Source organism: Amblyomma mixtum, chromosome 2, assembly GCF_055824585.1.
Source record: "Amblyomma mixtum isolate Tamu chromosome 2, ASM5582458v1, whole genome shotgun sequence".
Classification (NCBI taxonomy): Eukaryota; Metazoa; Arthropoda; class Arachnida; order Ixodida; family Ixodidae; genus Amblyomma; species Amblyomma mixtum.
In genome coordinates, this window is record NC_143013.1 from 106,876,828 (window position 1) to 106,948,574 (window position 71,747).

At 45.5% G+C, this 71,747-nt stretch overlaps 3 protein-coding genes across 5 annotated transcripts in view; 2 read left to right on the forward strand and 1 right to left on the reverse strand.

Moving 5' to 3' along the window:
• Positions 1-13,823: 13,823 nt before the first annotated feature.
• Positions 13,824-44,378, forward strand: LOC149360475 (glycerate kinase). 2 transcript variants are annotated; one of them, XM_089572335.1, is made up of 9 exons: positions 13,824-14,413; positions 17,553-17,678; positions 22,053-22,279; positions 24,122-24,273; positions 27,377-27,576; positions 29,378-29,578; positions 33,228-33,419; positions 38,114-38,342; positions 41,283-44,378. In XM_089572335.1, the coding sequence occupies exons 1-9, from the start codon at positions 14,348-14,350 to the stop codon at positions 41,516-41,518; spliced, it is 1,629 nt and encodes a 542-aa protein (XP_089428461.1). In that variant the 5' UTR covers positions 13,824-14,347; the 3' UTR covers positions 41,519-44,378. The 2 variants fall into 2 exon arrangements, with proteins under 2 accessions (XP_089428461.1, XP_089428462.1); XM_089572336.1 differs by having other exon boundaries at positions 13,824-14,212.
• A 4,827-nt stretch (positions 44,379-49,205) lies between these two features.
• On the reverse strand, positions 49,206-70,798 carry Gint3 (GDI interacting protein 3). Of its 2 annotated transcripts, none has more exons than XM_089572339.1 (8): positions 70,378-70,798; positions 63,215-63,543; positions 60,288-60,384; positions 59,123-59,317; positions 56,445-56,591; positions 53,869-54,116; positions 52,880-53,009; positions 49,206-49,727 (listed from the first exon to the last, which is right to left on the reverse strand). In XM_089572339.1, the coding sequence occupies exons 2-8, from the start codon at positions 63,436-63,438 to the stop codon at positions 49,491-49,493; spliced, it is 1,278 nt and encodes a 425-aa protein (XP_089428465.1). In that variant the 5' UTR covers positions 63,439-63,543; positions 70,378-70,798; the 3' UTR covers positions 49,206-49,490. The 2 variants fall into 2 exon arrangements, with proteins under 2 accessions (XP_089428465.1, XP_089428466.1); XM_089572340.1 differs by lacking the exon at positions 70,378-70,798 and adding an exon at positions 69,737-69,975.
• Positions 70,379-71,747, forward strand: part of Mon1 (vacuolar fusion protein MON1 homolog) — a 19,745-nt gene continuing 18,376 nt past the window's right edge. The window contains exon 1 of the mRNA XM_089572338.1: positions 70,379-71,280. Coding sequence (XP_089428464.1) covers positions 71,002-71,280 — 279 coding nt within the window. The 5' untranslated portion in view covers positions 70,379-71,001. The remainder of the gene's footprint in view (positions 71,281-71,747) is intronic.

Here is a 71,747-nt window from a genome sequence, read left to right on the forward strand (position 1 = left end):
GATGAAGAACCTCCTGACTTAAGTTAGAAAGACTGTAAAAAGACCGAAGGGATATGGGAGAGGCCTTTGCCCTGTGGTGAACACAATTAGGCTGATGGTGATGATGAAAAAGACTGGAAGAAGCATTCAGTTAAATTGAAGAACCAATAGATAGGTTTACAGGGATTTAGCGTCTCAAAACGACTCAAGCTTTGAGAGACGCTGTAGTGAAGGTCTCCGGAAATTTCGACCACCTGGGGTTCTTTAACGTGCACTAGCATTGCAGAGTACACGGGCCTCTAGAATTTCGCCTCCATCGAAATTAGACCGCTGTGGCCGGGATCAAACCCGCATCTTTCGGGTCAGCGATAAATCAATAAAACTACGGTACTGCAGCACTGCTGTACGAAGCAATAGCGTGTACATATCACCAGCCTTCTCTGTACCCAGTACCCGAGTGATACACGTTTTAAGGTGAGCTATTGTCAAACACTGTTAGCACTTCTTCACAGTTTCGTTAGTTGATTGTAATGATGTACAGGAGCTGCTCAAATAGGGGATATTCCAAATTCCGCAAGTGCGCTCTCCCGCATAACAATTTTTCCCCAGACAAGATGGCTGACCGCACGTTTCCAGCTGAAACAAAGCAAGAAAGACTAGTTTTTTGTTTGATTCTCTAAAATGTATTTCTTACATTCTATCTACACCCTTAGCGTCTGTCCTGTAGCTCACGCAGTTTTTTTACAGACAGGTCGGCCATCTAGTCTTTGGCAACATAGTTACGTGGGAAAACACCCTCGCAGAATTTTAAATATCCCCTATTGTCATTTCATATGGTTCTATTCGATTTGCTAAGCTGAATACTTTCGCTTCCAATGATTTGGGGCTGGCATACCAAAATAACTGTCAGTTGGCACAGACGACACTAGGAAATAGCAAGGGAAAAAAATAAAAAAATAAAACTAAACTTTTTAAAGAACTTCAATCTTTCAGTGTGCACTCAACATGTAATAAACAGTAGAAAAAAAAAAATGTTATTCTTTGCAGATATTGGCACATTACATTAATACTGAGTGGCTTAACTAAAAATAACAAGGATTTATGACTGATTTAAAAGCGACCTGACATTACCAGGCCGTTGGAAAAAAAACAGCATGAAAACATGACGAATGCAGAAAGAACAGACACCACAAGGGCCGACTCGAAACTTTTTGCACTGTTTTTTTCACAAGACGCTGTTGTACCAACTAGCTAAAATGTCAGTGTGACCAAGTTACCGGAGTAATTTTCATAGCACATGGACATGGCACAGCACTTTTAGGAACCACCGTTTGGCCAGCTACATGTGACTGGAAGTTTTGTCTGTCTCAAGAAAGGCAAGCCTTTCTGCTTGTAAACATTCCCTGCCTAGAGCACAATCTCAACACGTCAGCATTTCTCTACTGATACAGTTTTCACTTCTTTCTGGGCTGCGCTTGCGAAAAAAGGAACTAAAGATAGAACTTCGGTCTGTTCACACGGTGATAACCTACAAAGGGTGAAAAGAAAGAAAAAAGCTGGCGGACCTTCCAAGCCTCACAATGGCCCTGACATCTCTTATTGGACAATGTGTGTCAACACAGAGGTGATAACGGGAAGGACCGTACGTGCCATGTTGCACGCGCATTGCGTCTGGGTTTTCCAGACTGAGCACACACTCACACCTCAGCCCGGCCTCTCTTCCCGCCTCAAAACTAACACTTCGTTAGTTTGTTAGAAAAAACAAAACAGCAATGAAACAGCTATGAATTACCAGTGTCCACATAAGGAGCTGAACTTCAGAAGACCTACATGACCAGCTGATATCACAGAAAGCCACTATTTCCCACTACCCACAACCTGATAACCAGTCAGCTAAAATTGTAGTAATTAGCAACTAAAGCCCATTATTCGGGACCATCTATGCCACAGCCACAGGTTGAATGAGAAGATGGTGCTGGTATCTGCCTGTTAAAGGGACACTGAGGAGAGCACTATTAATATTTTTTTTATAGAAAAATCCGATAGTTCGGCATTTCATGGCTTTGTTGCCACTTGGCCGGCAGCGAAAGATGCATTTATTTGTAAGAAATTTGGATTCGAAGTTGAAAAAGTTTTTCCCGCCGCTCTGATTCAAACTTGGGATTCTCCTATGACGACACAGGACTAAGTGACGTGAAACATGACGTAACGCAGACTCCGTGATTTCTGGCGGCTATGCAGTGCGGCCCAGCAGCAGCCGAAAAGAAAGCTACCGCCGGCCGCACATTGAAGGCATCTATCACTATTGCGGCCGTCGCTTCGTTTACGTTTGCACCGGCGTTTTGCCAGCGTTACAATGGATCCTGTTCTCGAAGTCGTCAACGAAGTTCTCGCAAATAGACACCTTTAGCATACCGTGTACCTTGTTACCGTTAGCGGAATACCGGGAGCCCCCATACGTGAGCAGGCGCTGATTGGTCCCGGCGCTGCAGGAGTGCGCATAGCTATCGGGTACGTGGCGGGCGACGTCAAGGAGATCTGCGCATGCATTTGCTGCGCCTCAGTGATTCGTGATTCTCGTGTCCTAGTGTTGCTAGAACTATTGGTTCTAGCAACACTGTTTTGTCCTATGACGTCATGAAGCTTGTACTTGCGAGTTTGGCCTGTGGCGGCGATACCTGTATTTTGGTTCTTGCTCTTTTCTACGTTACAAGAGCTTTGTTGTCAGTATGAGTGGCGTTTTTGTAATCAGGAGCTGGAATTCTGTCGATGCAAGTCAACTTCAATTTCTCCTCAGTGTCCCTTTAAAGTAATGAACAGGGCCACAAGCATAACAAACTATTATAAAAATGTGTCAAAAGGGAAGCATAAAAATAAACCAATACTGACCTGCAAAAAAAAAAAAAAATTAAGGCAGAGGCAAACAATAAATCTTTAAAAACATTGACAATGACCTCACAAGCACAATAAAATCACTAAATCACACTGCGTGCACTTGAATAGGAGATTCAGTTGTTATAGCATTTAGTAGGCTAGTTGGTACTGGCTTCCAAAATTCATAACTATTACGGATTAAAAGATGCAGGCGTGACACAAGGACACAGGACAAATGCTAGACTAGGGTTGGTCTTGCCTCCTTGCGTCACGTCTTTTAATCAGCTAATAACCATGAATTTCGTAAGCTGACTAGTCAAGCATGAATGGAACACAAAGGAACTAGGAGTCGGGGCTCCAGTATATTTCAAACAAAATACCAAAGGAAGACAAAGAATGAGCATCATTTGTAGAGAAGGTACTCAAAATGAGACTAGTTTTGCAGAGGGGATCATGCAAGCGATGGTAGGTACCTACAGTCTTGCAATACGGGAACAATGCGTTGACTCACAGTGCAAGAAAAAAATCTAGAACCCTTACCAGAAAGCACAAATAGGCCACATGAAGGACAGTGTGGCGAAAATATGTTATAATATGTTATAAATATGTTATATGGTTAAATATGTTATATGGTAGCTTTGTAAGACCTACTGTCTTATAGACAAAGCTACCAATGTGATGGGTACTTATTTGGCACGTGACGGAAACTACCAGCCATGAACGACTACTGGATGCAAAAAAAAAGAAACAGGGAAGAATTCTATGATAATTCAAAGTACTTTAATCACTGAAGTAAATCCATATTCCTTAAAATAGAATGCTGCAAAGCAAAATTATGACCACGAGCACACGGCATCTGTAGGCTGCCAGGTATTCCAAGGAAAGGATAGAGGAGATATCATTAGAATGCCACCGTATCCATACAGATGTAGAGATTAGCCCTTTATATGATTCTACGAAGTGGCGTAAGACCAGCAGACATACCTGACGTTCTATTTTGGAATATGAAAAAGCTTTGAAAAACCCTTCCACTGAAGTTCTTGAGGCCACAGGCTACTTGGTTTGTTGGAAACTAACCACGGTGCATAAATTCATGTGCTGTATCCCACCCTAGCACTCTGTGGACAGAAATATTTACTGCGTTTGTACCTTTTTAAGGCAACGAAGTTGATGCAAGTGAGAGGCTTGTCCTTTTCCTTGACTTCAGCCTCATCCTTATTGAATTCTCAGAGAGAAAGACTTTGGGAGCACTACCGGAAGCTGAGAAGCCAGCAACCTGGTTGTCACTACAACTTTAAATTGGTTGGCTACATAATGCAAAGACGGCAGAAGCTTCACATGTGGTGCACGTTTCTCACTCACAAAAACCTTCAAGGTATATTGCTACCTATCATAAACACACCTATGTAGGCACTTTTGAAAGGCCAATAAAGCCCACAGGAAATGCCTTACTGACAAGGCCTGTATGAGCAATAAACACTCGGCTCCCTGATAAGAACGTCCTACAGCTGCTTCATTCCATGTAGTGTCTGCACTCTCAACCAAGGCAGTGACGCACCAACAAGTAGTAAACCAGTACACTTCTCGACTGGAACATTACAACCATTTGGGAAGGTGTCCGCACACATTTCAAGCAGACCAGATTTCATCCTGGCAAGCAGTTTTGTGAACGGGGTAAAGCCTAACAAACTATCAAAATTTTGGCAGCTGTTAGCTCCTCTTAACTTAGCCCAGTCACCCTGCAGCAAAGTGGCAAGCCTGTGGCAAGGCAATAATTCTTGCTTTGCTTTCCTTAAATCCTTTCACAGCGTTGAGATTACAGTGCCGTAGTGCAGCTGTGCGCGTGAACGCAGACCATAATCCCAGGGCGCACCGGCGCTTCCTTATTTGCCTCCTTGGCAATGCTTGCTCAGCCCTAGCGGCTGAGTAACCACTGGCCCTGCCTCTTTTTTGCAGCACTAGTATTTTCATCGTTTCCTCCTTCCACCTCGCTCAAAACAAGCAAAGCTGCTCTCCGTCTACACCTACTGTTCTTTCCTCTCAAGGCAAGACTTCTGAACCAACAGTGCCTTCCTCTATGCATCAGCAGTGCTGATGCCTTTCAACAACAAAAAAAAGTAGAAGCTATAAAAAAATTCAGTGCCATGTCAAGCTTGCCTTTGCATGAGTCATCATCATCATCATCAGCCTGACTACACCCACTGCAGGGCAAAGGCCTCTCCCATGTCACTCCAATTAACCCTGTCCTTCGCCAGTTGCGGCCACCGTATCCCTGCAAATTTCTTAATCTCATCCACCCACCTAACTTTCTGCCGCCCCCTGCTACGCTTGCCTTCTCTTGGAATCAACTCCGTTACCCTTAAGGACCACCGGCTATCTCGCCTACGCATTACATGCCCTGCCCAAGCCCACTTCTTCCTCTTTATTTAGACTAGGATGTCATTAACCCGTGTTTGTTCCCTCACCCACTCCACCCGCTTCCAATCTCTTAACGTTACACCCATCATTTTTCTTTCCATAGCTCGCTACGTTGTCCCTAACTTAAGCTGAACCCTCTTCGTCAGCCTCCACGTTTCTGCCGCATAGGTTAGTGCCTCATGGTTGGGTGGAACAAAATGAGATACTCGATGCCAATAAAATACCTCACTCTGACTACATTAAGTGGAGAACAATGATGATACAAAAAAGGATTCTTTTTTACGGCGTTGCCAACGTTTTGTTTGTAGGCACAGTCAGTGACCAGACATGGACTCAGTGTGCCTTCCTGTCCCTGCATAACAGGTTACAACATACTTCAACGTGCACAAGCCACAACAAACAGGGGGCACTGCACAGCGCAAAAAATTGGAGGGAACACTTAAGATCCACCTTAAGGGTATGATGCGATAGCGTTAATCGGTTAATGCCCATATAACCGGGGAGCTTTGCTTGAGCTGGTTCAAAATAATGCTGCTTGTTTTATCCTGTCCAACTTTAACCGTACCGCAAGCGTACCAAGCATGAAAGCTAATCTTTCTTTACCTCTTTTAACATCCCGCCGGCAGACAATTTGTTTGAGCCTTTTTCATACACTATACCATCACCCCATGCTATGTGATGCCCTCATTTTGTCCTCCAGATATGCATCAAAAACCACATTGACCATCGTCACAAAGTTGGCATTGAAACATGCAACACTGTAACTGTATTTCAGTCTTTCTTCCCTCATACATCACGTGAATGGAAAGCCTTCCCGCAGATATCGTCGACATAAGTGATAACCAGCATTTTCGTTCAGCACTAGCTAACATTGTATAACAGGAGTATGACAATGCTTTGTTTTGTAACATGCATTGCATCTGTTTATGTATTTTCTTGTTTTGTAACCACTCCCCTCTTTAATGCCTTTGGCCCTGAGGGTTCAATAAATGACAATGAAAATGAAGTGAAAAAATTGGTGTTCTCTACTAAAACATTCATAGATCTTTGGAGGTCCTCACACAACTCCTGATGCAGTGGTGCAGGGGTTAAGCAATGCCCCACTGCCCTGCAATGGCAGGTGCAGCCACCAGGCAGGACTTGTGTGATCCAGAGCTCACGACCAATCATTAATTTGACTGCCACCTGCCACAGTGGGCAGTTTGCGCACAATCCGGTGGGCAGGTTGTGAGGATGCCCCAAGGTCAAGTGACCTAGGAGGCCCACCTGCCACCTGGGTTGCTTCTCAGGGGATTTTTCGTGTATTTTTCGCTCACGGTCAATGATGGCGACGATGATGCCGGCTTTTCTGTAGCACGCGCTCCTTAAAGGTGCACTGAAGAGGAATCTTAACTCGTCTTTTTGCCGCGGGAACTCAATCTACATGCTCCCAGCATTCTTAGAAACTTCGATTTATTGCCCTCTGCGCCCGATTTCTCTAATTAAATCGGATTAACGTCCGGCTCCCGCCTTTTTTGTTTGAATTCCCAGCATATGGTGTGAGGAGTAGACCAATGCAAGGAGTGCCTCTCAGGCAGTTGCGTGGCGGCTTTGTTTTCACTTTTATTCTTGTTTTTTAGGTTTCCGTGAAAAAAATAGGTCTAGTCAGAGCCTACATAGCTGCAAATTAGGCCTACGGAAATAAAAATACGCGTGGACTCTTTGCTTTCCCCGATCACTACGTATCACTCTGCTGATGGCAGAGCGGCAAGCCGCCACGGGACTGGCTGAAAGGTTGGTCGACTTCTCCCACCGTATGCGGGGAATTAAAAAAAATGGTGGGAGCCGGACGTTAATCCGATCTGAATTAAGGAAATTGGCCGTACAGGGCAAAAATTCGAAGTCTCTAAAAGCACTCGGAACGTGTAGATGGAGTTCCAGCGGTAAAAACATGAGTTCAGATTCCTCTTCAGAGCACCTTTAACGCTATCGTATTAAAACATCTTTTGACAAATTCCCTGCAAGGTCAGGTCCCAGTGATTAACTTCCAGCTATCTTCCTCCATAGGATGAAGACAAAAAAAAAGGCGGCTTCACTAATTCCTAAAACCGAGTTATTTGAAAGTATTATTATTATCACTTCACCTGTGACAGATGAAAACAGATGCGTTTAAGTATTCCCGTTTACTCTGACAAAGTCTTGACAGCTTGTATGTGACAGCTATGTCTGATAAGTTGAAGACGCAAGGTCCAACCTACCACCTCGTTCACAATCATGGGGATGGGTTACAATCGCGCAACCCACCCAACAACTCAAGGACCATAAGAAGGCCCTGCACTACTCCTAGGTAACACCAGCGACTTTCCACGCCAACAGATACCATACACTAACAAACAACCCGCTCACACATTGCATGGAGGTTCTATGATACGAACGTGTATGTGCGGCCTTTCATTCTTCAGTTTCATTATTTTCAGAATTTTGGGGGATGAAAACCGACCACTTATTCAGTTTAGAGCAGAAATCGGTTTTCTGAAGGAAAAAGTACTATAATTCAGGTTTTTGTTTGGTTCATTTTTTTTCAGCAAAACAAACCTCTATTACCTCTCCCTTTTTTTTTTGCATGACATACAATGCTTTTTTATTCACTGTCTTCATCAGAAAACTATAAAAACTATATAAATGGCAAACTGCACCATGAAAATGTTAACCAAACCTAATATTTGTTTTTTTATTTCTCTCATTTTCTACAATTCTTTCTTCGCGTACATTACTATCCCCATGCACACCATATCTGTGTCAGTACATTATGCCTGCCTGCCTTTCTACAGTGTGAAAACGTCATTGCAACATTGTTAGTATGGGTGCTTGACACAATAATGCCAATGTATGAAGTTTGGTCAATATCAGTGCTTTGAACTCTCGTTTGTACAACGTAATTTCGAACTTATCCCCAGCCACCCAGCAGATAGCAAGCAGTAAAGAGGTTTAAAATCATCAAACACAAACTGAAAACGTTCTAGGCTGAGAACAAGACATCTGCCAGTTTACGTGCACTGCCTTCAGCATTGGAAAAGTACATTCTCCCCAACAAATGCTTTTGAGCAGAAATTGAGTTTAACTCGGATGTTCAAGCAACCTGCTTCAATCGCAAGAATCGGCCAAAATCAGGTTTCACCCGGAAAAGAAGGGGCCTACATTTACTTGACGATGCTAAAACTGCTGCTGCAAGCACGGTCGTCAGTTGTTCGACTTCTTGGTCAGGTAGGCAAGCTATTGATGCACTTTTCAATGCATCGCAGAGACTGCCACACATGCAGCCCTACAAAATGACACTTAATAGCAACTCCTACTCTCTGTGACTGTCACCAGTAAGTAAGCAAATCCACTGAACTGATCTAGCCAGAAGTTATATTCCTTTTACTTCCCTGATAACGAGTGCTAAGTTTCTAAGATAATTCACCATCACTTGGTTAGCGATGTGGCTTTTCCCACCTCTTCTGGCATTATCAGTGCTCAATCTTGCAGGAGCATTTTCATGTTTTTCAAACTGGGTAATCAAAATGAGCACTTCTCATGAAAAACGTCATATACTGAACTTTTTCATCACCTTATTATGCAAGCAATAATAATCAACACGTTTACAACCTGTTTATCTGGTTACAACATACATCAGCTTTCTTTTTCACAACGTCTACAACCGCAGTCACAGGTTCCTACGCCTACTCCCCCTCGACCTTTTAAGGTCTCCAATGACCACCTTCCATTTGGGGCCTTTTAAAGCAAAGCACACACTATCTCAGCACAGTAGCTGTACCCCAAGCAGCTTCAAAAAAAAAAAAAAAGAATGCAATTGAAATCTAAAGTTCTTTTCTATGTCCGTGTCACACGGCTTTACCTGGTCGCTCAAACATAGGGGCCATGAATGATGTATCTGAGAGACCCACAAGCACTCGTGTTGTTTCACGCCTCTTCCCAGGAGCTCGAATCATATCCGGCAACGACTCACGACCACACTCCATGCAAGCACACTGTCACGAGTGGAGCAACCTCACCCATCCTTCAAATTACTACAAGCAATCTTCATTGTTCTACCAGTCAGTGCAACAACACATTTGAAAACCTGCCAGTCACTTGCACGTGGGTATCTGGGCAGCAACAAAGAAAAGAGAAAAGGGAGTGGTTTTCCCCCTAGTTCCTGAAGGCTAGACTTTCTACTGGAAAGGAAGGACATACAGACTCTGAGAAAGAAACTCTGAAAAATGAGTACGATTTAACCATCCAGTAGTTGGCATGCGTTAAGCAACTATCACACAAGTGCTCCATACCTGGATTTCAGCCCTTTTAACTGCCCACCCCGAGCTGTACTCGCCATGAGACTGCAAAAGACAAGTTATGGCCGGCAACTGTGTTGGTCACAATTTTCAACCCTATAGTCGGATACAGCTTAGGCCTACAGTAAAGCTCTGCCCACATTCAGGACCAAGCACAGAAGTTATCCACAACAAAAAAAGTAGCCCATTGTTAAAACTTTCCTTGTTACCTAAACAAGAAGCTAATCACAAGAAAAAAAATTATAAGCTCTAGAATTCTGATACCTGGCTTGTTTAATAAAGTCAAATATTAAAAAGCTGATTTCATTTACTGCTGTGATTGGCTAGCGGAGTAATACAGGATGCCGTGGACGGTGGCCCAGTGTTGCCAAGTGCTGTTTTTTTAAGTTGTATCTTACTACAGGATACAACTTAAAAAAACAGCAGTTGCTAACACTGGGCTGCGGTCTTGTATTACTCCACTGCCCAATCGCAACAATAAATGGAAACAGATGTTTAATGTTTGACTATACCAAACAGTCCACGTATCAAAATTCTAGAGCTCATAATTTTTTTTCTTGAGATAAGATTCTGTTTAGGTAAACAAGAAACGTTTAAGCAGCGGACTACTTTTTTGTCGTGGAGGAATTCTGTGTGCGGAGGCTGAATGTGGGCGGAGCTTCACTGCAGACTTAAGTTGCATTTGACTATAGTAGCCCATGAAACGCGTTTTGAACCTTTAGTCATGTTTTAGCCTAACAACAGTCATTTCTGGCACAAATCAGAAAAAGAAAATTGGGCAATTTTGGTATGTTGTATGGGAATTTGGCATTTTAAGGGGTAAAGCACAACGACAAGAGAACCAAGGAAGGGCGATGACATAAGTAAGCGTGTTGTCTTTCTCTGTCCGTGCTGTCATGATGCTTGAAAACCCAGTTATACACTACTGGCAACTTGACCAACTACCTTTCATTCTGGAACAAACATGTTTCGCCTCATGCCTGTACAATGGTAGTTCCTGTAGCTACTTCACTGTAACACCCACAAGGTAACTATCGTACCACACCAACTGTCCACAGAGAATCACAAGCCAAAAGCAAGTGGAAAAGAAACTTTGCGGGTGGAGAAGCGTGAGATAGACCAAAGACAAGTAGAAGACAACATAGATGAGCGCTATATATGCTCGTCAAAGTTGTCTTCTATTTTTGTCTTTTGTTTGTTTCGCGTTGTACCACCAACAATGGACTACTATTAAAAATTCACACAACTACCTACCCTCCTTCAGTAGAAAAGAAAAATGGCACCATTTTGTTTGCACACCAAAAGCAGAAAAGGATAATATTTTCTGGCCAGCCCCACACACCGACTGCTTAGTAAGTGAGTCTTTTGTTGTTTGCACTTACTTATTGTAATGCATGCTAAAGAGGAAGATGACAGCTGTACAAAATTACATAACAGACCACGACACTTTCAGCGAGACTACAATGGGCGGGGAAACGCTGCAAGCTAATTAAGGGCCCACTTAGTTCAGGGTAGTCACCTGAGCTTCGCTGAATCCCATTATCTTTAGAACGCTTTTTCGACTCCATTCCTTATCACAGGCTCAAGGGTCGAAGATAAACTTTCAAGATTCTAGAGAAAGCAATGTACGAAGATAATTAAAAAAAAAAAAAAACTATGAATCAGTCCCACAATTGTTTTGTTCCAGCCTAGCCTTGCACCTTTCACGTGGCTCTGAACAACCTCTTTAGAAATTGAACTCATGTCAACAAGCTGTAGTATACGCTCACCGCGTGGATTGCGTTCAACCTGTTCTGCTTTTTACAAAAGGCATCCACTGACTAGGCTGAAGGCATGCCTTGAAGCTCATTCACAGCAGCACAGCCCTTCCAGTCCTTCTCTTATCGTCTTGTCTCCCGAGGAGCTGAGAGCACTTGCTGTCATTCTGTTTGCGCCCCTGAAGCTCGCCAAGTGCAATCACACTCATCTGCTTTTTGCGCACGACTTGGCAACCACAGCCCCCCCAATGTCCCCTCAGCCGCGAGATATACATAGAAATGCCGTTGTCGCGCTTGTGTTTTGAAGCTGCCAGGCAGAAAGGGTGGCATGTTCGTCTCGGAGGCACTTGTAAAAGTGGGACACTTTCTGGCTTCGGACAGAGGTTCCGAAGAAGAATAGAGAGAACACTGTTTGCGTGTCTGTGCGTGCACAGTTTTCCTGCATTAATTAGCTGACACGGTGCATCACCTGTTCCGTGAAACAATGCCAAGGCAAAAACTGTGTTGTAAGAACATCACAACATAATGTGAGGTGGTCAATGTTATCTGATTTACTGGAATGTAAGTGAGTGTTCTGAGCTGACACACAGCAGTGCGTGGGTGGTCATTTAGATATGCGGAATACTATCCACTGATCTGGCTTCAATTTGGTGCACCACTCATAAACTGTACACATTTGTCACTTCGAAGCAAGTGCTCACTAAATACGCCCAACAGCCCAAGCACTACCCAGCTTGCAGCAAGCTTTTCTGCTCAAACTTGTGTAACAAAGGTCTTCAGTTTGATGCGAACTGAACAAATTAATGAGGAGCAAAGTGACAAGTGTGACTAAATAACTAATGCTTCAAGGACAAACAACTTCTACTAAATTAAGGCGCGTTAAAGACGAAAAGAACATGCTAGCCAAGCAGTGTCTGTCCACAGTTGCACAGGTCATAGAACTGTCAACAATGCCTCTGAGTCATGCGCACAGAAAACGATTTCACTGCACGCTTTTTTCTTTTTTCTCCGACGCGTACGCGCAGTTGTATTCTGCGTTTACTTGCCAAGCACACGCAGCAACACCGGCTCTCATCCTGAGCAGCCGGTCGAGCGAGCAGCTTTGCATGGGCCAAATATGGTCATCCCTGCCGCGCCTCCATGAATAGATAATAAGGAAGCGAACGCAGTCGCGCCGTCTTCATGCACCGGCGAAGCGGAGACATCCCGGACGGTGCAAGAAGCCTTGGCGCGCCGCCGCCGAAATACACCGGCGCAAAGCCAGCCACATAATGCGTTACGCGGCACACCAGGAACCCGCGCGAGGAAAGATATTAGCGACCGCGATGACCTGTCTCGGTGTGACGTCACACCTGAGGTCGGCCGCGACGCGCTCACGGTCAGAAAGGCAACTGCAAGCGTCGTGAGCGCGACCGATCAATTGTCGGTACCCAGGGCACGCCGAAAATATTCAATTAACTCGGATATTAAAGCCCGGGTCGGCGTGACAACGGTGCGTCCGGGTTTCCGGATGACCGACCTTCGCGACCGGGCAGTTGCAGAGGGAACGTGCGAGATCAGTGAAGCGAAAGAGCGTGCGAAATTTTTCTCCTCCAGGCGAAGGCCATCAATAATGTAGTCGCAAACACAGGCGTATACATCAACGACGGAAACGGTTACAACGGACAGCTTTTGGAGGACGCTCAGCTTCCCAGTTCACCTTCGGACAAAAAATAGCTCGCGCAGTTATGGTCAGTTCACGCGGTGGCTGGAAAAATGTTTATTTTCACAAGCGACGGCACACTGATCTTGAAGGGTGAGCTAGGTCAACACACAAGGGAGCTACCCACCGACCGATCCGTAACATGCGACCCAGAGACGGATTTCCCCAAGGCACAGCGCTTTCCCGAACCGTGCGAGAAAGGGACACTGCGAGCTAGATCTACGAGGAAATAAGAAATTAGCGAAGACCGCGCGCCACATACCTCGCCGCTTTCGCGAGTGGCACCCGGTGGTAGCGCGGAAAGGCAGGGACCGGACTCGCTGCTTTCCTTGGCGCAGTCCGAAAGCACCGACATTTATGCCGGCCACCAAACACTCCCAGCTGCAGATTTCCACTAGAAGGAGCACACTAATGGCACAAAACTGAAGTGTCGTTCCTTTTCTAGCGCGAAACCACAAGCACTTTCACCGTACAACTCCACAACGCGCACAAACTGGCACAGGTTGATTACGCACTGCTGAGATCGACGAGCCGCAGTTGAACATTGTTAATTTCCCTAGCAAGCCTCAACACGTCCCTAGTTTTGACTCTAAAATAAAAGTCTATAGTTTCGTATTTAGGTTTCATGTTCAACTTTTATTTTTAAACTTTTTAATAAAAGCATTCTAATTACTGCAAATATTTGTTTTTAAACTCTTGAAACTGTAATGAAGGGAAGGTCGTTTTTAATATCAGGGAGCACTGCCTAGGTTTGCCGAAGAACGGTCTAGGCATTGTTTGGCGTGGTCTAGGGACTGGCGCCCCTTTGCGAACTCAAGCGATCGAGTTGCTCAATCCAGTGCACTGCGCGTCTTTATCTTTTCGATCTCGACCTTACTCACGAAGCTTCTATCTCGCCGCCTGTGAAATTCCTCGTTCTTTTTTTATTTGTCTTCTTCAGGAAACGGAACTCGCGAGACAAAAATGAGGTCCGCGCGAGCGGCCCTTTCGTAACCCTCGTGGCACGTGAACCGGCTTGCAAAGCGGGACGTGGAATCAGCTGTTGTCGATGCCCCAACGTTATTCGTATTCTCCGCTCGACTCCCGACGGCCGCATCGCGCTACTCCTGTAACGAGGTTCCGGCTTTGCTAGGCCGTGTCCTGACCGCTCACGGTACAAACACCGACAGGTAATCGGGTCCTTAATCGCAGCTCTGTTTGATCGCCGGGGGCAAATGTCGATCGCCGTGTGCTAGTTGGTAGTAATTGGTCCACTCGATTGCGTCGGCGCTGTGATTGATAGCCGCGCCTTTGTTACGCCTACAATGTTGCTGAGCTTGCACAACAGTGCCTGTAAGCTTCGTGGAGTGGCCAGAAGGCTGTGCTGCAAGGTCTGTGCGTTTTTATCGTCGCGCTTACGTTCCGTGTTCGAAAGTGGTGGGCCCTGTCTCGTGCTTTCGCTTTCATCTATACGCGCCTCACAAGCAGCGTTTAAATCCTCTCGTCTACCGCATTTATTTTCGCAGTGGCATTTGGGAATTACGGCATCCTAAAATTGTAAGGCCGATTAGAGCGGCGTGTTTGACATGTTACAACGTAAGAACGACCGGCACATCATATAATGTGTCACCTGTGTGCACGCAGTCAGGTGCAACATATGTGAGCAGAGGTTGCCTGTGAATAAAGTACGGCCATCTTATGTCTTGTAACACTGATCTGATTTATTATAGCCGAAGTCTGACGAATATTAATAATGAGAAATGTGTTTGCGCCTCTGTACTGCTACTCTATGCGCCGACAGTGATCATGTGACCCGGGTGGGTTTTGGAGAGCTCGAGTGCGGTGGAGCCGTTGTGCCTTTCAACCAGTGGCATTTAATGCCCACCCCCTCTGGATCTGTCATGCGTTACTTCGAATGTGCATGTTTCATTTCTAAGTTGATAAAATTAACAGCTGTTTCTTTTATAGACTAGTTTGTTTAATACAGGGCCACTTAAGGAAATTTCATTTGATTTCTGTGTTTATGCACTTGATTTGCAATGATGAGGCAGGATGCACCTCAATGAAATTAAGCTGCAATTAAGTGTGTGGTGTGGGCTCAAAAATGTGCATGTTGACGTGTGAGCACAAAACCAAGGTTATGTGTAAAAACATCAATTACTGTGTCAACTAGCTGCGTCATGTCACAAAGGCAGTGCAGAGAAAGCCCTTTTCATTTCATGTAAAAACTGCTGGCTTAATAGTATGCATTATACACATGCTGTACTGCTCAGTGTGCCATATTTTGAGTATAAATTGAATGGTTTGCCCTGTATGATGCCCCCTTCAGTGGTATAAGTAGTGCTTTTAAATTAAACAATAGAGGTAGTGCTCTAAAAGATAGCTTTAGGCTTTGCTGGCTCGATAAAGAAATAGATGTAGTGCATAGTGCGTACTGTTTAGGAGAACTGCATACATGTCGACATAGACAACAACTTACACTATTTGAAATGAGAAAAACTCTGTTTCTTTACTTCTTGCAGTTGAAGTTAACGCTGTTTATGCCATATTCTTAGTGCATGCGCATCAAACAAGTGTACAGAATTTGCATGCATAGTGGGCTCACATCCATCCCTTGCCATTTTCTCCCACACTTTTGTGTCAGGCAGCATCGGGGATAGAATGCCAGTGCAGGGGTTCATCTATTCATGTGTGTTACCTTAGCTTGTGCTCAATTTATTCAGTAACTTAAGGTGTATGCATACCCAGCGTTGAGAAAATGGTTTCCAGACGCTTGCCATTATCAACAAGGCAAGCCATTGTAGAAGCACTCATGATTCACACAAAGGGTGTCTCTAGCATAGTTTCAAAATGATTTTGTGTGTACTAGTTAAATTTTTTCAATTTGTGACAGGACACATGATAACTATACGATGTCAAACTAAGTCGGCAGGGGGGTGGGCTCTGATACTGATGTTCTCGCAAAAAGGTAATTGAATTGTTGGTCAGTTATTTGTGGCTTACCAGATCCCCACTTTTTTTAGTAATACAGCCAGAACGGACGTCTGTACTGAAAGTAGCCAGACAACTGTGTCTGCATGCTCTAATAACTTAGTTATGCGGGGGTTGGTTTAATGTGGGGAACATATGATCTCCACAAACAAAGGACACTATTGGCAGGGCATGCATGCTAGTCTTAGGTGGGACCCTTTACCATGGTCTTCGTAACATACACATTTTAGATTATATTCCCTTTTGGCTTGGAATAGTGCTTTCCATTTACACAACATAGGAAAAACCTTGTTTGCACAGAAGTCCCATCCCAGTGTTTAGCATCATACTGGGCATTTATTAATGCAGTAGCACTAGAAGCCTCATCGGGGAGAAAACATGGCATCAAAAGCTAAATTCGCTAATTGACCGGAGGGAGGTGACATCACTAGACTTGACCATTTCCGTTTGCTGGAGAAAAGTGACATCATCAGACTGTAGCTTTCCCATTGGCTGAGAAAAGTGACATCACCAGACTGGAGCATTCCCATTGGCTGGAGAAAAGTTGCATCATCAGACTAGAGCATTCCCATTGGGTGGAGAAAAGTGACATCACCAGATTTGAGCATTTTCATTGGCTGGAGGAAAGTGACATCACCAGACTGGAGTATTCCCGTAGTAGGGTGCAGAAAAATGACATCACCAAATTTGAGCATTCCCATTGGTTGGAGGAAAGTGATGTCACCATATTGGAGCATTCCCATAGGCTGGAGGGAAGTGATGTAACTTCCAGTGAAGGCATCGGCAGCTCCTAATGCTATCGCATTGGCAACACATAGTGGAGTTATGTGTCCCTGTGAATTTTTTGGCTTGGCTTTTGGCATCTTTAGTTACCCGTGATCTTCTACTGTCTATTTTATGGACACCTGCAGAATTTTTCGCGCAAGCATGGAAAAAAACGTTTCATGTGTATGCATTGAATGATGTATTGTTGTCAGAAAAGACTGCGCAATATGTGCGCTGCCTCATGATCCATTTACCAGTTGGTGGATCATATAAGTCTCCTCTCACTTGCTGACATTTCAGGCCATTTGTTTGCGTGGCTGCACTGGTATCTTTTTTTTTTGCACACCTCCATCCCACAAACTTGTGTGGCCAAGCTTGGCTTGGCCACAGTGTACGTATCTAGAGTCTGATTGCGCAAGAATCAAAGAGAGCACCCTTATTAACTTTGCAATAAGGTATTACTGCCAGCCATAACCGAGCTAGTTTCATAAACTGTCGGGTGCAACATTCGGACTTGAGCTACACCTCGTGCTAAATTGTGACTGGGCTGTGCATCTAAAAAAGAGGGGAGGAAAATGCTCTAGGTATTACTGTGCAACAAAATTTGTGAGGCAAGCTGTAGGTTCTTCATGTAGTAAAACTGTTTGTTTGGGAAGGAAAAAGAGTGTTGAATTGTCTAAGTCTGTGTGCTGCAAGTGTTACGGGATCACTGCGGTTGTACTGCGACTGTTTCTGTGACCGTGAGTTGCGTGCTGCCTCCTCCTCGGTCGGCAGGTGAGACGGGCAGCCATGACGTCGCTGGCAGGGGGCGCATGCCAAGCACTGGGGGAGCCACCGGCTTGTGGCATGGGCGTTCTACGTCGCCACGCTCGCAGCCTGATGGAGCACGGCATTGAGCAGGTACTTTGCGCTGCCATCACGCCCTTACATGTGTGTAACCGAGGTGCCATTTACGGTTGTTCATTGTGAAGAGCACGAAACACGGCAATGAGGGACAGAAGAACACAACATTTGTGCTTGTTTGAAACTCGGATTTGTATGTGTCGATACATGGAGGCAAATAAAACACACAAAACTGAAATCTGTGCAGGCAGACAAAAATTATATCCATCAGAGTGAATTAAAGGATTGACTGGGGCATCTGCAAACATGACGCAGCATGCTAAGTAGCTACTAAGGGAAATGTCAGGGCAGCTAATAGATAAGTTACCAAAATTACCAATATGATCGGCTTCCTTCAGCAACTTATCTGTGTAAATTGATTGATCCCAGTGCTTGAATAAAAAACAAACTTTTTGTCTTTGTTCCTTGTTGTCGTGTTGTGTTTTTTTCTTTGTGAATGCCTAGCATCGAGCCTGATGGTTCACATCGTTTCAGGCATGGTTGGTTGCTTGCTACAGGAATCGGTACTGCGCCTGTTTAGATACCTCTGGAGTATGGTTTCTACATAAGGTGTGCTTATGTCCAACAACCAAAACTTATCAATCGTGGATGCTTTTAATGCCGAGGTGTACAGATAGGGAAGTAACTTGTTCATCTTATCGATAGGAAGCTTTCTTGAGGGTGATGGATACCTATGCTGTGTAGTCAGGGTAAACAGGTATCCAACATTTTTGTATAGAGATTGATTTTGGAAGCTGTAAAAGTAAAGGTCATGAGACTATATTGAGTCAATGTGCCTTCATCTTTTTCAGTAGCCTGGCAGCCATGGAGATGGAACTTTAGTCATTGGTGCAATTGAATGCAGCCAGATGGACTTTTCTTGCTTCATTGTAGTTGGTTTTGTATGCCTTTTAGGGAAATACGTATTTCCATGGTAAATTCTATTTCTGTGCGAAATTTGAGCTCGAACAATTCATCGGTTTAGCCGTGAGCTGCATTCTACGGCGCGCGTTTAATTGCGGAACACGCTGTGTTTTCCCTCCTGCACTTTTCTTCTCACTTGTTTCCTCAAGTGTTGTTTCTCAAATGTTGTTTCAAAGAAAGTTATTGGTTTAAAGGCTACAGACACCAAATTTTTGCTTGTGTTTTCAAACAATGCATTGGAGATTGGTGTATATGGAGCACCCTGTGGTGTTCGCCTATGATGGCTAAATAATTTATAATAAGGGAGTAATTACTCATTGGCATCCACCCGAGCGCAGCTCGGGTGGATGCCAATGAGTAATTAGAGTAATGAGCCAATGAGTGGAAAGCTATACAGCTTTCTCAGAAACTTCGTAGTTAAAGAAAAATTCGTCCTGGTCAGGGGTTCGAACCCAGGACCACAGCTTCACCGGAGCAGTCGCTCTACCAATTGAGCTAACCAGAATGGCAAGCTTATGGTAGGGCGAGAGCGAATTGATCAATAACTCGAAATAGGAACTGTGTTGGTCAGATGTTTAGGGGAATCCCCCAAGGTGGAGTAGATTTGTAATAAGGGAGTAATTACTCATTGGCATCCACCCGAGCGCAGCCATACGGCTACAAAGGAAAGCTGTACAGCTTTCTCAGAAACTTCGTAGTTAAAGAAAAATTCGTCCTGGTCCGGGGTTCGAACCCAGGACCACCGCTACACCGGAGCAGTCGCTCTACCAATTGAGCTAACCAGAACGGCAAGCTTATGGTAGGGCGAGAGCGAATTGATCAATAACTCGAAATGGGAACTGTGTTGGTCAGATGTTTAGGGGAATCCCCCAAGGTGGAGTAGATTTGTAATAAGGGAGTAATTACTCATTGGCATCCACTAGAGCGCAGCCATTCGGCTACAAAGGAAAGCTATACAGCTTTCTCAGAAACTTCATAGTTAAAGAAAAATTCGTCCTGGTCCGGGGTTCGAACCCAGGACCACCGCTTCACCGGAGCAGTCGCTCTACCAATCGAGCTAACCAGGACGGCAAGCTTATGGTAGGGCGAGTTTCTTGGCGTTGTTTCTTGACATTGGCGAGTTCTTGACATTGGCGAGTTCTTGACGTTGTTTCGGTTTTGGTTTCATCAACCAAACAGCAGCTGTGACATGTAGTTGAGGTTTAGTGTAATTGTGGCTCTTAGAGAAGGCTGGTTTAAGTGATGTAGTGAGTTAAAACTGTGTGTCAGCATTTTTAGTGCAGTTTTCCTGTGCTTCACATGACTTAAAGTTCGACTACACGTCACAGCCATTGTTCGGTTGATGAAACTGAAACTGAAACTTGAGAGAAGAAATTCAGATATAAATTATTTAGCAGTCATAGGCGAATACCACTTGCTGATCTATCTGTTTCAATATCTAATGCACCATTTAAAAGAAAACACTTAATAAAGTTTGGTGTCTATAGCCCTTTAATGTTAAGAGTGTGAAGAATAGCTTGGAAGAGGATCACAGAAAAGATCCAGGTAAAGGCCGCTGACTGTCCTCTTCCTGGCTATTGCTGGAGTGAGCAGTGAAAAATGGAGGATAGAAATGGAGACAAACATTGGACTACCAATTAGTTTGCGACTAGAGTGGATATAACTTAAGAAGCTTTTAAGAAACACTTGGTGAGGTGTTAGTTGTTACACAACTTTTACGGTATTTTCAAATGACCAGTAATTGATGGTGCCTCAAAAAAATTTTTGAGTGTCGCTAAAGTCAAATTTTAGCACCCAGGTATTGCACTTGTTTTGGTGTGTGAGTGTTTTAAATGATGTATCAAAAGCTCCCATGTTATAACAATGCAGCCTTTGTCATAAACATGCACAAAGCTTTGTCAGCAGTGAGAAATTGTCTCTGAAGATTCTTGACAGTTCATACAAGGTATGCTGATGTTTTAATCCTTTATGAGTATCCTGGTACAAGTACACATCATTGAGCCAACCCCTTTTTCACATGTAGCGTACCAAGAGTAAAACTGTTTGTCATTGTTGTTTGGAACACTCTGAGGTCATTTGGCTGCAATCAGTGTGTCCAGCTTGCAAGGATGGAGATGTAATTTGTTTTTCAAGGCCAGCTTTAGTGGAAGCTTTGGAAAAAAAAAACTGTTTTTGAGAAAAGGATGTGGCGCAGTAACTGTCTTACATATCTTGGTGGACACCCGAACCACGCTGTAAGGGAAGGGATAATCGAGGTAGTGAAAAAAAGAAAGGAAAAAGATGTGGTAGTGGAGGCTCCAGAATAATTTCGATCACCTGGAGGCATCGCGCAGCACGCGGCGCCATTTTGTGAAATTTGTTCTGGCCATGTTGTAAAATTGCCTGAAATTAACTCACAACAAATTTCACTCCTGAAAGAAAAGAACGAAATTGTTCATGGTACGTTCAGACTCTTCTCACAAAAATAATCTCGTTGCTAGCCAGTGTTACATGATGTGCGCCAATTTTTAATGCCTGTGTAATCTTTTGTGCGCTACCCTACCCTACCCTTCAGGATCCCTAGCGCCTTTCTGAAATTACCGTAAAACTCTCACCCCTTCCTGCCTGACACATGCAGAAAAGGGTACAGAGTGTGTTATTTCTGATGTGCCCATATTAGTCAACATAATGAGTGGCTGTAGCAGTGAAGAAGCCTGCGCTGAACAGCTGCAAAGCAGTCAATTTTCAAATAAGATGGATGAAGAAAAGGCGATAGGAGGGAAACATCTCCTTCACACTACCTCTTACAAAACCGGCCGGCACATCTCACCGACTGCATAATCACCTCAGTTTTAAACGCCTTTCAGGAAGGACCACTGCATTCAACTCATCAGCCCTGCCCCATGCAATCATTTATTGGAACAGTCTTCCTGACAACACTGTTCATATCTCAGATTATGTCTCAGATCAAAGAAAAAATAAGCAGCATTTTGTTCTTAAGTGTGTTCTGTAGTGTGTTTTTCAATTTAGTTCTATTTTCTGGTTGGTTGCTTTCTATTGTATAGCAATGTTAAAATAACCATCTTCTACTTGCTTCTTTTTCGCACCCCAGTTATGTAACCCAGTAATACTTGCTGGGGGGCTGGTTGGTGCATGTTTCCAGAAAAGGGTTACAGCGCCGAAACAGACAACACACAGAATCCCGTCCCATCTAGCTTTCTGTGTGTTTTCTGTTTTGGTGCTACAACCCTATTCTGGAAATTATGTAACCCCCCTCACAATAATACTCCAGTCGAAGCCTGTGAGGTATTTGAATAAATAAATAAATAAATAAATAAGCGCGGGAATTTCGGTGAATCGGTGAGCCCAGTGATCTGATTCTAAGAATGGAAATGCCCCTTAGAACGCGGCCTGGCAACCTGTGGCTTATATCTTGGTGTTCTCGCTGTGGGGTCCTTCATGAGTGCACGTGCCCTGTGCCACGTGCAGGTGCTTCCGAATGCGCTCGTGCTGAAGGCGGTGCAGAGGGAGGGTGACACGCTGCGGGTGGGTGGCCAGCTGGTGCCCCTGGACCACAATGCCTACCTGGTGGGCTTTGGCAAGGCCGTGGGTGGCATGGCACACACCATGCAGAAGCTGCTGGGGGACCACCTGGTGCGCGGCATCATCAGTGTGCCCGACGGCTCCAGGCGGATAGCCGCCGACATGAACCGCCCGTGCGTATTCCGCCACTTCACCTCTGAAGCCACCCCAGTTTAAAAGTGCAGTGAAGAGGAATCTGAACTCGCTTTTTTGCCGCGGGAACTCAATCTACACGTTCCCAGCGTTCTTAGAAACTTTGATTTATTGCCCTGTGCGGCCCACTTCCCTAATTTAAATCGGATTAACGTCCAGCTCCCACCTTTTTTTTTTTTTTAATTCCCAGCATACGGTGGGAGGAGTCGACCAATGCATGGAGTGCCTTTCAGGCAGTCCCATGGCGACTTTGCTTTCGCTTTTATTTTGTTTCTTCTAGGTTTCCATGAATAAATAGGTCTAGTCAGAGACTACATAGCTGCAAATTAGGCCCACGGAAATAAAAATACGCGTGGACTCTTTGCTTTCGCCGATCATTCCGCATCACTCCGCCGACGGCAGAGCGGCAAGCCTCCGCGGGACTGGTTGAAAGGTTGGTTGACTCCTCCCACCGTTTGTGGGGAATTACGAGAGCTTGACGTTAATCTGATTTAAATTAGGGCAATTGGCCGCACAGGGCAATAATTCGAAGTTTCCAAGAATGTTCGGAACGTGTAGATCGAGTTCCAGTGCTACAAATACGAGTTCAGATTCCTCTTCAGTGCACCTTTAAGCTCTCGTGTGGCAGTCTGCTGGGTTATGCACCACATGAGTGGTTGGGTCAGTTTTGTAATAGTCAGCTTTTGATAATTCAGCTTCAAAGTGCAGTGGAAATTTGTTTCGAGTTATGCAGAGTTCGAATTAACAGGATGACAAGATGATTTAAACAGCGCTAGACAACAGAACCAGAAAGAGGAGGAGACAAACACAACGCTGAACCTACAGCTGATTTATTTGAAGATGTCAATATATACATAACAAAAATGGGCACACGTGTGCACAGTCATTCATTGAAGTTCAGATAAAAACTATGAAAAGCCACAGTAATTGCACTTGTTGTACCTGCCTTCCAAGCTACCCTTTGTGCAGCAATGTTATTTCTTTCGCTAACAAACTTAAAGAAGTTTTGCTGACACAACCATTAGATTTTCTGATGATGTGGAATGCTTTGGTGACTTCTCTGGTAGTCTTGTCAACATGAACAAATAACAATTCTGTGTCGTCAAAGAATGGTAGGCTTTTACACTTACTGCAATGACTTGCCAGGGTCGTGTCTTTTTTATCCAATGAACTGGCATGCTCCATAAGTCTATTATTGATGCAACGGCCTGTCTGGCCTATGTAAGTACGACCACGTGATAATGGAATTCGGTACACAACACCCATCTTGCAATTAACGAACTTATTCACATGGTTCACCTTGCAGACAGTCTTCCGTTTCAGTTCCGTTTCCGTTTGCAGAGTTTTGACGTGCTTCATTGTGATGTGAAATCATTTATGGGATTCAAACGCAAGTAAATAGAATCTGATGATCTATTTTGCCACTTTTGTTTGCGGCGTTTTGTCTCCCATGTGCAGTGCGTTTTCTGCTGCCGAGGTGTGTACGAACAACACTGAGAACCATTTCAGGTGTACGGCTGACGTGAAATGATGCCTTAAAAGGCTAATGTGAAGGGAAAGCTTACGATGGACGATAGACTCGTGTGGCAATAGCCGAAATACTTGGTGGCTGGTCGATGCACTACTTTGGCCCGGCTGCAACAGTATTCTTGATTGGGACATGAGATCAAAAGCAAAATAGGCACAAATATGGGCAGTGAATACAGAAAAAATGCACGAAGATACAATCTGAAAAGAATGAGAGCACTTGTCAAGAAATTAAACCATGAATTTAAGTTAAGACGTCTCTGTGTTCATTTGAGTGTTACCTCTTCACTTGGCAGTGAAATGCTGCCCGAGCCCGGAGGTGTGATCCAGGTTCTCGAGGGCGCCAGGCACAATATACCGGACGACAGAGCAGTGACTGCTGCTGCGGCCATCGTGACCCTCCTGAATACGCTCAAGGACACCGATATTGTCATCGTCCTCATCTCAGGTGAGCTCTTTCCCCATTGCTATCGATCACAGGCAGCTGCCATCTTATTTCATCGGTTGTTTACACCAGCAAGATATCTCTGGTGTACGGAATTTGATGAAATTCCGGATGGACCATCTTTCAGTAGTAGATACTACCAAATGCTTTGAATGCAAATCACTGAAGCAGAAAAGGGTAAGAGTATTGGGGGTGTAAAGCTTTTAATGGGAAGCGCTGAGCACAACAGAACAAAATTACTCATTCAAAAGATATTCAACGAAAATTTTGGGGGTATGCACTAATAAGGAAAGATGAGAAAAACCAATCTAGTTTGGCAATCTCTCATGAAGGACCCTGTGCTTCAGAACCTGGTTGATTTCTTCCTCAGGGTGTGATTGCTGGTCAGCTGATTGGCTGTTTTAAAATATAAGCAGCGATGGAATCCCTGCAACCATCAGGGCACTGACCTTAGGTCACGTGTTAGGCTCAAAGGAGTTTTCTGAAAGAACGAGAACTTATTGCAGTCATCTTGGAGGTCCAGCTCAGTCTCAAGTATAATGGTCCAGTCAATTGTTAATTGGAACACAGAATTCTGTAAACCACACTTCCGGTCTCTTCTTTCAGATGGTGGCCTTTTGATTCAGATAGGAGCCATGTGATGGAAGAAGTGGGCTTAGGTATTTAATGTTTGCTCTGCTTCTTTTCCAAGAAGCTGAGCCAGGATTTTGGTGACACCTTTTATGTATGAGGTGCATACTCATTTTTTTTTTTTTTTTGCAATGGCCTGTTCATGGACTACATTTAGGGTTGTCTACTTTTTAACTTTTTGGCTTTGAATCGTATATGGGATGAAGGCCTTTGGGCCTTGGGGAACACATGTATTTGGTAGTCCGGCATGCTATGAACAGATAGTGTCAGTTGTTTTCAATAAAGATCTCATGGCGATGCCTTGTTGGGAGTTGAGTGATTGGAATCGTATTGGAGGTACCGTCCGGTGTGGGCGGTTGTCCTTAGTGCAGTCAACCCTTTCTATGTCTTGTTAGTAAGACGTCGAGAAAAAGGAGATAGCCTTGTTGTTCGTGTTCGACCTTAGACTGTCCGACGGGTGCACTGGAGTTCAGGTGGGACCACAGCTTCTTTATCTCAAATGTTTTCGTCACGCACAAACAATCGTCTACATAACCTACAAAGATCTTTGGTTGTGGATTGAAGGGGCTGAATGGGTGTCCTCTACTCGATGACCTCTGTAGTTAAATTGGCCATTGTAATCAAAACAGATGTCACATTGCAGTTGTGGGATTAAAAAAATTATACCTTGAAATGAGAAACGCATACTGCACAGACAAAAAACAGAGGCGGCACACTTTGTCAGCGTTCATGCATGTTTGGTCATTCACAGTTGGGTCGTGCTGTAGTGCACTGCGAGCAGCAGACATGTTCTCAGTTTTCGCAAATGGGTACAAGCCATAGCCCGGCCTGGTGCTCAGCTTCCCAGGGCTGCATGGCTTGGGAAAGGAGTCTGTGGGTTCAAATCCTGTCAGTGTCAGCTTCAGCATGCATACCGACAAAAAAAGACCACTATAGGCCACATGAGACGGATGTCGGTCCCTCGCGGATATAGTCTCTTTGGCTAAATAAACGAGTTGGTAGTCAGTGCCTGTCTCGTCGATCAGCGTTCCTTTTCATCACCCACATATTCTTTGCGCTGTTTCTAGCAGTTCAATGTTCTCTTTGTTTACCAATGTGTGAGTGCTCTTGGTTGTGCCCGTCATTTGCAGCGTTCTACGGAACGCCCCAGCTATAAATGACAGAACACTGCTGGATGCCGACAAAGCGTGCTGGATCCTTTATTTCTATTTGCGCAGTATGCATTTCTCATTTCAAGTTAAACTTCTTAAGCAAGCGACTGCAGCTGCAAGGGGGCCATCTATTTCGGTCACAATGGCCAATTGAACTGCAGAGCACATTGAGTGGTGGGCACCCAACCAGCCTCTTGAGTTCATACTCCTTGCTAGTCATCCTATTTGGCATATTCGGTAGAGGGAGAGATGCCCACTGTGGCTGTGGTCTCATTTCTGAGCTAGCTGCACACCAGGATAACTATGCAAGAATGTGGGCTGTTGTTGTTGTGACTGAGAGAAGGCTACCCTGGGCAAGCTCTGTAGCCTTCTTTTGTACTGTCGAGGCCAGATGTTTCGAACCCAGATTTTTGGAATTATATGCTGTATCAAATACACAGATTATCCCCTTGAAAATACTGTGTAAGGATATCGGAAAGTCACACAATCTATCGAACTCAAATTTTGCTTGTCATTTCGTTTCGCCAGCATGTGCTTGTTTCATAAGTTTTTCTACAGCCCACTTTTTATTGTGCCTACATCAACCCTCCGGCACGCATTTCAGTCTGCATTGGTCATCCCTTGCAAGCTGCCCGTCTACATACTTGTCCTACAACGTTTGGTGCTTCGTTCTTTCCCTGCTCAGTCAGACTGTGGAACGGCTTTCCAGAAGACGTCACTGCAACCATCTGCCCATCCACCTTTTCGAAATGTTTGACTTCCATATTTTACAACTGGCAGAGGACAGGGTTAATTGGAGAGACATGGGAGAGGCCTTTGCCCTGCAGTGGGCGTAGTCAGGCTGATGAAGATGATGATGATGATTTAACTAGTAATATTTTTGTACATAAGTTATAGTTTATATGGACACCCACCCCTTGTGAAATACCCCCAAACTGTGGGTCTTTAAGGTAATAAATTAATGTGATGTGATAGGCAGGGGCTAGTTCCAAAGCACTGCGCACCTTTAATGGGAAGCAGGTTAGGCCTAGCAGCAACTAGCGAGTTGTCAAGTTGTCGCTAGGCCTAACCTTGCAGCAGGTGGCATGTCGCTGCAAGAAGCATATAACCAGCATGGGTGCAATGTGTTGTTGCTTTTTTGTTTGCAGTTAAGCCATCTTTTAGGTATTGAATGTTTGTATATTGGACTATTTCGCAATGCTCGTCGAGTTCAATAAATCTGGGTTAGGCTGTAGTTGTGTACAGTTACATGTGTTAATTGATGGCAGTTGTGACGGTTGGTATGATGGTTACTATTCTCTGCCACCATATGGTGCATGGCGCAGGGGGTGGTTCGGCACTGCTGCCCCACCTGGTGCCACCGGTGACCCTGAAGGACCTGCAGCAGACGGTGCAGCTGCTGCAGTCGCGGGGCGCCCGCATCAACGAGGTGAATGCCGTACGCAAGCGCCTCTCAGCCGTCCAGGGTGGGGGCCTCCTGCGGCAGACCACCGCCCGCATGGTCTCCCTCATCCTCTCGGACGTGGTGAGTACCAGCGGTTAAACTCTTTAACCTGGTTAGTAGAGCGTTAGCTCTCTGGTTATGATTGGTTTTGCTTTGGGCTTTGGCTGAGGTGTTTATCGTTGTCATGGTGGTGTTACTGCATTCAGGTGACGCTACCGCATGATCAAACTTGACGTCACATGTCACGAGTCCTAGCACGCACATGCGCTCATGACAGAGTGTCTAGCTGAAGGGTTTGACGAGCGCATGGCACTGGGCGCTGTTGGCTATAGCATAAAGTTTTAATTGCAATTAAGTAATAATGCTAGTTAATTCGTGTCACTAACTAGCATAGTGCATTCACACTTGACCTAAGCTTTCCAACAGTGTATGACTGTGTGCTATAGCGCAAAGCTTGATTTAACTGCAATTAACTAATTAATGGTAATTTGGGTCACTAACTAGCACAGCGCATTTGTACTCAGCCTAAGCTTTCCATTGGTATATTACTCGCTATAGTGCAAAGTGCAAAGTTTGGTTTTAATTACAATGAACTTTAATGCATTAATTGAAATTAATTCAGGTTGCTAACTAGTACAGCACATTTGTGCTCAACGTAAGCTTTCCAACAGTATATGACTCGATGCTATAGCACTGTATGGTTTTAATTGTAAATAACTATTCAAAGCCAGTTAATCTGGCCCATTGAGTGGATGACATAACTGCATAATTAACCAATGGTCCAAACTGATGGTCCAAACTCATAGTACAAACTCATAGTCCAAACTCATAGTCCAAACTCATGGTCCAAACTCATGGTGGGGCGATGCAGGTAACTAGTAAATAAATAAATAAATAAAACTGATCACGTGACACATACTATGCTTAGACACATAGCTAGACAGTAGCGAAGCCACTAATTCCTGCTTTGGCCTTGGCTGATCTCGAAGGTCAAATTACCAGCATAGGGCGTTTCCGAAGTTGTACCTCGGTCAGTAGAGCTACGTTGTAAAAGAGGGAGAGCTTTCTGCCTGGTATCAGATGACAGTGTCACATGGTTGGCTTGCATGGATGGATGGGTAGATGCTAAAAGTTTCCCCTTTAAAATGGAGGATGCCTCCAGGCTCATGATTTTTCAGTGAGAGCTGTTTCTGGTACATTAAGTGCCTCCTTTACATTTAGGATGCCTGGCGTGCCTGGGGGGCAGCTAGGCGTGCCCCGCCTAGCCCTTTCCTGTTTACGCTTGCTGCTGCCACAGTTTTTTACAATCCGGACAGATAAATATGGAACATGCGGTATATTTTCTTCTCAAAACCTTTCCCGTGGCCTTTACAAGTCATCATCATCATCAGCCTGACTACGCCCACTGCAGGGCAAAGGCCTCTCCCATGTCTCTCCAGTTAACCCTGTCCTTCGCCAGTGGCGGCCACCGTATCCCCGCAAATTTCTTAATCTCATCCAGCCACCTAACTTTCTGCCGCCCCCTGCTATGCTTGCCGCCTCTTGGAATCCACTCCGTTACCCTTAAGGACCAGTGGTTATCTTGCCTTCGCATTGCATGCCCTGCCCAAGCCCACTTCTTCATCTTGATTTCGACTAGGATGTCATTAACCCGTGTTTGTTCCCTCACCCACTCCGCCTGCTTCCGATCTCTTAAAGTTACACCTTTCATTTTTCTTCCCATAGATCATTGTGTTGTCCTTAACTTAAGCTGAACCCTCCTTGTTAGCCTCCACGTTTCTGCCACGTTTTTACGGGTGAAAATTTGTGTAACCCTTCAAAGGGTGTGTCTGGAGAAGCGTCTTTCGGAAAACAGCTGAAACCTGACTTTACTAACCTGCAGGTGGACGATCCACTGGCGAGCATAGCGAGTGGTCCGACAGTGCCCAACAAGGATGACCCCAGCACGCCAATGCGGTTGATGGACAAGTACCGCATACGGGACCAGGTGCCACCGACCGTGTTGACTGCGCTGGAGCAAGTCCAGTCTCACCGGGGCCCTCCAACCACGCAGTCCCTGAATGTCCTCATTGGCAACAACAAGGTGGGCATGCGCATTTGTGACCTTCGCCCGCCTCTTCCTGGTGGTACCACATGCCTGGCTTTTGGTTTCTGTTAACTCTCTGCAGTCCGAAACTTTTACCAACTTTGCGGTCATTCCGGTCTGAAACTATTTCGCCCGTTTTAGCCGCTGTGGTGGCTCAGTAGTTATGGTGCTCGGCTGCTGACCCAAAAGTCGCGGATTCGATCCCGGCTGCGGCGGATGAATTTCGATGGAGGCGAAATTCTTGAGGCTCGTGTATTGTGCGATGCCAATGCACGTTAAAGAACCCCAGGTGGTCGAAATTTCCGGAGCCCTCCACTACGGCGTCACTCATAGCCTGAGTCGCTTTGGGACGTTAAACCCCCATAAACCTATTTTGCCAATGTTCGGCGCCATGAAAGAAAACAACTGTGCAAGAACAGCTTAAGGAATGTTTATTTTTTCTGTTCTTGTCCTAGTCTTTGAAAGAATCGTGTGTAGTTAGCCGATAGCAAACCGATAGCAAACCAGCCAATTCATCCGATAGCAAACTGGAATGGCAGTGTTGCATTATCAGGAGGAGCCCGACTAGCGTCTGCAAATTGTTAATTGAGGGGTTGTTGCCTAATTTCTATCTGTGCACAGGGCTCGTTTGCGATGTCCGATTGCACTACGATTTATGTATATGGCACTTAGTCAAAGCTGAACCATTTGATTTGTCTACCACTGGAGTGGCTGGCTTACTTCAGCACATTATTGATGAATTTACAGGAAAGGTCTCGCAAGTTTGGACACAAGTGCAAGTGCTCGTCGGGGCAGCAAATTTCTGCCATTGTTTCGGCAGTCCTTTTCTTGCCTTGATAGCATGAAGAGATCCCTTCAGGTGCCGTTTGTGGCACACATTTTTGAGAGTCTTCAGGAATCGCTAGTAGTTTTATTTTTTTCTTTGTCACCTATGTTTATTTTTTAAAGACAAGATTGTTCAGTGATATAAGCTTTACACTGGCTAATCGCATAGGCTAACTCTTGCCAATGTTGGTGAAGCAACCTTCTATGCTGGGTTTGCTTTTCTTCAATGTTCTTACCATTCCAGGGTGATGTTTAAACTATGCGAGCTGCTGGCAGCTTTGGTATTTTTATTTTGAGGGGCACAATTTGCTGCACCTTCGGGTTGTTCTGGGTTGAGATGTCAGGTGCCAGCTCCTTCTTGAGCACGACCTCCCCTGTGCCCGTCGCCACGAAGTTGATTGTTGTAATGGTGGCTTGTGTGCCGTTCTTTGTAGGCGGGTCGATGTTGCTGAGAACGCCTTCGACATTGCCAAGGTCATCTTCTTGCAGTGGCCTCTCTCCATACACATGGCAAGTAGTGTCTGTTGAAAGAATGGGGAATTAGGGAACTCTCTCTTGTCACAAATGCTAGACTTGCAAAGCCTGCAGGTATTGCTGGTAAAGTAGCGCTGCAGTGGAAACGAATCCTTCACCGCCACGCTGTTGCATGCGGTGTACCGTAGAATGTTAACCTGATGCCTTTTTGGATGACATTGCAGTTTTGGCATGCTTCCCATAGCATCTCTGGCTTCCATTGCTCTAGCGCGCCTAAGTCGTGCATTTTCTGGAATTCTTCTCAGAGTTGGCTACTATTGCAGTCACACTGTCTTGAAGGGGGTACGTGGTGTCCATCATCCCTAAGCAACACACGGCTTATGGGGGACACTGTAGTGGAAAGCTCTGGATTAATTTGGACCACCTGGGGTTCTTTAATGTGCACTGACATTGCACAGAACACGGGTGTTTTGTAATAGAAATGTGTCTTCTGTGGTCGAGATTCAATCCCGCGACCTCGGGATCAGCAGCTGAGCGCCAGAGACACTGAGCCATTGCAGTTGGTTTTTCGTGAAGGTGGGCCGTTGAAATTGGAACCGGAGCACAGGGCCTCTCCGCTGCCTTCCATTCGAATAGTCAGTTTGTGCTGCATGTCCAGACCTCTTATGTTTCCAGCAGGTTTACCATGTCCAGCCATCTGCACCCTCTTGACTGTGTGTGTTGGATATGAATCGGCGTTTTTTTTACTTTTGTATGCCTGCCTTTTCGTTCCTTGTTTTCACTTGAGTGTCGATGTCATATGGCACCTTTTTCTTCTGATCTGCCAGTCTCACAAAGATGTCGAAAAAACAAATGCACATTATTGACATCATCCCAAATGGAATCAAAAGAATGAAATGGACTTAGCATCCTCTTCGTTTCTCCATCTGCTTCACACAGTCCATTGCACACAGTTTGCACCCATAATCAACTTTGCACCTCTGGGGACCATTAAGGTGTCTGCAAGCTCTCTGCTCTTGGTAGCACACCTCTCAGGGGTGAAAGCCATAACCTCTTAGTTTTATAGATTTTGACTGCAGTCGCAGGGGATGTTTTTAATATGATGAGATGTGCTAGTGCATACATGCTGTTACATTACAGGCCAAATGCAGAAAAATTTTTTGCCCCTTAAAAAGGCTTTCTTTAGTAGTTAGTGTGTGAAGAGAGAGTCCTGTGCAATAACCGTGTATCACACAGTTTTCATCCAGTTTTGGTGTCTTTCTCATATCACCTTTTTCTGCATATGTTGCTTCATTTTGCATGCTTGCTAAACCATAGGTAGAAACACGAGAGCTGTGCTTGTGGTCCACATACATATGCACCTGTAGCAACTGTAAACTTGCTTGCATCTCAATACTAGAAAAAAAAAAGTTACTTTCCTTCTTAGTGCCTGCTTCCAGACCACTTGTGTTTTACGGGTTACAGTTATAGCTCCAAGGTAAATGGTGGTGTTGTCTGAGTGCTTAGTATGCTGTCGCTGGAACCCCCCTGCCTGATGGCTGCAGAGAATGCTACGCAGGTAGGCAGGAGCCACACAGTGTTAGGACTAGGGGCACAGAAGGAAGTATTTAATTCGCTTTTACCACAGAGCAAAAATACGCTGAATTTGGGAGCTCCTATCTGGCACAAACATGAGCTGATGGCTGGGTAACATCACACACACATAAAGGCACAAATAGAGGAACGTACAGAGGCAGCAGAGATGCAATCATTTATATCAGTGACTCTAGCGGAGTAATCCCCGACAGTCCAGTGTAAAGCTAATCCTGCCTGTCCATTCACACCACCACCACCAGCTATTGGAGTGAAGCACAAGCTGTCCACTTTGTGCTTTGGTTTCACATAGCAAGGTGAACTACTACATGCATTTTAAAGTTTCTTTGCACGTGCTCTGAAGAGTAAACTTTTGCAGTGATATTTTTGCTGTAGAAAATGCCGAAGAGTGGCCTTCTTTCTGGCCACTTGATTCCACCAACATGCAAGAGGCTTCGAGCTATCTGTTGACATGAGTGTGCCATGCCAGAGTGCAAAGTTTATTCTCGTGTATGCTTGCTGCGTAGTTCTTAACACCTGAAACTAGGAGATGTATTTGGTTAATTCTCAATTCAGCTATCTGCCTCTTTATCATAGGTTAACCCTGTCGTAAATTGTGAAGCCAGCGATTGCCATTTCATGCTAGATATCCATTGTGAGATCTTGGGCAGTGGTGGCCAATGGTATTGGAACAGAGGAATAAACTGGGAAAGGAGCTGCTAGAAATGTCCCAGAGTGGTACTGTACTCACCAGTAGTGCGATCATCGTCACCAGGTGGCGTCGCGTGCCGTGTGCCTGATGGGCCGCCAGATGGGCTACCAGTCGTACCTGCTGACCACCTCACTGATGGGCGAGTCGCGATTGGTGGGCAAGGCCCTGGCCCACCTGGCCTTCTACATCTGCTATGGCGAGTCGGACGTGCCGATCGTCCACGACCCCGTCACCGAGATCGCCCAACACCTGCAGGTGAGCACTGCAATGTCCTTTGGTGGTCCCTACTTTGCAGAAATGAGGTGAGAAAAGACCTTTGCAACATGGGCATCACCCAAGTAGCATCTAGGGTGGCACCCAGGTTGGAAAAGTCTCTGTAGAGCCAGATTAATGGAGTCTGTGGGCAGCATTCTCTCCAGCTATTTCTTACCACATGCTTCACGGTGGAAGTTGGAGGTTATGTTATTTGTGCACACAGTGCTATTGCTGATGCAGTCATGCATCCCATCCCATGAACATGCCGTGGCGTTTGAAACGATGGGCATAACTGTCATCAGAACTGTGGGGTTGCGCTTCGTTCCAGTACACCTGTTACAGATGGATGATGCCTTTACGCAAGTTTCATATGCAGTGGGCTTGTGGTAATTCATACTCAAATAATTTACGCCTTCGGTTAATTTCGGAAAATTTCGCTGTCATTCTTGTTAAGAATCATTAACATATTTTCTAAAACTTGAGATTGAGTAAAATGCAAAGTCGGCAGCACTACACAAAGGGTGCAGGGGAAAGGGAAATGTGTGCCTCCAAACCACAAGTCAGTCCAGAGCTGGCCACCCAGCTCCAAGGCTACACAACAACAGTGAGCACACTGGCAGAGCATGGGGATTGTTTCTTTCAGGTCTGTGAGAAACTGAGCAAACAACGACCTTTAAAATTATTTTTTACCTTCGTGTAAAATCCATGTAAAACAGGCTGCCAGCCACTTTCTCTCTCTCTCTTTAATTCCCTTTTCACCTGTTCTCGACTCACTAGAGACCCCCTTCGATGGAGCCAAACTTTAAGGACTGCTTGTGAGGAGGTCATTGTATTGTGCCTGTTAAGGAGGCTGCGGAAGGCCTTACAGTTTTATTTATTTATTTATTTATTTATTTATTTACCCACAGCGCCAAGCGGCATTACAGGGGGGGAAGGTACACACAAACAACAAGCATAATATAAGCAGTGTCAGCCATGGAAACAAGTACAAATTGCATCAAAACAAACAAAAACAAAAACAGATAAAAATTTCACAGAACCACGAAACTGAAATGGTTATTATAAGGTAGAAAAGAAAACATCACTAGACATAATACAAGCAGTGTCTGAAGACAATTTGTTCCAATCGCGTATTGTTCGGGGAAAAAAAGACAATCGAAATACATCAGTTTTTGAGGCAATCTCCCGTACTTTGAAACTATGGTCTACGCGGTCAGATATATAATGAGGTGCCAGTATATACTTCGCTCTTTCAATGCCAACAGAACAATGATAAATCGCGTGAAAAAACTTTAGTTGCAACTTACGTCGACGGATTTCCAAATGCTCCCATTGCAATCTTTCTTTCAAAGTCTCGGCAGAGATATCTTTTCTGTAAATTCCTGACACAAACCGAGCAGGTAAGTTCTGAACCCTTTCTAATTTGGCTTTATCTCGCACCGCTAGAGGATCCCAAATTATGCAGGCATATTCAAGGATTGACCTAACATTGGTTTTATATAATAATTCTTTTGTATATAGTGGAAAAGACCTGGCATTTCTACGCATAAGGCCCAAAGCTTTCGCAGCTCTGGATGCTACATAATCAACCTGTCTCTGCCACTTTAGTTGAGATGTAAAGTAAACACCTAAGTATTTATACTCAGAAACTTGATTTTATCTTCTACCATGCAGATTATAGCTGCTCACGTGAGGATTTTTCTTTCTGGTAAATGTCATACAGACAGTTTTATTTAAGTTTAGTCTCATATGCCATATACACACCATTCGATGATTCTGTGGAGTACTAGTTCTCTTAAAAATCCCATCAGTGGACATCGAGTACAGCCCGACGGTATTGCGAGAACTCATCATTGCTGCAGCGTTTTTAATGAAAAGCAGACGAACATTGTCTACTTTTTAATCAGTTAAATTATCTGCTGTACGAAATGTGTTGAAAGCTTTTTTGTAGCCATTCGATGATTCGATCTGAGAGTCATTTGGACATTTTTTTCTAGTCCCTTGAGGTCCCATTTAATATGGTTTTACTTTATTGGCAAACCAGTTTACGCTCTTCTTACTCCTTGTGGGCCACTGAGGATTGAAGCCACCTGTCGTTTTTTTTCTTGAGTTTTGCTTGGCCTGAGAACTTGCATCAGATGCTTGGATTTGGTTTGTTTTTTGTGGGTCAAGAAGGCATAGGTTGCCCGTAGACTTTCACAGCTGACAAAGCATTTCTGAATGCTTGGCACTCAGTCAGATAACAGCCGAAAAAAAGTTGAAGAATGCATGTGGCCTATTTTAGTTGGGCTTGGGAGATCATTGTACCTGTCTTGCTTGACTTCCTGCATTTTAGTTCAAGCATGGCACACACACTAGTCCACTAGCAATGGCAATGTTTTGCAGCTGGTGCCGATTTCCTCTAGTTTATGGTTGTATCATTTTGGTGTTTGGTTACCTTGCCAAATCACAAAGAAACTGAATGACACCAGCGAGCAGCCGGAGATGAGGACAATTAGAGGAATGGACAACTAGTGTGGCCAGATGATAAAAAACAGGTGCCTATAGCTTTACAGCAAGACAAAACATTAGTCATGTTAAGTAATGCTTTACTCATGTTAATCACTTTGTCGGTAATATATGAAAAAGAAGATGATATAATCACAATTATAGGTACGGCGTTGTTTTCAAGTCAAAGCCAAACTTGATGGCAGCAGTGCCACTAAAGCATGGTAAGCTGAAGCTTCCAAATGCTTCAGAAAATCACTGTGAAGCCTGCTGCAAGTCCATTGAGTTCAGATGCCATGTGGGGGTCTCAAATGTTCGTTTCGGCATAGTACTTATGTGGCAGAAATGTGCGTTCTTGTCTGTGGCCTCTCGTCAGGCTTGACTGAGTAAACCACCAGCTCAGTGGGCAGTAGAGCTTAGCCGGAGTGCTGATTTCCTTCTGCTGACAGTGAACAATAATCCCAGCATACAACAAATTGAGACATTTGCAGTAGATTTTCTGACACTTTTTGTTCATAATTGCATACAATCATTGTAAGGGATCGGTAGTGTATGCGGGGTCATCGGAACGCGGCTGGGGGCGCTCAAAGCGAAGCGTGTCCCTTCTTGGAACGCGGCCGCTCGTGAACGCGCCGGGAACTACGGGTGTTTCCCCGCCTCGTGTTACCGATTCGCGCACGTGCTGGCACGAATGTGTATTTGTGTGTGTTTTTATTTTTATTTTGTGATGGAGAGGGTGCTTCACCTTACGGGAGCTGGAGGGCTGGCCAGGCTCTCGATAAACCAATCATGTGAACATTGTAACATGATTGGAAGCCACCAAATGTGGGCCGGGCCTTTAGGGCTTTAAAACCGGGCCCCGGAGCCGGACGCGGGGTTCTGAGCTAAGGTGAGATGCTATGCATCTTCGGCTATGCCGAGTAGGGGCCTCCCCTAGTGTTAGCCAGTTCCACCCTTTTTGTTGTTTGTCCTTTTGCTGCTTAATTTGTCTCGAGTGCCTTAACTTGTATATGCTGTAAATAGCTGTATATAAACTTCAAGTATTCGCCTTACCCCTGCGTGTCAACTCCACACAAGACCGTCTCTGACGGGGCACCCCTGGTGCGAAGGAACGCTTCAGTCTTCAAGTTAAACAAACCGTCTCTGGCGGGGCACCTCCGGTGCAAGGAAAGAGAACCTGAAATTTACTATCATGAACAAGCGAGTGGTGATAGCCTGAGGACGCAGCATTGTACAATGGTATGCTCACCACCCGACTAAATGGCACAAGCCTAAGTGTGTTGTTGGGCAGTGCCCTTGGTGTTTTGTGTGTTCCTCGTTGTCCATGCCCTCGTCTTTCGTGCAGTTTTTAACATTCTGGAACTTAATAAATAAAGTGGGCTACAAGAAGAATTGGCAAGTAAAAGGAAATCCCTGTTTCGGTATCCACATTGCCTGCAAGTAGATCTCAAAAATAGTGATTAGTCTTATTCTGTGGGTACAGTATATGCTAAGGTGCTTGAATTCAAGTTAGAGAACCATAACGAAGGAAGGCTTGCATGTCATGTCATTCGATGTCAACTTCACATCATGGTGCAGTATATGTATTTTGGCTCTGTTGAGCTGTTCTGCATACCTGTGAGGTGTTTTGTGTATTGTGCTTTTTTTCCAGGTGCACATCTCTGTAGCCAGTGCAGAACAAGGGTAATTAGAGATCAGTGGGAGCTTTTGCAAGAACGATAGAAAAAGCCAAATAAATTGTATCGATTTTTTTCCTATTGCATTACAAAGCAGTATATCAGTACAGTGATAGTGCTTCTATTTTTTATTTCAGTATTGGTATAGTTACCGTGTTGATGTATCGGTTGTATTGGTGTATGGGAGCCTTAGGAAAAATTTCAACAGATAATACCAATATAAATTCTATTGGTTTTATCTATTACAATATGAAACAGTAGACCTATACAGCTTCTTTTTTGTCTATTCCTGCATTGGCTCTATGGGTGCACGGGAGCCTTAAAATAAAAGGCCAATGAAAATCCTATTGGTTTTTCCTGTTTAATCATGAAACAATAGATCAATACACTGAATAGCTTTTATATGCTCATTCTTGTGTTGCGGTATCAGTAGTACTGGTGTACATACACCTGGTGCCTTTGCCCTGCAGTTGCAGTCGCTAACTTCAGATTTGACTGACAGTAATAGCGGCAATGTGGATGTGCGTACAGGTTCGCTACCGTGACCTGGAACAGCTGAAGGAGTCGGCTGAGCGAGCGTTCGATCTGGGCCGCCCCATCTGCGTGGTGGCCGCAGGGGAGACAACGGTGCGCGTGACGGGGCCGGGAAAAGGCGGCCGCTGCCAGGAGTTGGCCCTGTCTGCCGCCATTGAGCTTGACCAGCTTTTTAACCGGCCCGAGCTGCAGCCTCAGCGTGCTGAGCTGCTCGTCATGGCTGCTGGTGGGTGCTTCTGCAAAGATTTGCCTCGATTCAGATCTTGGCGGTGTTGTTGGTGCTACAGATGGGGGGCAATAGGATGATGATGATTACAATGTCTTACATCTATTGTATCATCGGTTACTCTTTGTAGAGTTTCTCATACACTGACCTAGAGGGAAAAGTGGTGATGTGACTTTTCATCCTCTCATGGAGTGCCTGGAAATGGAGTGTCTGGCTTGCCTGGCATTTGGCAAAAAACATGGATTGAATCATAACAGTATGACTTTTTCATGAGACAAACCTCAAACAAATGCTTTGGTAGTGTTCGTATGAGCCCAGTACTAAGCATACACTTTTGTTTAATTTATTAAAGTGAGAAACTCCGTATTAAAAGATCTTAATCTGCGCAGATTTGAGAGCATTGCCATGTAGCTATGATTCTGCTGCAGAATCCACATTTTCAGAAAAGCCCAACCATTTCCGAGCATTGCCTTGGTGGATGAAGAAACTCGCATATATGGTGGCGTCTCTTTTCCCTCTAGGTAATTTGCCGCCACTGTGGCTCAGTGGTTATGGTGCTCGGCTGCTGACCCGAAAGACACGGGTTCGATCCCGGCCGCGGCGGTTGAATTTCTTTGGAGGAGAAATTCTACAGGCCCGTGTACTGCGCGATGTCAGTGCACGTTAAAAGAACCCCAGGTGGTCGAGATTTCCGGAGCCCTCCACTACGGCGTCCCTCATAGCCTTAGTCGCTTTGGGACGTTAACTCTTTCGCTACCGCGGAAAAATGCCCGATTTGGAGAGTACTGAAAGAAAATTTTTTTTCAGAAGAACTATTACACCCAGCACATATTGCAATGCATGATTTGTAGCTTATTAGTTGCACTTCTGAATGAAACAAACAGAAGAGTTGTGTGTGCAAAAGTAAATGAACATTTATTTCTGAAATTTGCTAAAAACACAAAAAAAGTATATAGCAAAAACAAATATTTCCAGCTGCACTAAGCCCGAGCTTGATTAGAGGAAAACTGGAATATACAAACTGTTTCACGTGTTTATAGCTGTCATTATTCACAGTTTCAGCTATGAGAAAAATTTACTGCACTTTCCATGGCTTGTCAAGTCAGTGGTCATGACTGTGGTGCCACTGTGAAGAGCAATAAGGGGTGGAGATGTGAAGCAGAAGTAGACTGACAAGTGCTTCACGTAAGGTTTTATCTTTGTTCCTCCCTTGTTCTCTGATAGCCGAGCTTGCAGTTTCTTCTTTTTTTTTCATTCTTTTCAATTGGTGTTAAATGGATTCTATGAGAGGATTGGGGCGTGGACTTCTTTTCCCTCATCATACCAGAAGATTTCTTGAATGAGCTGCTCCCTGAAAGCCAGCTGATAAAATTTGGCATTTTAGGCAAACTCTAAAACATCAGGATCGATGAAATAAGTTTTATCGATGTGGTTCAAAAGCCAGGACACTTTCCAAGTGTTGCCAATAGGAGCTGCCGCCACTGAATCATCCGGGTCCGTTACGTGCAAAAAAAAAAACAAACAACAAAAGCGAAAAACCAATTTTGAAAAATGATTTTTGATGGCAGAGGGCCAGAATACATTATTCTGGCATTTCAGTAGAGATACAGTCGTGGCAGGTCAACAATTCCAATGTAAATGATGATTCCAATGAACATCAGAATTTCCAACAGATTCACGTCTTCCTATGAGCCGTCACGCCTAATTCGCTGAAAATCTTCATCCATGCATACTTATTAGTGTTTCCGCACACGGTCTTCATCATTTCCGCCGTGAAGAGCATCAAAAAAAGTCGAGAAGTCGAGTGAATCTCCGAGCGCCGCTCCGCAGCGATGCGCCGATATGGACACCTAGCTGTCGTCTTGGTTGAAAAACGCGACGCGACCTTGAGCATTTGGCAAACTCTCTTCGCTATACGTTGTCAAGACCCTGAAGCACAAAAATAAACCACTGTCATCAATTACAAACCGTATGCACCGCAGAAAACACACAGCGAACGAAAACAGAACTTGCATGCAAGTACGCGCTGACGTTCCAGGCTCCCGAGGCAAAGTCTCGCAGTCAAAACCGAAATCCGACGTTTGTACATTGTTGCCCGACTAATAACCGCTGCTTTTGTCGCAAAAAACGAAACTGAAACCGGCCGACGTGCTCGGTGTCAGCTTTCGCTTTCGACGAGCGCGCGGCGACGCGGACGCCATTTTCTCCGGCTGACGCTGTTGAGGCCGTTCAAAGTTTTATTTTTCACGGCGCCCCCTCACGTCAAAACACTCAAACCAAGGCTGCAATTGAGAGAGCAGTTGTTGAGCTTGCTAACTAGATGGCGGAGCACGTCCACGACGCTCCAAAATGAGCTTTTTTGCGCGGGCGATTTGAATCGATCATATGCAAACGATGGCCTATGGCACGGTGGCGAAAGAGTTGAACCCCATAAACCAAACCACCAAACCAAACCCTCTAGGTAATTTGAAATTTTGTAGCTCCCTGTACCAAGTTGGGTGGCGGATTTAAAATTTATCCTTTAGGACTGCTATCCTCATGGAAAGGGATATGAAACTAGCACTGACTGGTGACTGTTTTTCTGGAGATGTGTATTGGGTAAGGTGGCATTGATTCATTATTGGTAAGAACTAAAATGGGTGTGGACATGAAAGAAGCAATTGTCACCATCTCGTCTGGTTTATATCATGTGCTCCTCCATTTTGTATATGCTCACGCTTTCCACTTGGCTGCCCATTCACTCTCTCAGGCACAACCTTCACACTTCTCTATGTGCACATTCCACTCCCATCCATAAATCTCAACGGGCTCAGTGAATGCTTTACGGACACCTCACTTTTAGAGCAGTAGCAGCATATGTGTGCATTATTGTCTTTTTCCAGCCAAATGTCACGAGCACTTTCCTGCTCAGCTGCTTTTTGTGTTCACTTGGCTGTGCAGGTACGGATGGCCAGGACGGACCGACCGACGCGGCGGGTGCCATGGCGCATATTGCGACCATTCCTGAGGCTCGTGCCCAGGGCATCAATGCTGCGGAAGACCTGGAGCGCAATGACTCGCACCACTTCTTCCGCACCTATTCCAACGGAGCGGACCACCTCATCACCGGCCTTACGGGCACCAACGTCATGGACCTGCACATGCTGCTGCTGCGCCGGAAGCCCGTGGCCAGTTAGCGCCACCGGACTCTCACTGTGCCCAGAACCACCGTCGCCGGACTGCACCCTGTTCGAAAAATTTTTATGTAGTGCGCCAGCTGTCCCTGGGATGCTTGGAAGAGCTATGCGGCCATTGGTCTAGTGGGCGCACTTGCGAACACATGTTGCTGACAGTGTAGGGCTTTGGTCGTGTGCATTCCGAGCACCAGTAGGGCAGTGGTGTGCTGCTTTTTACTTAAAAAAAAAATTCACTTCACTTCAGCCCGTGCGTTGCAAATGCACGGTCTGCTGCATAAGGATTGGGAAGAGCCGAGATATCAAGTAGCGATAAAAACCACCATGCTGCCTTTGAACAACTCTCCAAGCAATTATTTTTCTTCAAACAGTTCCTATGTGTTACCCTACAGCCGTGATACTGTACAGGTGCCAATAGTTTTTGCCAAATATTTCAGAGTAGCGTAACCAAATGTAGGTTTAAGTATTATGTTGCATAGGTCAGACCTAATGTAGCATTAGATCATTAATGACCTAATGTAACAGCTTTTACTGTCAATATGACTGTAAACTGGGCGTTCATTAGATCATTAATGACTTAATGTAACAGCTGTCACTGTCATCATGACTGTAAACTGGGCATTCATTATATCATTAATGACTTAATGTAACAGCTTTCACTGTCATCATGACTGTAAACTGGGCATTCATGAGATCATTAATGACTTCATGTAACAGCTTTCACTGTCACCATGACTGTAAACTGGCCATTCATTAGATCATTAATGACCTAACGTAACAGCTGTCACTGTCATCATGACTGTAAACTGGGCATTCATCAGATCATTAATGACCTAACGTAACAGCTGTCACTGTCATCATGACTGTAAACTGGGCATTCATAAGATTATTAATGACTTAATGTAACAGCTTTCACTGTCATTATGACTGTAAACTGGGCATTCATTAGATCATTAATGATTTAATGTAACAGCTTTCACTGTCATTATGACTGTAAACTTGGCATCCATTATGTCATTAATGACCTAATGTAACAGCTGTCACTGTCATCATGACTGTAAACTGGGCATTCATGAGATCATTAATGACTTCATGTAACAGCTGTCACTGTCATCATGACTGTAAACTGGGCATTCATTAGATCATTAATGACTTAATGTAACAGCTTTCACTGTCATCATGACTGTAAACTGGGCATTCATTAGATCATTAATGACCTAATGTAACAGCTGTCGCTGTCATCGTGACTGTAAACTGGGCATTCATTAGATCATTAATGACTTAATGTAACAGCTTTCACTGTCATCATGACAGTAAAGTGGGCATTCATTAGGTCATTAATGACTTAATATAACAGCTTTCGCTGTCATCATGACTGTAAACTGGGCATTCATTAGATCATTAATGAGTTAATGTAACAGCTTTCTTTGTCATAATGACTGTAAAGTGGGCATTCAAAACCTTTCATAGTAGAAATGTGGGTACGTGTTTCATAAGTGATGATGTCCTACATGAGGGTGCCTTCGAAATGTTCACTTCAAGTGTTATGGCTTGCTCTCTTTCTTTATATTGTCATTGTTTTGCACGAATGTGGCATTCTCGCTCAGGGTGTAAATAGGGGTAGGATCTTCACGTGGCATATAACAGTTCAATGGAGGATTCTGAGCTCGTCTTTTTACCGTGGGAACTCGATCTACATGCTGCAAGCATTCGTAGAAACTTTTAATTATTGTCATGTGTGCCGATTTCCCTATTAAATCGAATTAAACATCCCAGCTCCTGCCTTTTTTTTTTTAAATTCACCTCTGAAAGTAGGAGTCAACCAAAACATGGAGTGCCTTTCAGCCAGTCGCTTGGTGGCTTACCGCTCTGCCATCAGCGGAGTGACACGTAAAGCAAAGAGTCCACATATATTTTTATTTCCGTTGACACAATTTGTTGCTATGTTGTCTGTGACTGAAACTATTTATTCACAGAAGCCTAAAAAAAAATAAAAGCGAAAGCGAAGCCGCCTCCATGTGTTGGTTGACTCTTCCTACTTTTGTAGGTGGGATCGAAAAAAAGAAAGGCAGTAGCTGGGACATTTAATTCGATTTAATTGGGAAATCGGCCACACAGGACAATAATTTGAAGTTTCTAAGAATGCTTGGAGCGTGCAGGTCTATTTCCCGTGGTAAAAAGACGAGCTGAGAACCCTCTTTATTGCACCTTTAAGCATTCAGCCAAGATGATATGGCCGTTCAGATAGGACTCTGAGAATGTGAAAGTTAAAAGCCTGACTCCAGCATTCTATTTTACTATGCCATATTCAGTGGCGAGGATGGCCATAGGCGTTCTGTTGTAGCCTGTTTAGTAAGCAAAAACGTCAGTTTGAAATAACTTGCGTTTTGTAGCAAGAGTATGAGGCTGAGAAAGTATTGCCAATATTTCAATTTAGACTCTTGAGCAGAAAGATGCCCTTAGGGAGCAAAAACTGAAAAAATCTGGATACCTCATAGCACACTATCATGAAGGTGAACAACAGCACAACTAGATGGAGCACAGGGACAAGAAATCGAGAACACTGTTGCCTATTTCTTGTCTCTCGTGTTTTGCCCAGTTGTCAAGCACATGACGTGCAAAATGGGAGCTCTTTAATATATAGATGAACTGCCAAGGAAATAAGAATGTGATAACATATTTGTTGGATGTAGCAGTACCGTTACATTCATTTTTTCTCATGTACAGCATCAGGGAAGTGCTCGCATCTTTCCTGTCTCTTCAACTTCAGCCAGTATTGCTTGCCTATTCTACTGTTTTACTGTTTTTTTTAGTTTCACATGACCCGGTGAAGTGACAATACATTTTTGGACTTTTGTTCTACCTCGACTGCTTACTGTTTTTTATTCAGGGCCGACCATTTTACATGAGTTTGGCTTTCGACAAATGCGCATTAAAAAATGTCTCCGCAAAATAAGAGGAAGTAGTGAGGAGAAGGTGTGCTGGCCAGATTGTGGCCACACCCAAACCGCTCGATGCCAACTGTGGCAGGACAGGACCACAGAGGAGTGGCGGGTTAGTTGATGTGCGCTGGTAGCGGCATTAATGTGCTTGACCTTGAGCACCAGCCGCAGTGCAAGACTCGCAACCAATGTTTGAAAAGCCCAGGATAGTTAATGAAATGCAGTGACTGGACCACGAGGTTCAGAAAGAATAAAAGAAATTGGCAGTGGCTTAGCTCAGCTAGGCCAGGATATATGTAGCTAGCGAAAGCAGTTTCGCCTACTGACATTTCGGTAGCGACATGCTGTCGTTGTCGTTCAGCAGCTTGGCAGCGTCTCTTCGCGAGACGCTCTTGTTCTTCAATGTCTCAGCTGCCCGCTTAAAGGTGCGCTGAAGAGGAATCTGAACTCGTCTTTTTGCCACGGGAACTCGATCTACACGTTCCGAGCATTCTTAGAAACTTCAATTTATGGCCCTGTGTGGCCAATTTCTCTAATTAAATCGAATTAACATCTGGCTCCCGCCTTTTTTTCCGAATTCTCCCCTGTACGGTGGGCGGAGTCGACCAACGCGTGGAGTGCCTTTCAGCCAGCTCCATGGAGGCTTTGCTTTCGCTTTATTTCGCAGGTAATATAGCCGCAAAATAAGCCCGCAGAAATAAAAATATGCGCGGACTATTTGCTTCTACTCACTACTACGTATCACTCCGCCGATGGCAGAGCGGCAAGCCGCCACGGGACTGGGTGAAAGGCACTCCACGTGTTGGTCGACTCCACCCACCGTACGGGGGAGAATAAAAAAAAAAGGCGGGAGCCGGACGTTAATTCGATTTAATTAGGGAAATCGGCCGCACAGGACAATAAATCGAAGTTTCTAAGAACGCTGGGAACGTGCAGATTGAGTTCCGTGGCAAAAAGACGAGTTCAGATTCCTCTTCAGTGCACCTTTAACCTTTCTTGCCAGCAGCTGCTGCAGAGCGACGGTGCGCAGCGCACACCTGTGGCGAGCAGCCACAACTGGTTGCCATGGTAACGACGTATGTGCAGTAGTGGCCTTTGCCCGGCTCCACGAAATGTGCTTCTGCGAGCCTAGTGTAGCTCTCGCTACAAAAGAAACTGGTAAGAACAATCATGATTTTCAGCAGCAGTGTCGTGAAACAGAGCTCAGGAATGCAAGAGTGGCTTGTGGGGAGACCAAGCAGCAGGAACTCCTTCACCATCAGCGCAAGTACGTCCGCCTCACGTCAGAGACCTCTTCCGCATCCCTCCAATTTACCCTGTCCAGCACGCGATGCAACCATCTTATCCCCGCAAACTTGACTCTTGCCATGCCCTGCTGCATTTTCAGTCTCTTGGAATCTACTCAGTCACCGTAATTGACCTTCAACTGTAAAAGCTTGTTAAATCGACCCCCATTAATTTGGAAATGCGGATAATTCGAACTGCCGGCATGGTTCCCGACAACACCCATGTAAGTCTATGGCATTGTATGCTACAGGTCTTGCACCGGTTAATTCGAATGGGCCTCCATGTCCAGGTGTGGCCCGCACAGCAAGAGATCGTTGATGCACCCCTACTCAAAACCCGAATTTTAAGCTGCAGAGCCACTCACGATCCACGCATTCCTGACAGCGGCGTGCAACTGCAGACGACGAACTAACTGGCCAGTCTCGAATGGCCGAAAGACCACTTAGTTTCATTTTCACTTTTTTTTTTAGCTTCGTGCCAGCTTGCAGTGAGGGCAGCTGGACCAACCAACATCATTCAGCCTACCGCCATTTCGGACGCTGAATGGCACGTTGCTGGTGTCCCCTCCGCTCACCCCCCCCCCCCCCCCCACCCACCTTTTCTTTTCCTCGTTTCAGTGCTGCTGAGCATTTCTTTCGCTTTCAAGCGCGTGGTTCCGTTCTTCCAGTGCACTGCCGAAACTGCAAACACGTCACGTGCTGTTCCCAGTTCTTGGCCTCCTTACACCCAACAGTGCTGCTTCTGAGGGATGTGACGTGGTATCGGTGGAGCTCCATTGCACCGCACTGCCAAAAATTCAGAAGAGTCCCTGACGATTTTGAGGCAGTTTTGCTTCTAAGCTCCCGACACCGTGCATGTAATGAAGCATTGATGGAAACATGAAAATATTCACTACCGCGCCATCATCTCAAAAGCAGACAACCGCTGGATGCCCACTTTTTCACCAGACAAATTTTATCATGATGCGAGCGGCTCTGGACAATTTTTTTCAAGGTAATTCGGCAATTCGAACTTTCCGATTTTTCTTTTTTTCCACCGCTTTGTTCCCATGCCCATCTCTTACTAACTTTAGCTAGGCTATCATTAACTCGCACACTTGTTCCCTGACCCAGTATACTCTCTTCCCATCTCATAACCTTACATGTGTCATTTTCCTGTCCACGGCTCAGTGTGTTGTCCTTGGCTTAGTTTCCAAAGTAGGATTGTAGAGCTCAGGATAAGGTACAGCATTAGGACTGAAATGCCAATGAAAAAAAAATTCCGTTAGCTGTTGGTAGTGGCATCTATCGTCCATGTGACGTATTGCCATGCGATTAGGCTACTTTTCCATACCTTGCGGCGAGCTGGCATCTACTACTTTGAGGTGGATATTTTTGACCAATTTGGGCCGAAAAAGTTTTCCAACTCTTTGGAGGGCCATTTTTCCTTACCTCAAGGCGGTAGGTGCCCGGTCGCCATAAGGTAAGAAATTGTGAGCTGCCGAATGCTGACGACATGGCCGCCATGTTAAGCCTAACCTTAAGTAAATTTAACCTAATTAGGCAATATTGGTTTCTAACATGTCCTACTCATTGAGCCCGTTACGAATATCCATTAGTTAGACCATGACGTTATCAGTTAGTTAATGATAAGCAATTAAATATAACCATAACAATATTAACTGCATAGTTAATTTTGGTGTCTAACCTGTTCTACTCATATAGAGAATTCCAAATATCCAATTCGTTTTATGATGCCTCATTAATTACTGAGTTAAAAGCGATTAAACATAGTCATGTGACTAGTTAATTATGGCATCACAAAATGAGTGACGTCACCAATTCGATGTACGAATGACATCACCACTTGGGTTGCTATATCGATTTACTATGGGGCCCGCCATCTTGAATTCCTCGGACTTAAAAAATTTCACGCCGAAGGGAGGTGGTAGCAGACCATAAGAAATTAAGAAACGTGATGAATAAGAGCTAACGCTCTTAAAAGAAAGATCTGGCTAACAAGTGCGGACCTCAAGAGTGGTGTGATGCAACACCTCGAGTTCCATGACTAAGAATGGCTTTCGCAAAACATCTGTTTCTATTCTAGTTATACACACCTGCACACCCCGCAGTATGCAGGAACAAAGTGGAGCCACACTGCAAAGACAAAAATGCAAAACACGTGCACACTCCATCACTGCATGCACTAAGTATATGTGGAAGTGCACAAAAGCAAAGTTAGACTGGCACCTTTCAGGCACAAGTACCTCCCTTCCCATGCATAGCCTGATTCGCTTTGCTTCTTGAAACTGCGTTCAGGAGGTGCAGTGTTAGCGCATTTCTGCCGAAAATACATACATGGTTTGCATTGTTATGAGGCAAGCTTATACAATGAAATGGCCCAACTAGGCATTCCCTCCAGAACATGTGCACCTCTTCTACTACATTGTTTGCAGTATTAACATGCGGAAAGCTTATACTGGGTGTTTCACCTAATATGTTCTGAACTTTTATAAATAGGCTTTTTGAGTTACAGCACTCTTTTCAGTATAGCATTGTCAGCGGTGTAGCGCATCAGAATACAGCTAAAACATGATAATTAGTAGGCTGGTTAACTACTACTGAGTGGTTAAGTCGATAACTATTACTGTCATCTTATTTATTGAGAGGCATGTAGCCTACCTAAGCAATATCCATATCAATTTATACAAAAGCATTTGTTGGGCGAGTTGGTGTTTTTGATGATCCATAACTACAGCGCAAACGACAGGACAGAGATGAGGCGCTGTGTGGTGTCCCTACTTCATCTCTGTCCTGTCGTTTGCGCTGTAGTTATGGATCATCAATTTATACATTGAAAAAGCAGTTACCCTCGACACTTTGGCCCAACAAATTTCGGCTAGATCGCGCCATATGCATGCGCTTTCGAAAAGCTTGGCGGAGAAATTGCCGACAGCGACTCCGAAGCAAATGTCGCCTGTATTTTTACACCAGCACCGCCCTGCAAGCAACACAACCCCTCCAGTGCATGTAACTGGTTGAAATAGTCCAAATTTGTTGGGCCACAGTGCCGAGGGTAGTAGAGTTTTTGAATTTGTAAAAACCGATATGGATTTGACTTGCGACGGGCTACGTGCCTCTTGATAAATAAGGGGACAAACAGTAGTAGATAAGAAGTCAACCACTCAATCTCAGTTAACCAGCCTACTAGTTAGCATCTCTTAGATGTATTCTAATGTGCTACACTCCTGATAATGCTATGCTGAAAAAAGCACTTTTCTAACTCAAAGGGCCTAGTTTTAAAAACTGCAGAACATCTTAGATAAAATGTCCGTTATAATGAAATGGCCTGGTTAGGCACAACTGGAGCAGCATTCCCTCCAGACATGTGCATCGCTTAGAAAAGCAGCTGCATCTTGCTATGTGCACAGCACACACAAGTCAGCTGCTATCTGCTTGATCTTCAAACTACAATGGAGTCAGTCACATTGGAAACCACGCACGCTTTATTCACTTTGCACACTTCATTTTGTTTTCTTCATGCACATTGCGAAACTTCTTTTTCTGCAACAAACGGAAAGCAGAAAAAAAAAATTTCAGAGGATATCTCGTGTCCCCCTCAAAGCATGTGTTAGTAATAAGCCACCGGCGATAACTCCTTTATTTCCTAGCCCCCAATTCATCTTCTATATGCCACAAAATACAATTTTTTTTGTTTCTGTTATGCACACAGTCCCCGTTTGTGGCAATCGACAGTGAGACAGGTGGCTAAACTGGCTGGACCAGCGCCTTCAGCTCGGGCAGGAGATCGGGCGGCTTGGACTGGGCCCAGGATGCGGTCAGGACGGCGGCCGGCACCAGCTTCAGTTCCACCAAGGTGGCCTTGGGGTCGGTCAGGGCGTGGCCGGTGGGCGACGTCAGCGTGCAGTCGCTGCTGGCTTCCTCCATGCTGTCCAGGAGAAACTCCCGCACGGCAGCGAGTGGCTCGTGCACCGAGAACGTGCCCTACAATCCCAACAAAACCCTATTTGAAAAACCATTTAAGCTGGCTTTCTTTCATGTGTTACTGGTCATTGGTCATATGTTTAGGGGAACACACTGCCTTGTGCTGTGTTGTTCTTCCTTCGTCCCGTGTCTAGCGCTGTTTTACTTGCATATGAATCCCCCAAGGTGGAGTAGATTTGTAATAAGGGAGTAATTACTCATTCACATCCACCAGAGCGCAGCCATACGGCTACAACGGTAGGCTATATAGCTTTCTCAGAATCAAATCAAATCAAAATTTCATTCGTCTGTATACGTACACATTCATAAATTCTGATCTGCCTAAGCACATTTTGCTTGTTGGCTGATCAGGCAGCAGGTGGAGAAATACCTCCATGTGCATACATTACTTGTCTAAACACTCATACTAACATAGAAAAAACAAACAAAAAACAAACAAAAAATTTTGAACACAAAATTGCACATACGAAAGAACTCAAGCTATACACAAGGAAATACATTTGCACACCAATTTCTCACTTCAGTGAGAAATTGTTACTTGCAATACATAGATCAGACTTGCTACATTTGTTACTTGCAATACATAGATCATCGGGAATTTCATTAAATAGAGCCGGTACATAATAACTGCGCATCTTTTTACCATAGTTTGTGTAAACCCATGGCTTAAAAAAAACGTTCCGTTTTTTCGTAGGAAACTTCGTAGTTAAGGGGGGACACGGGTCTTTGAGACCAAAAAGTGACCAAAAAAATCGATTTTCAAAAAATGACATTTGTGGAATCTACAGCTATTATTTTCCAACTGTACCAAATCTTTCCTTCAAGAAATCAACATTCTGACCATAATATTAAATTCAGATCATCGTGTGGGCTGAATTTATGCAGCAGAATTTCAATGGCATGAAAATTTTGGACATCTGGCTGTCTTAGTATGTCAATATCTCAACATCTAGGACAGACAGAGATGTCATATTGTTTGCTGAGGGAAGCTGAAGGTACAGTGTGTCCAATAATCAAAGCAGATTTGTTCAATCACACTCCAAAAATTTATAATTTTGCAAAGTTTATTGATGCATTACATTCACATCCTGAACATTAATGTTCCAAGTGCTGTAAAACTACTAATGAGGGTAAAATGGAAAAATGGTTTTGAGTATTGCACTTTTTGCTCACCATACTATGTAGCCATGGATTAAAAATGATTTTTTATTGGGCAGTTTTGTTTGCACAGAGGTATTAATGAATGACTAATTAAAATTAATTATCTTGGGAACCGACTAATTTATGAGAAAGGTAATTTTACTGTTGAAATCAGTATAAAAAACTGAGCAAGATGGTACAGTTTCATTAAAATTGGACTAAAGATAAGGAAAATAGGTCTAAGACCAGTGTCCCCCCTCAAAGAAAAAATTCGTCCTGGTCTGAGGTTCAAACCCGGGACCGCCACTTCATCGGAGCAGTCGCTCTACCAATTGAGCTAACCGGGACAGATAGCATATGGTAAGGCGAGAGTGAATTGAAAATTCAAATTCCCCGAAAGAGCGAATTCCCTTAAACATTTGATCAACACTGTTCCCACTTCGAGTTATTGACCAATTCGCTCTCGCCCTACCATAAGCTTGCCGTCCAGGTTAGCTCAATAGGTAAAGCGACTGCTCCGGTGAAGCAGTGGTACCGGGTTCGAACCTTGGACTAGGATGAATTTTTCTTTAACTACGACGTTTCTGAGAAAGCTGTATAGCTTTCCTTTGTAGCCATATGACTGCGCTCGGGTGGATGTGAATGAGTAATTACTCCCTTGTCAGTGGTCATAACATGAAAGAAACTGCTAACCATACTTGCTAGCATACTTGCTTGCTAGCTAACCATACTTGCTAGCAAGTGATGTCATCAGCGGAAACGTAAATTTCTTCCACAGTCAAACACATCAACAGTGTCTGCGTTTGCTGCACTGAAAATTCGCTCTTCTGCCATTGCTTTGGCCTGTAGCTTAGCCATGAAGCATACTTAAAGGTGCACTGAAGAGGATTCTGAGCTTGTCTTTTTGCCGCGGGAACTCGATCTACATGTTCCTAGCATTCTTAGAAACTGCGACTTATTGCCCTGTGTGGCCGATATCCCCAATTAAATCGAATTAACATCCGGCTCCCGCCTTTATTTTTTGAATTCTCCTCGTACGGTGGGCGGAGTTGACCAACGCGTGAAGTGCCTTTCAGCCAGCTCCGTAGAGGCTTTGCTTTCGTTTTATTTTGTTTTTTAGGTTTCCATGAATAAATAGTTTCATTCGCAGATAATATAGCCGCAAAATAAGCCCGCAGAAATAAAAATACGCGCGGACTATTTGCTACTATGGACTACTACGTATTACGCCGCCAATGGCGGAGCGGCAAGCCCCCACGGGACTGGGTGAAAGGCACTCCACGCGTTGGTCGACTCCGCCCACCGTACGGGGGAGAATTAAAAAAAAAAGGCGGGAGCCGGACGTTAATTCGATTTAATTGGGGAAATCGGACACACAGGGCAATAAATCGAGGTTTCTAAGAAAGCTCGGAACATGTAGATTGAGTTCCCGTGGCAAAAAGACAACTTCAGATTCCTCTTCAGTGCACCTTTAACATATTTCCAAAGGATCCAGTACACCCTATCAAGGATTTTGATGTGCAGCATGTGGTTCTGTCACTGGCCTGGTTTGGTTTGGTTCGGTTTGGTTTATGGGGTTAAAAGTCTGAAAGTGACTCGGGCTATAAGAGACGTCGTAGCATCTTCAGAAATCACCCCACCTTCAGCGTCTTCAGCCAGCTGGAGGGTCGGTTTGGTTTGGTTTATGGGGTTTAACGTCCAAAAGCTACTCAGGCTATGAGGGATGCCGTAGTGGAGGGCTCCGGAAATTTCGACCACCTGCGGGTTCTTTAATGTGCACTGACATCGCACAGTACATGGGCATCTAGAATTTCGCCTCCATAGAGATTCGCCGCCGCGTTCCCTCAGTGGTTACGGCACTCGGCTGCTGACCCAAAAGATGTGGATTCGATCTTGACTGCCGCGGCCGAGATCGAACCCGCATCTTTTGGGTCAGCAGCCTAGTGCCGTAACCACTGAGCAAACGCGGCGGCCCATTCAAAACGGGGACAGGTGAGAAATGTGCAGTATACCTGCAGTAGAAGGCCCGAGGGCAGCCGGATCCGGATGAGTGTGTAGCGGTACATCATCTGCTCCCGCCTCTCGTCACGCTCACGCATGGCCTTGGTGCGCAGCGTCGTCTGCAGGTCCACCTCGCGCCGTCTGCAACAGAACCGGTTGATCACGCTATTAGACTCGTCAGGCAAGATGGTACGAGATTGTAATAATAACGTTTATTTTTCCATCAAAAAGATGGAGGGGGCCGTGGGTAAAAGCTGCAGAACAGCTTGACAAAAGCCCACGGTCTCCTCTACAAGGTGATACAAAGGCACACGTGAAACACACACAATGCACATGTATTGTTTACGGCTGGACAGAACGGTGAAAAAGAAGCTATTTACATTCACGGCAAACAAAGTGCGGCGTAGCTCGCGAACTGTAGTGCAACGTAAATCAAGTCCATTATCATTTAGCTCATTAACGAAAGTAGGCAGGATGTGGGACAGTTTTTCCATGCACGAGGAGTGACCACCTTCCAGTGTTCAGGGTGACGTGTACTATAGGAAGCATTTTTAATCACAGTCTCATCAACGTGAAGGTTTCGCCTGGCCGCTGATACTGCACGGTGCTGGCTGGTGCGTCGGCGACAGCGTACTTGCCAATCAGCACACCGACCACCCAGTCGCCAATGCAGCACATGGTCAACGCTGTGCGTCGCCATTCATTGTACATCACATTACTGTGCTGTGATGTCACTGCAGCTCTACGTCACAAACTATCATGCTAGCAATGGGTCTCGATATGAGAATGAGCATTTAAGGACTGTTTGGAGCTGAATTAACACATATTTGAATCGTTGGTTGCATCGAATACTTGGCCGTGGATGACCTTACATACAGAGGAAGCCCAGGACAGGCTTTTTATAGCATCAAAATTTGCTGTCTCAAGCTCTTGAACTACATTAAAACCCTGCTATTTTTTTCACAGCCATGAGAAAGCTACAGAGAGAGAGTGGCCCCACCTGGCCTCCTGCTCGCGCAGCAGCTCATCGGGGCTGAGGTTGAAAAATGAGTCGGGCAGCACCAGCTGCTGTGCTGCCTCGTGGGGGAGCAGCACGCGCAGGGACCGGTCCAGTACGGGCACCAGGGGCTTAGCGCAGCACAGCGCATCTGCCAGCACGTGCAGCTGCTCGATGTCGCCATCTGGGGGGAACTCGAGCCACTCCTCGGCTGGGCACTCCTCGTCGTGCCGCCGCACAAAGCCGGCCGCCTGCGACGGGGAAACGCGGGCACGACCTTTACCCTCGGCTGGCAGCATCATGGGTAGGTGTTGGCAGTCTTGAAATAACAATAAGCTAGATTTGCACACAAGCTATCACACTTTCCAGAATATAGCACACAGACTATACAAGTCCCTATCCCACTCCTTTTGTTTATGTTTGTAGATAAATGCCCACTTTCATGCAGTCATCCTTTTTGCTTCACGCTGCATGACAATCAATTTAACGTCATGCTTTCTCTCTATCCATATATAAACAACAGGTGTACGCAAACACTCGAAATCGCTAGTAGATTGTGAGTACTATTTGCTATCTGACTTGCACCACACTTATGGTTCGGTTTTATGGGGTTTAATGTCCCAAAGCGACTCAGTCTATGAAGGACGCCATACTGAAGGTCTCCGGAAAGTTCGACCAACTGGTGTTCTTCAACGTGCACTGAGATTGCACAGTACACGGGCCTCTAGAATTTCACCTCCATCAAAATTCAGCCGCCGCGGCCGGAATTGAATCCATGTCTTTTGGGCTAGCAGCTGAGCGCCGTAACCACTGAGCCACCGCAGCGAGATGCAACTTACTTATACTTTTCGATGTATCCGAACTGCCTAAACATTAAGAAACTGACAAAAATCGTGATCATCTGAAGTTGTGGCCAATCATCGCAGCATTTCTGTGCAGCACTCACTAGTCACAGCATCTCGCCACTGTCACGTTAGTCAACTAGTTTTAGAGCGCAGCTCTTGGGCACCCGTTCGTGGATTCCGCGTTGTAGTTGGCATAACACGTCACCTGACAACCGTCGCAGGTAGTAGCAGAGTGAAACGCCACCTGCCAGTGGGTGGTGGCAGGTGTGTGCGAAGAGCTGCACTCAAATCTCATGATACCAAGCATCGTAATCATCTCTCAATGTTTTCTCTAGCGGAATCGACTGCTAGCACGCTGCAAACGCACATGCACTGCAATGCTAGACCTAAGCCTAACAACAGTGCGCTGAATGCCGTCGAGAGTCGCCTCAGCACGGCCGCTGCGAGCTAGTGGATCACAAAACAAAATGCACCAGTACAGTACGCGCTGCGTCATGCCACTACTAACCATGAACATGCTGGTGATGAAAGCAAGTAGGTGCCAGTGCTAATACCATTTCTGATCACTACGACAAGACATGAGGGGCACACAGAGATGAGGCTTTCGGAGGATAGTGGAACGGGAAAAGCTGCGGCACACGTGCATCGTTTCGTGGTGCCCATATTAATCCTGCACAATTTTAGTCCATTAGAACCTGAAAATCGTGTATTTTATGCAACAGGGGAGAAGAAGAAAGGACAACAAGACCAAGAGAGCCTTGGGCTAAGTTACACAACCATGCCTTGGATAGTGTCGTCCGCGTGCCGTCTCTCGTGGCATAGTTTCATTTTCTTGCCTTCAGTTTGCATAAGAATATGGGCTCATTGCAGAGCTTGCAATGCGACAAAACCGATAAGCTAAGCCTAAGCAGGCAATTTCTCATCGAGAATGCTGCGTTTGCTGCGGCGTTCAGAGGCTAGCACTTTCTTTTCAAGTGTTGTGAAGGATCGCAGAACAGGTACTTCCACCCACGTTGTAGCTCCAAGCTACCATTCTTCGCCTGTTTTTTTTTATTGTTTTTTAACGAGCCGCCTTGTTGCACTTTGCCATTTGTGTGCTGAACCGTGTGCCATCAACAGCAACCTCTGATGCCGTTAAGTAAGTAAGGAAATATCTGTCCACCTCATAATGCTTCATGACAGCATTCAGTAAGCTCCTTTGTCTAGTAAGCAATAATTCAAACTGTCATAATATAATTTTTTTCCATTGAACACATTTACGTTATTCAGAGAGTTGCGCCCAAGCTATCAATCGCAAGATAAAGCTCATTACATTTAGAACTACTTTATGCCCGTACTCCTTTATTTATGTCCTATAGGCCTTGTCTTACAGGTATAATAAATGTCTGTAAATAGTAAAGTTTGATGACTAGGCCAAAGCGTAGGCCAAAGAGCACCGTGGTACAAGGTGGGGCCATAGACTCCTTTCCTCGAGCATTTCACCCCAGAGAAGCTGAGCACCAGGCCAGGGTACCAAGCTTGTACCCACTGGAGACTGGTGGGCACCCGGCAACACTGCTGCCCTTATTTACTGCCCTTAATTACGTACCCACCCTTATTATGTACCAACTACCCCTATTTACGTTCCTGCGTCACAACCAGACATTTCATATTCGCACACCCCTTACCATAAGATCCTCTCCCTGCCTCGCCCCAGCCTGATACAGTCCATGACAAAGGAAGAAACAAACCAACCTGGAGGAATTCTAGAGCGCCCTCGAGTGGGAGTACCCGCTCCTGGAAGATCCGGTTGTTGAGGCGGATGCGGCGGTACTTCTCCTCTGACGGGTGATCCGCGATGTTGTTGACGTACTTGCATAGCGTCTCCACGCCAGCATCAACCTGTCGCAACAGCACCACACCTTTTTTAAAAAGACTTGTTGATGGCTTTGACCCGCCTGTGCACACAAGCGGTGCTTTAACAATTATGATGCAAGAGAGAAGTACTAAAGTGAACGGGTGAGTGTCCCCCACTCACTCACTGAAGACTTTAACGACGGTCAACTCGAGACCCTAGAGATGGCCAAAGCTTAGGACAAGCCTTGTGTGCAAAGGCATACTGACAAAGACTGACATTAACGCAAGAAAATCTAAATGATCAAAAATCGAAAACAGTTTCATTGATGATAAAAAACTGAGAAAACATGCAGGTGGAGTAGAACAAAATGTACGTAAATGGTACAAAAAAAATGCGAATTTGTAGTGTCCATTCCCTTGTAAACTGGTGCATCAAAATGGGAACTTGCAGCAGGCAACTTAGTGCTACCTAGCCCAACACTCTGGAGGTGTCTCTTCGGCCTGTGCTGATTTGCTGGAGACTTGACTTAAATGAGGCTGAAACACCTTAAAATAGGAGGCGACCTCCTATTCTCTCTATCAGAGCAAAAACTCGCTGTTACGTTTTGCACAAGATCGCGGAAGACTGACGTACCAGTCGGGAAACATAGCAGCCATATACAGCGCGCAAAAAAAAGTTGCGCATCACTGCCTGCTGCTTAGTCTATTTGTGTATGGAAAGTGCAACGTGCTTTTCTGAAATTTGCAAGTCTTTGTGGCTCTTGCAACCATTCTGCTTGCGCAGAATGCCTGAAACACCCTTCCCATCTGATAGGGCAGCTCTCAGTGGAATCGAAGCAGCAACAAGGTTGGAGAACGCGCACAGTGGGCAATGTTGCAGCGCTCCACAAAAACAGTGTTTGTGCGCTGTTTTTGTGGAGGCTGTTTTAATCCTATGCAATCCTCATCCACTGGAATTTAAAAATTGCATCTTTTAAGCCGCAGATGACGAGAAAAAAGCAGACTCGTTTCGGAGCTAACCCACGCAACCGCATCTTGCGGAACGCAGCCCACGCACTGCCTATTGTGGCGGAGTTTCGCTTCATGTGATGGCACAAGGTGCTCATCGGCTCTTTTGGCAGCGTCTGCCATCACACTTGGTCGGGGCGTGAAATAAAGGAAAAACAGAATTGGGCACGAGCAGGATTTGAACCCGCTGTGGCGCAAACGGATTAGTTTCGCTGACCGCTGCATTAGACCACTTTGCCATCACCACAGTATAGAATCGTGCGTGTTAAACTGCCAGTCTCTTGCGTTCTACTCTGGATGTTGTCGTCTTCATCACCTTCCGTCTGTGCACAAGTTAGTCCAACAAGAGAAATCTGAAAACCCAAAAGCTGAAATTTTAACGCGTGCTGCTTTACTGAAAACACTAATAAATAAGAAAAAAGGTGCTTGGAAGCACAACCTTGCAAGCATGCAGTAAATTGCATTAAATAGAGGGAGATTTGAAGCAACAAATTAGATTATCATTGGTGTGCATTCCATGCTATACCACATCTGGTGGGCTGGACGCTCAGCACCTCCCAAATTTATTTCTGCCTTGGGTTGTTAGCGATCGCATCGCAGCGGCGACTGAAATGTATCAACAGCCGCAACTAAATCCAAGTCACTCGTAAGCGTGTGTGGCGTCAAGGTGTACACAATGCATTGGAAGCCGATGAATGTGGGGGTGGTCAAGCACCGATGGAGTGTGAAGAGTTACACTTTGGCTGGCGTGACATCGCTGTTCCACGTGCGCTAAATGTGGGCCGTCAAAATGCCAGCACAAGATAAAATCACGAAGCGACTTTTGTGACACCCAATGCAGCAGGCACACTGCCATAACTGTGATATGTAAAAGCAGATTTTTAGATTTCATGCATTTCTATGTGCGCTAGACCACTGCTCCTGCTGCTGTGACCTCGAAGAGACAGATCCTTTGGTATTCACACGAGTTTCCCTCCAATACCACTTGATCCTTTTCTCAAAACCTAAAAAAATTTGCATTCTTTAAGTGCGGATCGATTAGGGGCACAGGAAATCATGATGTGATGCGACAAATCTGCATTAGTAGCATTGGTTGTAAGTTTTGCTTTCACGCTGATTGCCTTCTCAATGTGTATTTGAATTTGATTTCGCTGTAGACTTGTGGAGGGCAGAGGCTCTTAGACGGGAGGCATACTTTTACCAGAGGGTGCCCCACCCTCCAGGCCTATGGAAGATGCCTCAATCCACTCCGATCTGCCAGTGGCGCTGGGTGCTGAAGACTTTGCGCACGTTCTAGCCCACGGCTTTTTCATCAATAGAGGACTATACTGCAGTCAGTATTTTGTATTTGTCAGTAAAAACTGACCAAAGCTTAAGCTATGCTGTGTAATACAAGAACCCAGCTGTTGCGCTGTGCTAAGTGTGCAATGTTACTCCCTTTTCATGGCTTTGTTTTCATCACATATCCTACTGCCGCGCCTCATCGCCTTTGCGGGGCGGACGTCTACGCCAACACTGTGGATCCAGGGATTGCTGGTAGTAACAGCTCTCGCTGTCACATCACCCACCTTGGACTGTGGGGAATTGCAGGTGTGGATGAGTAGGCAGGAGGTGAGGCCGGGCTCCTCGGCCATCTGCTCGTACAGGAACTGCCGGATGCGGGCTCGCAGCTCCTCGTACGGGAGCCGCAGCTCGGGGCTCAGCAGCGGGTGGCCAAACACCACGGCATTGTCTCCAGCCTGTGGCCCAGACTCCAGCACCACCTGGGTGCATGCACACAGAATGTCGCCATACTTGGAAGAAGCAGAGGGTTTGAGCGTGCCTGCTCTGTTTTGATGTTCGCTGCTCACTGATGGTTGTCAAGAGGCCAGTGTGCCCCACGACAGGTCAAAGTGCAAAAATTGAAGAGCTTCGTTTTGTTAAAATACCAAAAAACTCATGCTCAGTGCAACAACCCTGCACCAGCTTTATTTATATATGTGGTGTATATGATCACTGGCAAGAAAATAAACACATATTGCACTGTTTGAATTCTACGTCCATTCTTTACTGATATTTTATGTAATTTGAGACACATTGCAGAATCTTGACAAAGAAAAATTGTGTGAAAATGTGCTGCTTCTTGTTCATTTCTGTTTGTTTAAGATGTTTACTGTTCATTTACTGCTTTTTCCATTTCTTTTTTTGCTTCTTCACAATAGCTCGAAATTTGAGTATGTATAAAAACATACGGTTAAATGAATTTCGAAATGAAACAAGGCTGTGCAACTACATTAAAACCTGTAGCAGACTGCTGCATACCATGACTACCAGAGTGTTATTAAAAATAGTGTAACAGCAAAGCTTAGCCATGAGTGAGAAATATCTTCTGGCAGATGCACAAAAAAAAAAAAAGAACACCAAACTAAGCGAAACAGTTAACCGCAATATTCGTGGAACGCTCGCAGATACGTCAGCCTACCTCTCTGCAGCTTTGCATTGCTGGATGAGCAATAAAAACAAAAAATTGAAGCGGTGTCACCACAGCAGCTAAGCACTTCAGAGTCACACGCTCAAATCAGTACATGCTAGAATGCGCTTTTCATGCCAGCTTCGTCTTTGCTAATTGCTACGTATCAATGGACGGTTGCAGCTTACATGTCCACAAAACCCCTTAACTTGATAAACCTGGACAATCAAAATGGTGCCAATCAACGCTGCACGTGCCTGGCAGCAGAACAAAAAAAAGCTCACTGGTGTTGGCTTCCGTCTGTTCGCTGCCTCCGACTCTTCCGCGGCAAACTGCTCTTCGAGTTCCTTCTTGGCCTGCGATTTGATAGCAGCCACCGACCTGCAAGCAAGGTGTAAACACACTGAAATCTAATGCCAAACCACAGCAGTACTCTCAAACTTCAGGGGCCGATGCAAATAAGCAAGCAGCACAATGCAAGAGCACGAGCAACACACAAAACAAAGCTACAGGTGCATTTTACGTTGTTGATGCTGATGGATTTTTATACCCCAAAGCCAGCAGTGACCAAAGAGTGCCAAGCATGAGGCTATAGGTCAACACGGTCTCTCTCAGGTGTGTTGAAAGGGTGAACTCGTCTAAAACCTGCAATAAAATCGGGTGAAGTATATGGCATCTACTGAAAACTTTAGTAGTATGTTCTAATCAATGATTCGGGAACGTGAGTAGTGCACCAACCCTAAAAACTATGAAAGGTAAATAACTGCGCTGCTTCTTTTTTCTGTGCTGTTTAAATCTTATGTCAACCCATTCTTGTAATGGCCTCAAAGAGACGCCAACATTATGTACTAAATAAATAAATAAATTGCTAATAACCAATAAAAACCGATTACGAGCCATGTTGTTTGCACAGAGGCCTCAGTACACACCCTTTACATTGGCTGGTAACTAGGTTACGCCTCTGGGCATATGTCACAGCCCAGTCGTGTGTCATTTTATGTTATTCATGGTGCCTAGAGTGGCCTCACTGACTGAGGCACAGATGATCTGGACACTGTCTTTTGCCTCGTCTGTTCTTGCGGAATGATGCTTTTTTCGCACTGATTTGGCAAGTGGCTGGTTTATTGGCTTATTGGGGTTTAACGTCCCGAAACAACTCAGGCTATGAGGGACGCCGCAGTGAAGGGCTTCGAAAATTTCGACCACCTGGGGTTCTTTAACGTGCACTGACATCGCACAGCACACGGGCCTCAGAATTTCGCCTTCATTGAAATTCGGCCGCCGTGGCCGGGATCGAACCCGCGTCTTTTGGGTCAGCAGCCGAGCGCCGTAACCACTGAGCCACCGCAGCAGGGTGATTTGGCAAATGACAACTGCTCCCCTCCCACAACCTACCAGAGCACCCACTACCCCTGGACCAACTGGATAACATTCTCATTGTCTTTGTGGTAAATGCAGGAATTTTCCCGGTAATGACACATGATGGAACTGCGCTGAAGAGTGCGCTGAAATACATTTAGTAAATGGTTTCAGGATGCTGCCATGGTTCCTAACTAACTGTTTACCATACCAGGTTATATTACTACTGCGCATGGAAGCGCTCACCAATTTGTGTGCCAAGGGCCAACACAATACATTTACCAGGTCGTTACTATCAAAAGCCTGAGCGGTAACAGAAATTGAAATATGATTTGCAAGCCAACTGGGTGACGTTGCCTCCATACATAACAAACGCAAGACTGCACTGTTGCCAGCATTATGACAATGTCATCACCACAGCTAGCTACATCCACTGCAAGACAAATGCCTCTCTCATTGACCTCCAAGTCTCCTGCATCAGCTGCAGCCACCCTATCTCCATCACCATCATCAGCCTGACTACACCCACTGCAGGGCAAAGGCTTCTCCCATGTCTCTCCAATAACCCTGTCCTTTGCTAGTTGCAGCCACCGTATCCCCACAAATTTCTCCTCCGCCCACCTAACTTTCTGCCGCCCCATGCTACGCTTGCCTTCTCTTGGAATCCACTCCGGCACCCTTAAGGACCAGCGGTTATCTTGCCTTCGCATTAAGTGCCCTGTCCAAGCCCATTTCTTCCGCTTGATTTCAACTGGCTTCCTAATTTCACGTGCCCACCTGACTGCCATGGGGCTATAGAAAAGGGCCGAGATCAAATGGACGACAGCACAGCGAGCTATCGAAAGGAAAATGATAGGTGTAACGTTAAGCGATAGGAAGAGTGGGTCAGAGTACCAACACGAGTTACTGACATCCTAGTCGAAATCAAGCGGGAGAAATGGGCACGGGCAGGGCATGTAGTGGTAAGGCAGTTATATAACCGCTGGTCCTTAAGGGTAACAGAGTGCATTCCAAGAGAAGGCAAGCCTAGCAGGGGGGCAGAGGTGGCATAGAGGTGAGGATAGAGTGGTTACAACTGGCATAGGATAGGGTTAAAGGGAAGCCACTGCGAGAGACTTTCGCCCTGCTGTGGACATATTCAGGATGATGATTATGATCATGCTGAACACACTGCTGCCCCGGTACAACTTCTTAAAAAGTTTCTTAAAAAGAAGCTGCATTGGTTTTTTTAAAATAAGCATTTGAAAGGCAAGATAACTGCCAATTAAAGCCGCGAGAATAATTAGGCTTTTACTCGCAGCTATGAAGCAAAGCAGTGAAACTTATGACATCACAGACAGCAAAATTCCAGATAACCACTGTCTTCACCCAGGCGCTGTCGTGCATCATCTGATGCCCCCAAGCAACCCTCCGCACGGTTGACCGTCGGTGGCGCTGGTCTTCTTCATTCCAAGAGGCATTTCCGCATTAGAAATGTGCCTCCGCCGTAGATGGTGTCATCATGCGGCGTTCACCCGGCGCCCTGTGCTGCGGAGATGCCTGAACGACATCCCGACTTTACGAAACGATTACTATGTCTCCAACACAAACGCCAGCACAAAAGGACTTTGCACACTTTACCTGCAAGTTTTGCACATTCGATCTTGTTATGCTCACTGCATTCTAAAACCCCTTCAGTTGCCCCTGGACTTCTATCTGTTATTCTGCCTTGTCACTGCATGCCCTGCTTCTGTCAATTTTCTCTTCTTCATTTCAACTAGGATGTTATGAAAGTGTGCATTGCTGAAGTGTCCTCAAATACACCCAAGAGTCACGTGTTAAATCCAGCTCCGGCGTAAAGAAAGGGACTGACCAGTTGGGATGTGCCTTGGCCTGCTGGTGCTCGAGGCGCGCCAACGCGGCCGCAGCTGCACGCTGTGCGCCTTCCGACGGAGCTCCGCGCTGCGGCTGTGGACGCTGGGGAGGGGCTCGCGCACACGGTGCGTCGTCCTCCGCATTGAGCCGCCTGCCAGGTCCCGCCTGCTTGAACTTGACCTCAGCCTTGCGCTTCTTGAAGAAGTCCCGGATGGCTGCCATCTAGTGCCGCCACTGATGCCGCCGCTCAGATCCGCGGCGAGTGCTCCTCGGGGAGTTCCAGCAAGCTCGCCTCCTTCTGGAACTCCTCGATCTCGGCGCTGGACGCTGTTCGTGGTCGAAAAAAAAAACTTTTAACGTAACAGCGTAGGGGTGATTATTGGTCAAATGTTTAGGGGAATCCCCCAAAATGGAGCAGATTCGTAATAAGGGAGTAATTACTATTGATAGAGCGACTGCTCCGGAGAAGCGGTGGTCCCGGGTTCGAACCCCGGACCAGGGGACGAATTTTTCTTTAACTACGAAGTTCCTTTAAAGCCGTATGGCTGCGCTTGGGTGGATGTCAATGAGTAATAGTCCTGGGTTCGAACCCCGGGCCAGGAAGAATTTTCTTTAACTACGAAGTTTCTTTATAGCCGTATGGCTGCGCTTGGGTGAATGTCAATGATTGGTTGTTTTTTTTTATGGGGTTTAACGTCCCAAAGCGACTAAGGCTATGAGACGCCGTAGTGGAGGACTCCGGTAATTTTGACCACCTGGGGTTCTTTAACGTGCACTGACATCGCACAGTACACGGGCCTCTAAATTTCTCCTCCAAAGAAATTCAACCGCTGCGGCCGGGAATGTCAATGAGTATTTACTCCTTTATTACAGCGTAGGGGTGAATGTTCAAAGGAAAAGCCGCAAATGTTGTCACACTAATTCAGGATTGGCTGAGAAGGTTGTGACATCACACGTTCAAATGTGGAATGACAAGGATTGAAACTTAAGTTGTGACTATGAGGTCATAGCATGACTAAAATGTCATTATGGCATGTAAGGATGTAAAGTAATTTCACTGAAAAGAAAACTGCGGTAATTAGTTGGGAATCAATCCCATGACCCTTGGGTTGCCAGTCAGACATGCAAACCCTAGGCACACTGAGGCACATTCGTTTGACTTGAGTAAAGGTGGACCTTGCGTGTTTTGTGGTGTATCACCTGGTCTAGTATGCCTCCTGATGTGTCTAATGAGTGTGTGTGATTAGAAAGAGGTATTAAGAAAATACCAAATAAATATCAACACTGCCTCATCATACTCTTAAGGCAAGGCTTAAGTGTCCCTCTAATTTTTCTCAGACTTTGCAGCATCACACGCATTGGAACAAAAAGAGAGCTACTGAGGGCAGCAGCGGCTGCTTGTTCTTTCCATTGGTAAGAAGCTGTACAAAGCCCTAAGTGGATCATCCAGGTCCTCTTCACAGCCACTGCCTGCACCAAAACAATGTCACAGAGCAAAAAGGAGCCGAAAATCATTTCTGAACAAAGCCAGGCAAAGGAAACCTGCAAAACAACCACTCAACAAAGGGTCACTGTCAAGCTATCACCTGCCCACACCATGGGTCACCTATTCAACTAAGAATCTAGAAGCATTTTAGTTAACAACAAACAGGTGGTGTTGGCACGTGGTACAGTGGTTGACACACTGTCAACAGCCAGCAAAACAATTCCATACAGTGCCACGTTTCCGTACGAGGTACGAGCATTTCTGGTCTGTGGGGATTTAACGTCCCAAAATGACTGGCTATGAGGGACGCCCTAGTGAAGGGCTCCGGAAATTTCAACTGCCTGGGGTTGCATGAGCATGTTTAACTGATGCAGCCATATGCTAAGGTGCATGTTGTTGCTTCCCCAAGCAGAGGTTACCCATGTCTGATACAAGTAAAGACTCAAAGCTGTGCTACTACTGAGCACGAAAACCCTGCCACCACATTGGGAAAAGGTAGCTTGTGAATATCGAAGTACTATTATTGTATAGCTTGCCTGCAGGATGCTCCAAGTCTGAATATGTGCGGCAAGTCTCTGACTGAAAACTAAATGAAGGAAAAGGACATAGACTAAGAGAAAAAAAAAAGTAAAACATTTAACATTTTTCCTGAATTTCTCAAGAGGAAATAAAGAGAATAAATCGCTTTCCTGAAATTACTTCTTCACAGTGGTCCACACCAGCACATTTACAAATATATACTTCTTGAGTAGTGCAATGAAATAGATTAAGAAACCATGTTCATGGGTGTAGTACCAGGGGCAGGAAACTTCCTGTATCTACCATGGTCCGGCCAATCAAGATGCCAGCACCAATTCCTCCCACAGCGGCCGGAAGAAGGCCAACTATACCATCCTATTGTTGTCATGGCAACAATATGCAAAAGAAAAAAAACTGCCTCACTGTGCAAAATTCAAACCACCATGGCTAAAACTGAACAAATACGTTTCCCGGTGCCTCGGACAATTCGGCCACTGCAGCTGTCTCTCGCACTGCATGCATGTGCACAAATGATTCATGTTCAAACATCATTCCTCCTCCAGCCACCAGGGGCACTCAAGTAGTCGGAACTGGAACTAACTGGACTTTTCTACTCCTGAGTATACCTCTCAGCTGGTTACAGCATGTATTTTGCCAATACAGAGTTCGATTGAACTGTACAGCATGCAAGACTTCACATGGCCAATGCACTTTGTTGCGCCTTTTCCAATGATGCCCCCGCCTCCTTTAGAGATGCAACATGATAAAAGCCTGGAAAGCAACATGATAAAATGTCTTGGAACTGATACCTTTTCTGCCAAGCATTACAGAGGTGAGCAGTGACTGTTCACAGCATGCAAGCAGCAACACAATCCGGGGCTCATCCCGTGCCATTATACACCTCTGTGCATGCGTGCAGTATTTTGCACATTACCACGCAGTATACGGGCATAACTTAAACGGGCAAACAAATGTGCCAGAAATACATCTCAAGTGAGAGCATCAGGTTAACTTCGACACCCAGATAATCCATTCCAGATGCCTACAAGATCTCAATGCAAAAGCATCCAATAGATGACTTTCTGCCCTCAAGAACAGCTGTATGGTTGGCAAAGATGCTTATCTCATTATATTTGATTTTGAGCAACTCTCTCCACTGCTCTTTTACTTTTGCACATTTAGATTACCAGTGCTTTCAGCAGACATGAACAATGAATGCAGCATTCGTAGCCTCATGCAAGACCCTATCCACCCTCAGCTTGGAATGGTTGAAGTGGCAACTTCAAGGTAACATTTTTAACACTGTCTTTCTAACTTAGCAAGGATATCACTCTCACTCCTACTGGATTGGTTTGGCTTATGGGATTTAACGTCCCAAAGTGACTCAGGCTATGAGAGATGCCGTAGTACAGGGCTCCGGAAATTTCGACCACCTGGGGTTCTTTAACGTGCACTGACATCGCACAGTACACGGGCCTCTAGAATTTCGCCTCCATAGAAATTCAGGCCCCGCAACCAAGATCGAACCCGTGTCTTTCGGGTCAGCAGCCAAGCACCATAACCACTGAGCCACCGAGGCGGCCCACTCCTACTGGAGTTATCACTAATATCATCACATGTCAACTCATTCACAAAAGTAACACACTGATGTTTAATTTCATTCCAGATGGGCCCCCGCCGTGGGGCCCTTCATTATAGACACGTGCGAGTGAGTGTGCTCGGCAGGATTCTGCTAGAGCTCATATGTTTTTAAAAACTGCTAATCTTCGCTTCTTTGTTTCGCATGCAACCGCAGCAGCTGCACTCGTTAACAAAAGCTGCAGCTGCTCCTCTGTAGTAGCCTATGTCAGCTGTGGCTCTGTACAGGGCCACAGTAAACCCGTATTAATTGCTGATATTTTTCCCAAGCACAGTTCAAATTAACCATTCCGTTTCAATACTGTTTTGGCATTTTCCTGTTGATCCCACTGATGAACAGCTCAGACTTGAAAGGACGAGCGTGAAAAGGCCCTCACAGTTATGATCATGAAAAAGTGCACAGGCAAGATGGCCTACCTAAAGAAACCCTTCATCTCTCACAAAATACTAACTGGTATGTCCTACTACTACACTCTGCAACTAAGCATGAGGTCATAAATAAGATCACAACTCTTACAGCTACATTTCAACAGCGGCAAAATGCAAGAACGCTTGCCTATTGCGATTTCATTATGTTGCGTTTTTTTTTTATTGAGCAAATTTGCCCTTGAACATAAATGAAAGAAAAGTACACGCTCATTTAATTAACATTTTCTGGCAGCATTTTTTGATTGCACCGAAAACAAATACTTTTGCATCTAAATACTAGTACATTCAGGCCTCAAGAAATATAATTTGTTACCTTTCCAGAGCAAAATGGAAGTGGTTATTTTTATACGCGCACATGAAAAATATCGTACCGAGTGTCATAACCGGCTGAAATAGCAACTTCAAAATGCCAGGACATGTCAAGTAAACACCCAAAGGATTGTGCAATCAATTTCTGTCTCGAAGACGTAAACTATACTTCAAATTGCACACACAAAAAAGTTATTTCTAGTAGCAGAATCTGTCTGTATAAAAATGGCGAACGACGTGCTACTGCGCTCACTGTTTCGCAAAATATTTACCGCATTCGCTATACGGCATAGAAAGCCATCTAATTTGCTACATGAAGGATGTTAGATACACCTGAAACAAGGAAATCACTGATAGGTGTAGCACACTCTCAAAAAAAGCTGAGTTCGCTTAATACTTGACTGTGCACAGAGCACCTAAAAGTGACCATGAAATGGTATTTACTGATGCCAAGAGAAGCGCATGAGCGATCGGCATTTCATTACCCGTCACGACACCACAAAAATTTTTAAGCTAGCTTCATTACCATCGAAGATATAGATTAAAAATGATTCTCTTCCTATTTCCCCCCTCCCCACCCCTGGAAATCGTACATGGAGACGCACCAGTAAAAAAAAGATAAAGAAAATGGGTTGGAACTGCAACCCTCCGCTGCCCATTTAGCCCCATTCTACCCAGACCACCTGGGCACACTCAATGAAAAGGCTTGCCCAGATTTCCCACTGACGTCACCAGGGTAGGGGCAGCTGAGAACGTGCGGTGAGGTGTCGCCCTGATCGGTTGCGAGCAGCAATTTTTAAAAATTATGTGTAAATTACAGGGTCCACACAGAGCATTTAAATTTGACTCGAATGCTCACAAGGACCACCGGTACAGATTTCTTCCATTAGAATACGACCATCAAAATAATTTCAGGGTCCCTTCAAAGGGTCAACGTCTCAAAGCTGCATACAGGATATGATGGTTTGGTTTATGGGGTTTAACGTGCCAAAGCGATTCAGGCTATGAGAGACGCCAAAGTGAAGGGCTCCGAAAATTTCGACCACCCGGGGTTCTTAAATGTGCACTGACATTGCATACAGGATATGACGAACACCACAGTGGAGGCCTCCGAACCTAATTCTGACCACCTGGGGTTCTTTAACACGCACTGACATCACAGAGCGAACAGCTATCTTTTGATTTTGCCCCACTGAAATGCAGCCACAGCAGCTCTGATTGATCCCGCACCCTTAGGCTCAGCAGCCAAGTCAAGCTTACTAGAAGCAACCATGGTGGCTGCACTGCTATCTTGGTGCACAATAATAAACCCCAGGCAGTTAAAATTAATCCAAAACCCTACACTCAGAGTGCCTTGGAGCTTCCAGAGCTCCTCCCTTGGCCAGGTCACATAAACGTCTATTAGATATGCAGATTGAGCTATGGAAAGAAAAGTAATAGGTGCAACACTAAAAGACAGGGAGAGAGAAGAATGGACCATGGAGCAAATGCAAGTTAATGACATCCTAGTCGAAATCAAGAAAAAGAAAGGGGCATGGACAGGGCACGTAGTGCAATGGCAAGGGTAACGGACTAGATTCCTAGAGAGGGCAAGAACAGCAGGGGGCAGCAGGAAGTCGGGTGCATGGGTGAGATTAGGAAGTTTGTGGGGATAAGATGGCTGCAGTCGGCACAAGACAGGGTTAATTGGAGAGATATGGGAGAGGCCTTTATCTTGCAACAAATGTAATCAGGTTGATGATTTTGGTAACAAACTATTTCTCTTTTTGTTCTGGTAAAACATCGTGAACATGAATAGCATAGGAAGAGGTGTCATTAGCCCTGCCACTAGAATAGAAGTGCATAGTAGAGTTGGCACAAAATGAAGGCAATGACAAAATTTCATCACGCGTACATACCACTAGCTCAACTTGCCATTCTTTTGTAAAACAGAAGTGCCGCAAGAACATGCACTGTGCAAAAGGCGAAGATTGAAAAGGCATTTAACTTGCAACCACGTTCATTCCACTATTCCATCAGAGAGATCGCAGACTTGCCCAATCAAACAAGGTGCATGCAATTTTATGGATCTTAACCTTGCGATTAGAACTAAGCATACTGCAAAGTCATGCTGACACAGCGTTTAAATGAGCAAGTTACCGTGGTCGTAAACGGATCACGACGGCCGAAACCTCACAGGGAGCGCCGCTTATCCACCTCACGACGTTCTGTGATGTAATAACACCGCTCGCGCCTCGGCTAAACGTCTGGGCACGCGGCGCGTCGAGGCCCAATAATCTCCAGGCGGGGGAAACCACCAATGACGCCTCGGGCGGAAACCGAACACACGATCTCCCGTACAAAACGTGTCCTCGGGTCACGCAGCTTTGTCCGACGACGCACCGCCGGTCGGGCGTCGATAAAAGCGACACACGCGCACGTTCCTCCGCCGATGGTACCAAAAACAAACCCGCGGCCCCGCCCACCCCCCAAAACACGGCGCGCCCGGCCGCTTTGAACCAGCTTCGCGGGCGCGACTAAAACTCGACCGCAAGCCTGGACCCGTCACCTGTCGCTCCTCAGCCACAATAGACGACCCTTATTGTTTCCAAGCACAAAAGGCAGCGCAGCAGTTGGGCCGCGTCGTCGTAGCATGGTAAACGGGCACGGTCGATCGCGTACGCCGTGCCGGGAGCGCCAGGGGTGTCTCATCGCATCGCTGAACAATCGCGACCGCATGTCGAATCGCAGCACGCGTCACGACCGCTGCAATTCACCACACCGCAATCATTGAGACTCACCGACGTTCAGAAATTGGTCGGCGATCCGATCGCCCCGCAAGTGCCACACGCAGAGGATGAGCGCGACGTTGATGGAGAGGATGACTAGCAGGATCTTGGCGATTAACCTCTCGAAGTCGTCGCTGCCCAGGCACCACGTCTCGAGCTGCTCGTAGACTTCAACCAGCGGTCCCGTGAACAGACTGGCCTGCGTCCAGAAAGGCGGCGGCGGCGATACGCTCGCTTCTTCTTTCTGGCTACCGGAGAACCAAAACATTTACGGAACTTTGGCGGCAGCGTCGAGACAGGCACCTTGCACACGAGGAAACGCACATGGGCGAAACCGCGCTTCCCCTCCGCAGCTGCTGCTGGCGACCTTAGGAAACCAGCCGCCAGCTGCTGAATGCGGCGCCCATTGCCGCAATGTATGGGCATCGCGATAATCCAATAATTAGGCGCGAAACCGCTCAACCGCGACGGCACAACGAACGTCGCAGGAGCCTGGTAATATACGGGCAATTTATTTTACCCTCCGCCTTTGACTTATAAAGTCGTGAGGCGACTTACGAATTGTTACAGAATTTCTTTATTAGCAGAGCGCGGCGCTGCTCGAGTTCGCTGCGTGACTGCGCTGCCGGCGTCGTCATGGCGTCAACCAAGACCGACGGCAGGAACGGCGAGCGACAGATTGATCCCTCGACGACGGGCGATGCTAAGCTGTCAGATGATGAAGGCGACATTCCAAAAGACTTCGAGCCCGGCGCGTCCAAGGACCCCATCATACTGTCGGTGGACTCATCGTCGGACTTGGAGAACCAAGCGTACGCTCAGGGTGACGGTGGGATGTCTCCGCGGTCGCGCTCCAAGAGCACCATCAACGAAATCGAAAGGTCCGCCTCGGAGGACGACGTTCCTTCGGCTCAGGTGCGCTACGACGTTTGTCAGTGACTGCCTCCGCATCCCACTTGTGGTGCGGTTGGTTGCCTGTTTTGTGTGGTGCCTTCAATGCCCAAGTTAAACTTTAGCGACCAGTTCGTGACAGCTATTGCTACTCGTCGTGCGTTTGTTTCCTCGATGTATCTATCTATGTCTGTGACAAGCACATCTGGCCGAGCGAGAGGAAAAAAGGGAAAGCAGATTAGTGCTTTAGGAGCTATTTTCGTTCTGCATTCACTCTCATTTTAAGTAAGAAACTCTTGTAACTTGCGCACTGCTGAGCGGTTAATCCGGAAACGATCTCATCTCGGATCTTGCAATTTATACCTGCTGTGCCGAGAAACATAGTTTCTTAAACGGGCATTTTTTTTTATGTTCAGTTTCTGCTTTACATTTATGCACAGCTTCAGGCCAGAGTGTGATAGAAATGGATCCTTTATTGTTACATACCACTG

Bases quoted from the DNA above. Each gene is read 5' to 3' on its own strand.
- LOC149360475 (XM_089572335.1), top strand. From the start codon at position 14,348: ATGTTGCTGAGCTTGCACAACAGTGCCTGTAAGCTTCGTGGAGTGGCC. The intron at 14,414-17,552 runs GTCTGTGCGTTT...CTCGGTCGGCAG, and splicing joins CCAGAAGGCTGTGCTGCAAG to GTGAGACGGGCAGCCATGAC. The intron at 22,280-24,121 runs GTGCGTATTCCG...TTCACTTGGCAG, and splicing joins GCCGCCGACATGAACCGCCC to TGAAATGCTGCCCGAGCCCG.
- Gint3 (XM_089572339.1), bottom strand. From the start codon at position 63,438: ATGGCAGCCATCCGGGACTTCTTCAAGAAGCGCAAGGCTGAGGTCAAG. The intron at 56,592-59,122 runs GTGGGTGATGTG...CTGTTGCGACAG, and splicing joins GCAATTCCCCACAGTCCAAG to GTTGATGCTGGCGTGGAGAC. The intron at 53,010-53,868 runs GTGGGGCCACTC...GTTCTGTTGCAG, and splicing joins CTGCGCGAGCAGGAGGCCAG to ACGGCGCGAGGTGGACCTGC.